General features: G+C 37.9%; 1 protein-coding gene and 1 pseudogene across 1 annotated transcript; one reads left to right on the top strand and one right to left on the bottom strand.

The window, feature by feature from the left end:
* Positions 1-6,097: 6,097 nt before the first annotated feature.
* Positions 6,098-6,584, bottom strand: LOC113191107 (small ribosomal subunit protein eS10 pseudogene; annotated as a pseudogene).
* A 27,947-nt stretch (positions 6,585-34,531) lies between these two features.
* Mep1b (meprin A subunit beta) lies at positions 34,532-61,297 on the top strand (the record flags this gene model as incomplete). The annotated part of the gene is made up of 12 exons (XM_077792202.1): positions 34,532-34,586; positions 38,802-38,849; positions 40,925-40,996; positions 48,074-48,191; positions 48,876-49,054; positions 50,671-50,889; positions 51,939-52,091; positions 53,565-53,780; positions 56,696-57,136; positions 58,787-58,966; positions 60,102-60,243; positions 61,084-61,297. Coding segments are annotated over 12 exons (2,037 nt in total), but the record flags the coding sequence as incomplete, so codon positions are not given.
* Positions 61,298-72,089: the final 10,792 nt, after the last annotated feature.

Genomic DNA, 72,089 nt, shown 5'->3' with positions numbered 1-72,089 from the left:
TTGGGACTTTTGATTCTCCTGCCTCAGTTTCACCAGTAGCTGGAATTGCAGGTGTGCACCTCCATGCCCAGCTAGTTTCATACATTCCAATGTATGGATTTACTACTGGTCTAACTACACATTTTGGTTGCTTTCAATTTCTTAAATTATGTGTCTGTAATGGTTCTATATTGATCTCGCTCTTATTATCTACCTAGCCACTAATCTGGAAAGCAAAAACCAAGCCTGCTAGAAAAGCATTCTAAACAGAAAACAAACTTAACTGAAGGGATTCATTATATAAAATTTGTAAGTTCATGGAATTTTTGAAAGGCAGACTAGTTGAACTTAAACTCTAAATCATTTGACCTTGGGTTTGAAACCAGCTTCCACCATTTACTGTCGCTTTGGATAAGTCATTTAATCTCTATAATACAGTCCAGATTTTTTAATTTACAAAATGAAGATAGAGCCAGGAATGATGGCACATTCCTATAATCCCAGCAGCTCCAAGTCCTAAGCAATTTAGCAAGACCCTGTCTCAAATAAAAAATTAAAAGGACTGGAGATGTGGCTCAGTGGTTAAGTGGCCCTAGGTTCAATACTTGGTACCAAAAAAAATAAAAAATAAAAAATGAAGATAGATATGTCCTTCCTCATAAATTAAGACAATACTAATATGTAACAAGCACTCTGTTTCAGTCATTTCCAATCTACTTTTACTTATTTTCCCCTTGAAAATCAAAAAACCAGGTCTCATTACTTCTTTCAGCTTTTGTAAAAAAACCTTACTTATTAGTCATCTTTGTATTACTAAATTACTAAGGTATCTAAAACAAAATACAATTTAAAATTAACCCTGTGTACATGGTGAAAACAACTTGTTTCTATCTGGCTAAGAATATATGAATTCATGGGGAAGATTATCTTAAAAAGGACATTAATTGGGACAACTGTTAAATTCAAATGCCGATTGATATTAGATAATAATGTGACAACATTGTAAAATTTCTTGAATTTAGTAGTTATATTGTAGGTATGTATATGTAGTTTTATAACAAACTGCCAAACTATTTTTTAGATTGGCTATACCAGTTCTTCCATCAACATATGAGTTCCAGTTTTTCCATACCTTTGCCAGCATTTGGAATTATGAACTTTTTAATTATAGCTGTTTAAATAGGCATATATTGATATCTCATTGTAGTTTTAATTTGTATTTCTTTAATGTCTAATGATGTTGAATATGTTTTAACATGTTTATTTAACATGTTGTATATCATCTTCAATGAAATGTCTGTTCATATCCTTTGCCCATATTTTAATTGGATTATTTATTTTTCTCCTCTTGAGTTTAGATATTCTTCATATATGCTACATCCAAGTACTTTGTCAGGTATTTTGTTTGCAGATATTTTCTTCGTCGCTATAGTTTTTCTTACTGTTCTGATTTTTTTTTTTCCACAGAAGGATGTTTTTAATTTTGATGAAGTCCAATTTTTTTTATTTTATTTTTTTTAAGAGAGAGTGAGAGAAGAGAGAGAGAGAGGAGACAGAGAGAGAATTTTTAATATTTGTTTTTTAGCTCTTGGCGGATACAACATCTTTGTTTATATGTGGTGCTGAGGATCGAACCGGGCCGCACGCATGCCAGGCGAGCGCGCTACTGCTTGAGCCACATCCCCAGCCCCGAAGTCCAATTTATTAATTTTTTTTCTTTTGTAGATTATACTTTTGGTGTCATGTGTACGAACTCTTCACCTAGCCTTATGTCCTGCAAATTTTTTCCTATTATTTTCCTCTAAAAGTTGTAAATAGTTTGCTTTACTGTTTTTTGGCACTGGGCATTGTCTAGGAGAGCACCACCGTTGAGCTATATCCCTAGCCATTTTTATTTTATATTGAGTCAAGATCTTGCTAAATTGCTGAGGCTGGCCTTGAACTTGTGGTCCTTCTGCTTCAGATTCCTAAGTAGCTGGCATTACAGGCATGCACCACTATACCCGCCAAATTGTATGCTTTACATTTAAATCTATACTCTGTATAGAGTTAATTTTTGTATAAACGATGGTGTTTAGGCTGAAGTTCTTTTTTATTTTCTTTTTGGCCTATGAGTATCCATGTGGTACAGCACCATTTGTTGAAAAATTTATCCATCCTGCATTGAATTTGCTTTTACAGTTTTGTAAAAAAAAACTTATTTGTGTGTCCTTTTTGGGGTTCTCTGCTCCATTCCATCCATCTATGTATCTATTTCTCCACCAGTATGTATAGTGGACGGGCAAGGGAATGTCCTTATTCCTAGGAGATGCATCAGAAATACTAGGTCATGACATTTACAATTTGTTCTCAAATGGTTAAGCTAATAGGAAAGACACACAGATAAACAAATGTAAGAAAATTCTAATTCGTGAAGACAATAGATAATAAGAGAATTTATTGGAACAGTCTTGAAAATTTTCTTTAGGTTTGAATTTTTTTTAAAACAGATTACCAAGTGTGGTAATATTAAATGAAGTAGTTTTATTAGGAGAAAAAAGTTTAAATTGTGCCTTTTGAAATTTATGCTTTCAATTTGCAAGCTGAAGAATGCCAGCAGATTATGAAGAAAATTAACCAGAGCAGAGATGATGGCTTAGCAAAAAGAAAACAGTAATTAAGTCTGTGGAACTGGAGCCATGGAGCTGAGAGAAGTACTTTCTGAGCTAGTGAGCTTTTACAGAATGTTTTCATGCTGCAGCATGAAGACATCCCATCAAAATGATTTCCATAAAATGATTTCATAATTTCAAATCTAGTTTGATAAAATATAAATAATATATAATTATGTTCATTGCTTTTGAACTTGTAGGGGACTTTTGCAATATCAGCAAAATTTTACTTCATTTTTGGTGAAAAATCCTCTTTTTCTGTGATTACTCCTTATGGCCTGATTTTAGAGTCATTTATCTGGTCTTCATTGTTTGGTCTCTAGTTTTATTAATGCTCTAAATTGTTGGCTCCTTGATCCCAATCCAGTGGTTTAAAATTTTTTTTCTGATCAGCAAAGAATAATTTGGCACCATTATGTACATATGTATTAGAAACCATGTTTTTAGAAGGGTGTGGTGGTGCCTACCTGTAATGCCAGTGATTTGGGAGGCTAAGACAGGAGAATCACAAGTTTGAGGCCAGCCTCAATTTAAAGTATTACATTATGAATACTGAATCTCATCTTTCGTCCCCACCTATGAAGACATTTGAATTTTGATTTTGGTTTATAACATATTAACTACCACTCCATGATTCATTTTTAGATTTATGATAAAGACCTTCATCTTATTGTAGAGGGTCAGGACAACCTAGTAATAAACTGTTGTGTGCTGCTTTAGGCTGACATCCATCTATTTGATTAACTATTGCTTATATATATGCTTAAATATTCTGGGCTCCAGCATATTGTTCACAGAACTAACAATTCTTAGTCTTCTATCACATTAAATATATTAAAAATAGGAAATGTATAGAGTTCAATTTGACTTAGTGAATATATCCTGGATCTTTTACTTGCTGATTCCTTTTCTAATTGCTTACAATTCAGATATTTTAGAACTTTATCAGGCTACATGATTCTCACTGTTAATTTCCAGAGTGTGCATTATCTTTGGAAAAAGAGGTCTATTGGAGATGTTTTATCAAAAGGGACTACATATAGAATGTTGTCTAGTGATGGTTGTACTATTTCAATAGAGCTAGAAGTTTTTATTGGGGAGGACATTTGTAGTCCTGAAAGTATTCCTTTCACCAAAAAATTAGAAGTTTGATCACAATCCATTGTCCTAAATACTGAGTGGCTAGTGCTTATTGAAGACCTGTGATGTCATGAGTGAGACTCCTCAGTGCAAACATGTCTACATCAAAGTGAAGATTGTATTTGTAAGTCTTCTTTCTTGCATATTCCTGATAAATACCTTGGTGATTATTATGTGATGTGTCCTAAAATGATGAGGAGGCAAATTAATTTGAGGTTTGTAAAAATTGTAATACAGGAAAGGATATATTTATTTTAAAACAGTTTAGAATTGCCTTTGAGGCATGACATCACTTAATCCCATGTTGGACATGTTTAGATGAAATCAACATAGTTTGTGTCTACATTATTCTAAACCTGGGACTTCTTGATGGAACATTTATTCTCTCTGTGTCTGCCTTCATCATTGCTCAAGTATTATTTGCTGATGTGCTTTGATAATGTTGCACATCTAATTTGGAAGTGATTACCATCATAATCAAGAATTGATATTTAGCCAGGTGTGGTGGGCACACCTGTAACCCCAGTGGCTTAGGAGGATGAGACAGGAGGATCATGAGTTCAAAGTCAGCCTCAGCAATTTAGTGAGGCCCTAGGCGACTCAATTGAGAGGCTATCTCTAGTTAAAATACAAAACAGGGCTGGGGATGCGGTTCCATGGTTGAGTGCCCCTGAGTTCAATCTTCAGTACAAAAAAAAAGAGAGAGAAAAAGGAGGGAAGGAAGGAAGGAGGGAAGGAAGGAAGGAAATTGATATTCAACCCACCTTGGGAATGTGGCAGGCATGGGTCTCCTGGTCTGTAGATTTTGAGTTAACTGTGAGCTCTGGTCCAGAAGATTTCGGGAGGTGAAGCCAGAGACTGGTTCATATGTGCCCAGTTCAAATGCACTGAGTCAAAAGGGAAGAAACTACAGTGAACTGGTTTTGGGGATGGGGATGCAGGTCAACAGAAACAGACACAGAGCAGGAAAAGGAGACATGAAGCCAGTGTGCCAGGGTGTGGCTTGGTTTAGGCAAATCTTAGCAGACAGACATCCTTGGAAGACAGATATCCCTTTTGTTCATTTCATGCTGCCTACAGGTTGGACATAAAGATTTTCAGTGAAAGGTTTTCAACAAACAGCTATTATTATTATAATTGTGATGTTTTCATTTTCATCCCTAGAATGCAACTTACCTGGAGCTATAGATAGGAATCATCTGAAACAGCTGTTTATTTTAATTCGTATATCTTGAGCTTCAATTTCCAATTAACAATGTTTGGGCCACTCTTTCTAGTTAAATCTTACAGTATATTTCTTAGGAAAGATGAAAGCCAAGGTATGTATCCTGAGAAACTTAATGCTGAAAATCCCTTTATTTTCTAGATCGAGTTCTCATAGTACTTGTTTCACTTTATAGGGTCCAGTTACTGATTTCTGTTGGCATATGTGACATCCTTCTTTCCCGGTTCTCAGATTTCTCTATTCTTTCTTTGCTGGCTCATCTTCTAGGATCAGGCATTTAAGAGTCAAGAGATCTTTCAGGCTCAGTCCTATCATTCCTCAGATCCATCAGTGATCATATTCATACAAGTGTCAAGTAGCATCTTTAAGAAGGGCATGATAGTGCACTCCTGTAATCCCAGGAACTCTGGGGGCTGAGGCAGGAGGTTGGCAGGTGCTAGGCTAGCTTTAGGGAGACTATGTCTCAAAATAAAAAGGACCAGGAGTGTGGCTCAGTGGTAGAGTGCCCTTGGGTTCAATCCCCAGTACTGAAGAGAAAAAATTACTTGCTCAAGTACCATCTTCATATGAACCAATCTTAGATTCTCACCTGAATCTCTCCTTGGAGTATCAGACATGTATGTCAGGAACTCTTTATTCAGCATCTCTGATTATCTCACAGGCATCTTAAATTCATCATGGCTGAGACCAAATTTATCTTCTCCTCACTTCATGTTGTAAAACTCAGGAATCATCATGCCTTCCAGCACTTTCTTAAGCCAAAGTCTGGGAGTCGTACTTGGCACATTCTTTTTCCTTACATCACACATGCAATTCATTAACAAGTTCTGTTGACTTTACCTCCTATCTCTTAAATCTTTTTGTGTTTCTTACTATTTACTTTCATTCTTCCGCCCCAAAATATCATCCTTATTTTTGGACTGCTGTCAGTCTTCCTAAGTCTATGTTTACTCCCTAAGTATATGTCCTCAAATTTCTTATCATTCTTCTGGCCAAAAGCACCCATCGACTTCCATTATTCTTGGGAGAAAAGGAAAGTTCTTTTTTTAATTTTTTTCTCGCTACAAGTTTATTCAAAACAAAATAATGCCCTCCAACTTCACTAATGTGACCGACCACATAGATGAGCAAATCTTCCTCTAAACTGGAATTTGGTTGCGGACCCAGCCCCAGCCTCTGCTTTCTTATCAGCACCAGGGGGCATAGCATCCTGTCTGTAGGTGTCTCTGTTGGCTTCCCCTCTTGTGGGTCTTGCAGGATGTTCACCCTCCAGACCTTTGGGCCGAGGCCTGCTATTTCTTATCAGTTAAGGCGCAGAGTGCAGGCACAATCTCAGGTGGCAGATGAAGGTAATCATGGAGATATTTTTACTGGATGCCCTCATTGGTAAGGTAGAAAGTCTCTGGGCAAACTTCCTTCACATAGCCTTGAGACTTGAAAAACTGTATGGCCTTCATGACGTGAAGGTTGAGCACATTCTTATCTGCCTGCTCTGGGTGCTTGGCCATGTGAATATTCTTGGCTACCATTATTTTCTCCTTAAAAAGGAGTTCATAAATGGCAATCCGATTCTTCTTAGGCATCAACATTGTGGAGGCTTCAGGTTCCAAGGACAAGACTGGAAAGGCAAAAGGAAAGTTCTTAACTTGTCCTACAAAATTAGGATCTGCTTCTTGCTTAACCTTTCCAACTTCCCAATTTTTCTTCACTTTCTTACTGGAGTCCATGGCACTATTAGTCATAAGTTCTGTTTCTGTAGTTTTGCCATCCCCTTTCCCAGCAGAGGGGCCTCACACATGCTGTTTTCTCCATGTAGAACACCTTCACTGCCTTCCCATCTGGCTATAATCAGTTCATCTGAAATCTCAGTTCTTAACTTACTTGTTCAAAGCAGTTCTGATGGTCAAGTTCTGTTCTGGTCCTGCTATACCCTCCCAGAGCACCATTTCCTGCTTCCTAGCACTTACTCCATTCATAATTACATATGTAAGCAGCTCCTTGTCAGTGTCCATGTAAGCTCCATGAGGATACAGCCACAATAAATAATGGCTATACTGATTTGATTTCTACCAACAGTGGATGAGAGTTTCCCTTTCTGTGTATCCTCACCAGTATTTGATGGTAGCCATTTGACTAGGGGGAAATGCTATCCCATTGTGATTTAATTTTTTTTTTTTAGTTGTAGATGGACACAATACCTTTATTTAATTAATTTTTTTCTTTAGTTCCCACATATTAGAAAAAACATATGGCTCTTGACTTCCTCAGTTTGGCTTATTTCGCTTAACATATGTTCTGAAATTCCATTCATTTTCCTGCAAATGACATAATTTTATTCTTCTTTGAGGATGAATAAAATTTCATGGTGTATATATGCAACATTTTCTTTATCCATTCATCTGTTGATGGACACCTAGACAGGTTCCATATTTTGGCTATTGTGAATTGTGCTGCTATCAACTTGGTTATGCATGTAGCATTATAGTACAATGACTTTAATTCTTCAGGATAAATAACCAGGAGTAGTATAGCTGACTCATATGATGGTTCTATTTCTAGGTTTTTGAGGAATTTCCATAGCGTACTAATATACGATTCCACCAACAATATAAAAGTGACCTTTTTCTAAACAACCTCTCCAGCATTTATTATTATTTATATTCTTAATGACTGTCATTCTAACTGGAGTGAGATGAAATCTCAGTTTAGATTTTATTTTTGTTTCCCTGATTGCTAATGATGTTGAACCTTTTTATCATCTATTTGTTGGTGTTATGGTTCAGATGTGGTGTCCCCCCCAAAGCACACATGTGAGACAATGCAAAGGTTTGGAAGAGAAATGATTGGGTTATAGCCTTAACCTAATCAGTACATTAGTCCCTGATGGGATTAACTGAGTGGTAACTGGAGGTAGGTGGTGTGAGCATGGTGGAATGATGGCAGAGCCTCTAGAATGGAGGCTCTTAATGTATAAAATCCACCTGTGTTATAGCAATTCTCATGAAGCCAGGAGCTCCTGATAGCATTGACTGAAAGGTGCTCAATAAATGCATGTGGAAGGCATCAGCAATTGCTATGGAATACCAGGGCATTAAAAATAACAAGGTAAGCTGGGCATGATGGTACACACGTGTAATCCCAGCAACTTGGGAGGCTGAGGCAGGAGGATCTCAAATTCAAAGCAAGCCTCAGCAATTTAGTGAGGCACTTAACAACTCAATGAGACCCTGTCTCTAAGTAAAATACAAAATAGGACCTGGGGATGTGGCTCAGTGGTTAAACACCCCTGGGTTTAATCCCCAGTATCAAAAAAAAATTACAAAATAATTTGGAAGTAAATTGCATCTAGACTCCAAAGCAATGTCTAACCCCACTCCTGGGTCACTTGTTGTCCTGAAGGATGTAATGTATTGCAACCCACTTTCATGATTCTGTGATGGAAACAATGTTGGGGGAAGGAAGTACAAATTTTTACTCTTTAGCTGTTACCTTTGTAACACATTGTTCCTTAAAGCCAGGGAATATTTGGAGTTAGTGGTAGTGAAGAAAATGCAAAAAGCCAAAAGGAATGGCATCAAATGACAAGTGTAGCTAGGCAACAGTCACTAGAGCCTGGTTAAAACACATACATCTAAGAGCCACAAGGTGGCAGCTTAGAACTATGACATTATGGAGAGAACACTCAAAGACCTAACAAGGAAATAGGTATATTGGGGAAATGAAATTGGAAAAGGGAGAAAAAGTCTGATTTATAGTACTTGCTGCACATATCTTTATGAATTTTGTTTTCCCCTAAAAAAAAGGACAAGCAAAAACACACAAAAGTCTTTTCAGACACACAATTAACTAATCTTGCTCTTAAGAAGTGTCAGCCTCAAAGTGAATCTGCCATCATAAGCAGGAGTTGGCTGTTTCATCTTGAGGTTTCACTTCCTTTGAACCTCTTCCGGTATGCTCTTATAGGACAGTTCAGGAATTCCCAAGGGTAATTTTACTTTTATTTGGATTTCATCTAATCTATTTACTTTAGAACCTCACCCTGTTATAAATGGCTACTCTGCTTTTAAAACCACTTTTTGTTTATTTGCTTGTTTGGTTTGTTTGCTCCTTTCTTCTAGGGCAGGGGTTCAAACTCAGGGCCTCAAGCACGCTAAATTTAAGCCATGCATATGTAAATTTATCTGTTTTTCGTATGTTATATATTACATATATTTTGTGTTATAATAATCTATAATATTTATCGATAAATCAGTGAACCATTACTTTCCATCATCCCTCACACATAATAGGTGTTCAATGTAAGTTTGCTGAACTGAACTGAATGGAAATACTAAATAGTGGCTGGAAAATGGAAGGTGTGAAGATTGTAGCAGAGTGAAAATTCAATATAGTGTAGAGGGTCATAGTGGGGCAGAGGGGACGAGAAATACCCACTGCTCATAGAAAACATGCATCCAGGGATTCATGAAATTTAGGGTCCTTTTCTCAATTTTAATCTAGATTTTTGCCAGACCCACTTGTCCTTCTAGTGATCTGAATGTCAGTTTTTATAAGATGATCATGAAAGTTTAGATTACTAGAAGGCAAACTTTTTAAGGACTAACACAACTACCTCAATAAAAATTTATTGTAAACTCAACCTACCCAATAAAGAGTACAAAAGCTACCATCACTCCCTCCTCAAAAAGGAGTTCATAAATGACACTCGAGTGAATGTAGGGACTTACTGAAGTAATAATTGAAAGGAAATGTTACCAAATGCCTACTACTTAAAACAGCTTTTGTTAAGGATCTAACAAATCAAAATCATACGTTAGTAAAATTATTTTTCCTCAGTCCAGCATCAGGCTAAAATCTATGGATATAAGGCACAGGGTATGGTATCATTCCATCCTCAAGGAACTTATAACTTAGTAGAAAAAGATAGTATGTCCATGGATATATATCCAACAACATATGGTAAAAATAAATGCTTTGGATCCTCAGAAGAGGGAGGAAGCCTTCACAGAGGGGATTGGCATTGACCTGGACTTTGGAAGGTGAAACATGCTAGATAACAGCAGGATGGAGAAATAGTCTCAGTTCAGAGGACCATGAGAGAGAGTCAGGAAGGTGTGTTCAGGAGAGGGTGAGTAAAATGAGTGGACAGGATAAGAAGTTCATGGAGGGTGTGGTGGGGGAGATAAGATGGAGATTCAGATGGGGCTGATAGTTCCTGGAAGCCAAAATCGATCAGGGTAATGGCCTAGTGGAGGATCACTTTGAAATAATGCAGGATATATAGGTCTGGGTATGATTAGGGTCTTAGTATTTTGTTTTAAAATGATCCCCCAAACATCATAAAAATAAAATCTGTTGCTACTATGCACATATAAATGTTCAAATATATTATAGCCAATAGATTTATTGCATACTTAAAATTGGATGACAAAATAAATTTGAAAGTCATGTGCTTGCCTAGCATGTGGATATAAGGCACAGGGTATGGTATCATTCCATACCATGTTGGATATATATCCATGGATATATTATCTTTTTCTACTAAGTTATAAGTTCCTTGAGGATGGAATGATACCATATCATTCAAACCCATATCATATCAAACCCATATCATGTGATACCATATCACATTGCATATGATAGCAATTTTGGGTTTGATACCCAGCACTGCAAAAAAAGTCATATTTTTTTAATAAAGAATAGAAATTCTTATTTTTTTGTTTTTTTTTTTTAGTTATATATGACAGTAGAATATATTTTGACCTATCATACATAAATGGAGTATAACTTCCTATTCTTCTGGTTGTACGTGATGTGGAGTTACACTGGTCATGTATTCATATATTAACATAGAAAAGTTATGACCAATTCATTCTACTGTCTTTCCCATTCCCACCCTCCCCTCCTTCTCTCCATTCCCCTTGTTCAATCCTGTGAATCTCCCACTTCTCCACCTCTCCACCCCTACCTATTGTGAGTCATCATCCACAGATCAGAACATTCAGCCTTTTTTTGGGTGGGGATTGACTTATTTCACTTTATGATAGTCTCTAGTTCCATCCATTTACCAGCAAATGTCGTAATTTCATTCTTCTTTATGGCTGAGTAATATTCTATTGTGTATATGTACTACAAAAAGACATATTTTAGATACACTATTTTTTAATCGAGATGTAGTCAGGGAGTAAGTGACAATAGAGGATGAAAAGGAAGATGATCATATTTAGAAGTGGCATTCCAAATGCCATCTAAAGTGCCAGTGGCAGTCTTGCTTTTGAAAGGAGCTCTGGGTGGTCAGCCTGGCCATAGTTGGCTATGCACCACAGTCCTTCAAAGAGCTGGCTAACCTGAATCGAAAGTTCATTCACTCACAATATCCAGCCAATTAAGGCATAAATCTTCTGTAATGACAAATGGTATCCACAGTTTCACTTGGGTAGGTCTGGGGGTGTAGTTCAATGGCAGAGTGCTTGCCTAGCATGAATGAGGCCCTGGGTTTGAACTCCAGCACTGGAAGAAAGGAGCAAACAAACTAAACAAGCAAACACACACAAACAAAAAACTCCTCTGACATACTCCAAATACACAATACAGGTTCACTTGAATAATCCTTTATATGTGCTATCATATGCAATGTGCAATAAATTCCTCAAAAGGCTAATTGTAGAGTTATCATATGACTCAGCAATTCTATTCCTAGGTATATACCCAAGAGAAATGAAAACATATATCCATGTAAAAACTTGCACAAAATTATTCATAGCAGCATTATGTATAATAGCTCCAAATTGGAAACAGCTCAACTGTCCATCAACTGAAGAGTAGATAAATACAATGTGGCACATCTTTTCAATGGAATATTATCTGGCAATAAAAAGAAATGAAGTACTGATATATGTTACAACATGGGCAGACCCTGAAAACATTGTTATTTGAAATAAATGGGATGCAGAAGACCATAAGTTATGTGATTCCTTTGATAATGAAAAGTCCACAGTAGGCATATCCACAGAGACAGGCAGTAGATTTGGATTGCATAGGGCTGGGAGGTTGTTCGGAACTGCAGAGAGACAGCCATATGGCATAGTTCCATAGTTCTCCAGTTCCATCCATTTGGAGGATAATGAAATATTCTAAAATTGATTGTGGTGATGGTTACACAACTCTGAATATAGTAAAAGTCATTGTACACTTGAAAAGTCATTGCACACTTGAAAAGAGTGAATTACATGGTATATAAATTATACCTTAGTAAAACTGTTACTAGAAAGAAAGCGCCTGCTGTAGTATAATACAAGCAAGGACTTTAATATGTCATCTAATGTAGTTTAATTAATTGAATGTAGTTCATCTAATATAATGTCAACAAAATTGTTAAGCACTTGTTACATGCTGGATGGTTGAACATGATACTGTGAGAACCTTAAGTAAAGACACTTGGCTCAAGCTGAAATTCAAGGAGAGTTCCCTGTCGCCTAAGCCAAGAGTTGAAGGCCTTAGCATACAGCAGGTGCAGCCAGCACCCCACCAGGGTAGTTTCCTGCTCAGAAGGTGTGAGCCATATGAGAAAAAGAAAATCTGAAATAATTAGTAAAGAAATAAGAGCCAGAGCCCGAAATCAGATCAAAGAGGAGCAGGATTGTTGCTGGGAGTTCCCAGACACCAGACTTTCCTGCCAAATGGCTTCCAGGTCATTTTTAATTCACACACATTTCATGGATGGCCCCTGGCATCAGGATGGAGGTATTAAATAGCCAGGAGATGTTGTTTTGGAGAGAGGTTGTGCAGGGAAACTGTAAATGCTTGGTATGATTGGCATATAGAGTACAAGGCTGGAAGGGGGCAGAGATCTAGCTAAACACAGCGGGGAAAACCTCAAGTGCCTTGAAGTATAGGTTGAACTTAATCTTGCATGTTCTAGGACACCAGTGAATGGTTTACCCCCAAAAGTGACCCAGCATTTTGCAATATGAACAGGATCATTTAGGTGCTTAAGAGGGGGCCTAGCTGGCAGAGCAGGTAAATGAGGAGGCCGAAGTCCAGAAGGGAAAGATGCTGAGTCTCAAAGGCTAGAGTGGTAGGGAGGATGGGTAGAGTAGAGGGAAGGGCTTTCCAAATGTTGTAGAGGAAAGATGAGCCAAATGTGGTACAGCTTCATGTGAGTATGAGGGAGGGAGAGGGGCTCCAGAAAAACCGAAGGCTTCCTGTTGATATGCCAGGTAGATGGAGGAGGTAGTAACCCAGAGAAGTTTGCTGGGACGAGATCTGCCCTGAGAGGAACAAAGGAGTTGAGTTGTAGACCTGTTGTTTTTGAGAGCTAACAAGCAGGAACTGGATTTTGGATTTGAAGTTTCAGGATAGGAGGTCAGTGCAACCAGGAGAAGAGGTTAGATCACCCAGTCTTTATGTCATAATGTTACACCTCTCCTAGTTGTTTACATGTATTAACTTATTCAGTTCTCTGAACAAATCTACTCCTATGATACCTTTAGCCCATTTGTATAGAAGTGAGAGAACAGAACTGGTAGGAAGAGAACTCTCAACCTCTTTACTCATCCTCTACTTATTTGCCTTGGATGCTCAGTCTCCTGACCTCAAGGACTTGGCCTATTGTGAACAAAAAGTCACTTTTCTCAGGGTGCAGTCCCTCCACCTGTGTGCTAGAGGTCATCCTCTCTCACCTGCTGACGAGTCTTGCTTTAGCACTTGTCCTCTCTTTTTGTCCATCATAAAATTTTCTCTCTTAGCTGGGTCTGGTGGCACCCACCTATAATTCCAGGTCACTTGGATGGATGAAAGATCACAAGTTTAAGGTCAGCCTGGGCAACTTGATGAGACCCTGTCTAAAACCAAAGGACTGGGATGTAGCTCAGTAGTGGGCCTGCTTGCTTCGCATGTGCGGTTCATTTGGGTTCTATTCCCAGCATCTCAAAAAAACATTGTCCCCCTTTCTCGCCAAGATCATTTCTATCAACATACAGACATACTATTATTTGTCCCAATCAAATACAAGCAAAACTCTCTCACCATTTTGCCTTCTAATTCATAACTTATTTTTTTTTTCTTCCTTTTGCAGCTCAATGGAGTTTATACTCATTGGCTCTCATTTCTCTATTTCATTCTCATCTGAACTCATTCTGGTACTGCTTCTAGTCTGCCACATTTGTCTTTAACAAGGTGGCCAAAGACCTCCATTTTGTAACTCCAACAATTAGCTCTCAGTTCTCTTATCATGACTTATCTGCAGCACCTGATCCACTTGATCATCTCCTCTCTCTTTTATTACTTGCTTTTGGTGGCTCTGTGTTCCCAGTTCTTCTCTTAACTCTCTACTCACGTCCTCTTGGTTTCTTTGGCTTGTTCCTCCGTGTATCTTTGAGTTTTGCTTATTCCTCTTATTTTTAAGCTTTTCGTGGATAAGGCCTTCGGGACCAGTCCTGGTACCTCTTCTCTCTCCTATTTTCACCTTAGTGATCTCACTTGATCTCATGATATTAATACTCTTTCCACATTGTTACTCCCAAATCTGTACTTATACTAACCCCCAGCCTATACTAATTCCTAAACATCATAGATCTAACTGTCCTCTCTAATGGTGTCAAAGTGATAAACCAAATTTAGTCTAAATTGAACTCCTGATATCCTCTCACCCCATGTAAGCTTGGTCATCTTTCAATTTTTCCAATTGTAGTTAATATCAACTCTTTTGTTCTACATGCTCAGCTCCAAAACTTGGACTCATCTTTGATTCCTCTTTTTTTTTTCCATGCCCTATATCAGGCCCAAATCCCATTAATGTTGCCTACAAAAGTTCCCCAAAATCCAATCTTTTTGCATCACTCCCATTAATCCATCCTTGGTCCAAGCCAGCAACAATTCTCCTGTGAATTTTTTCAATAGCATCAAAATCTGCATTTGTTGATCTTCCAGTGTATTCCTAATATGTCAGTCAGAACAATTTTGCTACGCTTTGTTACTCCCCTATTTAAAATCCATTCATGGATCCTTATTCTACTCAGAAGCCACTGTTCTGGCAATGTGCTACCACTCCTACCCCAACCACACACACAGTTTGACCTCTGCTTTTGTTGTAGTCTTCCTCATTTTCTCTCTCATCCACACGGTTATCCTTGCTTTTCTCTGAACAGGTCAATTATGTCCTCAACCCAGAGCTTTTCATTTGCTATTTCCTCTGCCTGAAACTCTGCCCATAAAAATCCCCAAAATTTGCTCCCTCGCTTCCCTCAGATTATTCAGCTCTCACTATTAGTAAGTTCTTCCTTGGGAGTCCTGTTGAAAATGTCTCTATATTCCATTTCTTAACCATTATGGGTTTGCAATGGAGGCAGAAGTGAAGGATCTGCCATATTGTTTGTGCACCAAGAGACCCGTATAGGTCACAAGGTATTGGTCAGCTAAGTAAGGTGTTGGTCAGCTAAGTATGGTGTTGCCTACCTGCTGGCTCATATAGTGGCTCACAGGGTTGGTATAGGGCAGAGGCTGAACCCACAATTCCTCTAGTTCTAGCTGGACCCTCCTTTTTTTTTTTCTTAGGCTTCTAGGTCAGGGTTGTGTTTAGCTCCATGATGAAGGATGCCAGCTTCTCCCATGGGGCTCTCTACCCACCCTCTGCAATTCTGAAGTTGGAGGCTTGAAGTTGGTAAGAGATCAATGAGAGTTCCAGTCCACCCTCTTGGTTTCCCGCTCCCCTGCACAGGTTCCATCTTGCTTTTCTTATATAACATCCATCTTAATTTTTCTGACTACCTGCCTTGCTGACTTCAGATAACAGCACCAAACAGAAACAACAGCTTCATACAGAAGGTTTAACTGGCCCCACAACTTCTAAAGGCAAATCCATTACAATAAATCCTTTGTGTGTGTGTGTGTGTGTGCACGTGCACGCATGCACGCGCGTGCCCATGTACACACACATGTGTGCAAATGTACATGCGTGTTTGTATGGCCATGTTATGCTGATAAACATTTAATAATCAACTTTCTGGGGGAAGAAAACAGCCAATTTCCCTGTATAAATGTTCCCACCATCATCAATTTTAGGCCACTAATGTGACATAACTGAATGGGGAGTGGAGAAATGATGCTAATAATGAGTTCTCTTGGGTCAGTGTAGCTGACTCCAGCACACCTCCATGAATATCTCCTACTGAGCCTGGTTTTTGAATTCTGTTTAATAGACCTATTTATTTTCCTTCATAGCTCTTAGCATCTTCTAACATAACACATATTTTAGCTATCTGTCCCCTATCTTGGGATGTAAACTCTTTTGTGGAAGGAATTTCTGCCTGTTTTAACTTTGGTTCTCAAAACAGATCCTGGCACTTAGTAGTTGTTCCATATATATTTACTGGTCAATTGAATGAACATAGCATAGGAGGAAGAATGTTTGGGTCCCAAAGAGGAGGAATATGAGCAAGAACTATTAGAACTTTGTCCAGATGTCACCTGGTTTGGTTCAGTTCAATAAATAGTGTGCCTATCATATGATAGATATTTTGTCAGCTGCAGGAGCACATAAAAAAATAAGGCATGTTTGTTAATTTGGTGAGATGCAACAAGGTCTGAGAATATCTCTGGATATTATGTCCCCAAAGCACAATGGCCATGTTCTGTTGTAGCAATGTAATGTCATTAATTTGTTTCTATGACAGCCATCCTTTTTGGCAGTGAAAGCTTGGAGGAGAAGCCTGTTGTTAAAAATATGTGCCCTTGGAGAAAATACTTGCAAACTATAGTCTGATAGTGATTAACATAAAAATGTATATATAAGGTGCTCAAGCAACTCAATAGCAAGAAAACAATCTGATTAAAAAATGAGCAAAGTTTTCTGAACAGACATCTTTCAAAAGAAGACATGCAAATGGCCAACAAGTATATGAAAAAATTTCCAACCTCATTAATCATTAGAGAAATATAAATTAAAACCACAGTTGCCGCAGTCTGGCTGGGCACAAATCACCGATTCGCCACAAAGCACTTGTATGTTCAAACAGGAAACTTTATTGCCTGAACTCCAACAGCACTCCACACACACTCCCCGGGAACTCTCCCGAATGCCACCCACCTGGCCCCTCTATGGCACCACACCAACCGGAACTCCCTCCACGGGAACTTCACCAACCAAGGTGAACTCCCCAGGAAATCCCAGGCGGGCACCCCAGGCGGACAGCAGGGGGTCTATATACAATTGAATCAATCCAGCATCATCTTAATGGCTCGCCTCTCAACCATTACTTCTGGCAAAATGCCAGGGGCCATTCAGACTCGGCTGTGGCTCTCAACACACAGTGAGATATAAACTCAGAGCTGTTAGAATAGCTATAGTCAAAGATTAAAAAAATAACAAATACTGGCAAGGATACAGAGAAAGGAGAACTCATATGCTATTGGTGGGAATGTAAATTAGGAAGGTCATTATGAACAACAGCATAAAGATGCCTCAAAGAAAACAAACAAACAAACAAAAACACTAGAAATAGAAAAAAAGAAAGAGAACCTCATATAATCCTGTAATCCCACTAATGAGTGTATATCAAAAGGAAATTAATGCTCAGCCTTAAAGAAGAATGACATTATGGCATTTGCAGGTAAATGGATGGAATTGGAGAATATCATGTTAAGCAAAATAAGCCAATTCCCAAGAACCAAAGGCCAAATGTTTTGTCTGATATGTGGATGCTGACCCATAATGGGGTTTGGGGCTAGGGAAGAATGGAGGAATTTTGGATTGGGCAGAGGGGAGTGAGGAGAGAGAAGGGGGTGAGGGGGTGGGAAGGATGGTGGAATGAGATGGACGTTATTACCCTATGTACATGTATGATTGCACTCTGCATCATGAACGGCCAGAAAAATGAGAAATTGTGCTCTTTGTGTACAATGAGTTGAAATTATTCTTTTGTCATGTATAACTAATTAGAACAAGCAAAAAAAAATTCTAAAAACCGAAATTAAATCAGTATATCAAAAAGACAGGGGCTGGGGATGTGGCTCAAGTGGTAGCGCGCTTGCCTGGCATGCGTGTGGCCCGGGTTCGATCCTCGGCACCACATACCAACAAAGATGTTGTGTCCGCCAAGAACTAAAAAATAAATATTAAAAATTCTCTCTCTCCTCTCTCACTCTCTCTTTAAAAAAAAAAAAGATTAAACTAGAGTTCATAATTGCTTAGAGCTGGGTATTCCATGTAATTTAAAAAAAAAAAAAGACATCTGCATTCCCGTGTTTATTGTGGCATTCTTCACCATACCCAAGATATGAAATCAACCTCAGTGTCCATCAGTGTATGAATGGGAAAAGAAATCCAGTATATATACACAGGGGAAAGTTATTCAGTCATAAAAAAGAATGAAATTCTGTCATTGGTAGCAATGTGGATGGAACTGAAGGACATTGTTAAGTGATATAAACCAAACACAGAAAATCAAATTCCACATGTTCTAACTTACATATGAAAGCTAAAAAGTTGATCACTTAGAAACAAACAGTGATATGGTGGTAACCAGGGGCTGGTGGGTGATGTTCCTAGACTAGTATATTTTTATTTATTCATTTCCTAAATAATTGTGTTTAAAGTCTAATCCTGAGACTTTAATTCACCATTCCCTAGTCTCTTCTGGTTTTAGAAAAATGTCATCTGCATAGAGGTTCCTCCCTTGACTACTGATAAAGAATAACATCCTTCTTTTTTTGTCTCAGCGTACGCCTGTTTCTTCATGGTACTTGTCATTTCCTGATATTGCATTTCTAAGGTTATTTATTGGATAATTATTTTCTCTCCCAGGAAGACAGGGACCTAATCCGTTGCATTCTCTGTCCTGTCCCCAGCACTGAGCACAGTGGATACAGGAAGTGGGTACAGGAAATGTTGAATGAAAGGTTAGGAGCCTTGTTTTTTTTGGTGGGGGGGCTGGGGGAGTACCGGGGATTGAACTCGGGGCATGGACCACTGAGCCACATCCCCAGCCCTATTTTGTATTTTGTTTAGAGACAGGGTCTCACCAAGTTGCTTAGCGCCTCGCTTTTGCTGAGGCTGGCTTGGAATTCACAATCCTCCTGCCTCAGCCTCCCCAGTCACTAGGATTACAGGGGTTAGGAGTCCTTTAGAGCAATACGTGGACTTGTCCTTTCTGCCAGGTATACCAGCTCTTCAGAAAGAGTTTGAGAACTGATGAAGACAAGAACACCAGAGCTGAGCGTGAGGACTGTGTAAGGCAGGGTACTGCCAGCTCTATGAGTTAGCAGTCTCCTCCTTCTCCATGTGATCTTTTGCTTCCCTACTTTTCCCCACTCCTCCCAGGCTTTCCCACTTGTGTCCTCCTCTCCATCTCCTCTGGCTCCAGTTTTGCTGCCAATAAACCCAAGGCTTTCTCTTTCAGTGAAGTTTTTGGTATACCTGCTGCTCCTTTAAGAATCTGTCTTATTTTTTCCCTTTCTCTCACCACTTAAATCCTCAAACGTCACAATCATACTGGTGACATAACATTTCTTTTCCATCTGCACTAGTCCTGTTTTATTTTATAAAGTTTCAGTTGACCAAAAAAAAAAAAAAAGTTTTAGTTGACCCATTGTCAAACTGGTCTGAAAATACTAAATGAAAAATTCAAAAAATAAAAAAATCCATGGGTTAAAGGATACATTGTTCTGAGTAGTGTGAAGATATCTCGTGCTGTCCTGCCCAATCCTGTCCCTGGTGTGGATCATCCCTTTGTCCAGAGTATCCACATTGTATTTGCTATCTGCCTGTTAGTCACTTAGCTGTCTCAGTTATTAAATCAACTGTCATGGTATTGCTTGTCTTTGTTCAAATAATCCTTATTTTACTCCAATGTGCAAGAGTAATTATGCTGACAGTTCAGATCTGCCAAAGAGAAGCCGTAAAGTGCTTGACCTAATATGAAAAGGAAAAAATATATCTGCTGAGGTTGCTAAGATTTATAATAAGAACAAATTTACCTGTGAAATCTTGAAAAAGGAAGAAAAAAAATTATGCTAGCCTTGTTGTCTTACCTCAAACTGCAAAAGTTATGGTCAGAGCGCATGATTAGTGCTTTGTTCAGATGGAAATGGTGTTAAATATGTGTATGTTAAATATATATACACACACACACACACACACACACACACACAGTATATATAGGGTTCAGTACATGTGTTGTTTTAGGTATCCACTGGGGTTATTGGAATGATCGCCCATGTGTAATACGTGACTACTGTATTTCTCCCTTAAACTTTTATGACTGGATTCTATTCCTAAGTATTTCTGGAATTTTCTCTTTATGCAACTAAATCCTAAAAGGTCTCTTTGCTTCTAATCTTAACCTTTTTGAATTCATCCTTTAAACAGACAGCAGAGTAATCTATCTAAAGTAAAAAGCTGATCATGACAATTTCCTGCTTAAAATCTTTAATGGCTTCCCGTCCACTTCGGGATCATGTCCAAGCCTGCCTAGTAAGGCGTCCTCTGCCCCACGTGGCTGGCTCTTGGCTGCTCTCCCACTCCGTCTCCCACTATTCTCCCCTGGGCTCTGATTCTCCTCTGGGACTCCGGCTTTATCCGTGCATGCTCCATACTCTTTTATTTAGTTCCTTTGCTCTGGTGGCTCTCTATCTCAAATAACTAAGCCCCTTCCCCCACCTCTGTCTAGCTAATTCCAGCTGATGTTTTACTGTTCTGTTCTTTTAACATTTTTTAAAAGTATGCATCTAGTTATTCCATGGACATCTTGCTAATTCATTATTTATCCACTGGTTTAAAATATTATCTTGAGCATTTAGTAGATTTCTTATATTTGGGTCTGGCTTGGGGATTTATATTGTTTTATTAATCTATCCCTGTGCTGTTATAGTTTTTATTATTAATTTCAAATTGTGGGTACCGGGGATCAAATCCAGGGATGCTTAACCACTGAGCCACATCCCCAGCCCTTTTTATTCTTTGAGACAGGGTCTTGCAGGCTTAGGGTCTTGCTAAATCGCTGAGACTGGCCTTGAACTTGTGATCTTCCTGCCTCAGCCTCCTGAGTTGCTGGGATTACAGGGGTGTACCACTGTGCCCTGCTCAAATGACTTTTAACATCTAATGTTAGGGAAGGGTCTGGCCACTCCCTTCCTATGTACCACTGACACCCACCTCTTGTGTCAATTATTTTTAAAAATTTTCTTGACTATTTTCAGATTTTATTTTCCCTGTTGAGCTCCAGGATCATTTTCCCCAAGTTTCTCCTTCAAAAAAGAAAATTTAATTGAAATTGGTAGTATAATTATAAATGATTTTAAAGAGTATTATTTTGTTATTATCATAAAGTCAGAAAGAGGAGAGCAGGAATCTAGCAATAGGGAACAAGAAATGGAGAAAGAAAGGGTTGGCAATTTCTTTCTTGGGTCTAACTTGTCCCTACTCAAGGTGACCAAGGTAGGTTGGTCTGGAGGTTTTTCAGGAAACCAGGAGAAAAGAAAGCCAAGAGAGAGGACAGAAAAGAATCCCAACTTGCAGTGGACCAGGTATCCTCTGTTAGAGGTTCAGAGATCTGGGCTGAGAAATCCCAGCCAACCTTCCAGGGAGGAAGTTGAAATGGCCAATATCAAACACCCTGAAAGAATGGTCAAACTGGACACCTTTACCTTTCTAGGATGAAATGCCATAGAAAAGGGAATGAATCTGAAAGAGGAGGCTGAGAAAAGATGGCAGGAGGATTGGGAAGGCCATGAGAGAAAAGAGAGGGACGTCAATATGGGAAATCGTCCCAAGGCCTAAATAAACTCCAAGGCTGTGCTGCTTGTAGGAGGCCAGAGAGTGAGTTCCAACTTTGGTCAGCGTGGTTATGAGACCTTTGAAGACTTAGGCGCCCCACCCCATCATATCCTTTCAAAAATACCAAAATGCAGAGACATTCCACATTACATACATATGGTCCCCCCATAAAAAAATTGGGCATATTTTTATAATTCTGCTTTTAAAAATATTTGGCTATGAGTCATTTTAACATTTTATTGCCTTTCTTCATGATTATGTTTACTGGAGATTTCTTGCAGAGTGAGAAAAATCTGATCTATAATTTTTTTTTCAAATGAAAAAAATATTTAAGAATATTAAATTTAATGACAGGTGGATTTGACATATGATATTTGGTAGAATGTTTAATTAGACATTTATTGATTTCACATCTGTAGCTTTATTTTTAGTTTAAAGCAAATGATTTTTTCCCCCTAGGTCTGTCTCAAGCATTTTTGTAGACAGCAATTGTTCATGCTCATTGGCCTTGGGCCCTGTTTCTATGGTGCCTAATGGATAAAACAGCTTGCTTACAGTCCTCTAACTTGATGGTTTGGGCTGCTTCCTGGAACTGTCATGAAAACACAGCCTATCCCTTCATGAGAATTCACTGCAATGTCCAACTAGAGAAGAAGAGCACAATGCAAAGAGGCTGTTCTCACCCCAACAGTTCTGAGCCATAGACTTCTTTGTTAGTCTAATGAAGCTCATTATTCTGATTTCTTCCCAGAATAATGTTTTAAATGCGCAAAATAAAATACAGAGGAAACCAATTAAATTGAAATACTGTTGGCAAAAAGGACAGAGTTTTGATGTAGTAATTTTCTTTATTAATGGATTAAATGTATTTCTTTATTAATGGATTAAATGACAAGCTCTTGCTGTAGGCCTAATAACTACCATAATTTCAAAGTAGCAAAGAGTATAAGTAATACTTTGAGATATCAGCACTTATGGGACCTGCTATGAAAATATTTGTTATTTCTTTTTTTCTCTCACATTTTTTAATCGGTGCAGTATTGTTGTACATATCGATGGGATTTGTTGTTACATAGTTGTACATGCTCACCATGTAACAATATAATTTGGCCAATATGTCTCCCCAATATTTCCTCCCCCCATATTTGTTATTTGTATGGAGGACAAAGTCATAGGTACTTACACCACTACTGTGGCTTGTTGCCTATTTTCACAAGGAAGAATAAGTTTACATTTTAATGACAGGCTAGTAAAAGTAAGATGTAATATTATTTTTATCCTGTTCACAGAATCTGTGACTTTTATCCATAGCTTGTGGACCCCAAGTTATGATCCCTGGAGGCTGAGGGATGCCTCTACCATCATGAATCATTATGGAGAGAGGATTACAAACACAAAATGACTCTGGAGTCTTAGAGACTGATTCTGAAGCTGAGTCTATAGATCTTTCAGCCCCAGGACCACTGTCCTCCATTCTACTATGGAAAGTAAGTGCCCTTCACTTGAGATGTTCACAGTTGTTTATTTATTTATTTATTGTCAGGGAGAGGGGGTACAGGGATTGAACTCAGGACACTCAAACAATGAGCCACATCCCCAGCCCTCTTTTGTATTTTATTTAGAGGTAGGAGTTGCTTGGCGTTTCCCTGTTGCTGAGGCTGGCTTTGAATTCACAGTCTTCCTGCCTTATCCTCCTGAGCTGCTGGGATTACAGGAGTGTGCTACTGGACCCGCCTCACAGTTGATTTTTAATCTTCTGTTCAAAGTCAGAGCCATGACTAAATTGTGCTCTCCAAATAGCCCCCGTTTAGCTCCAGAGGCACCCTACATTAGAAGCCTTACCCCCAACCCCCTGACCAGTGCTGCTTGACAGTATATCAGTTATCAGTTATATCAGTTATGCTGCCTTTTGCTTCTTTTAAGTGGTTGCTCTGGAGTTTGTAATATATGTTTAAAACTAATCTAAGTCCACTTTTAAATAATACTGCTTCTTGGATAGCATGAGTTCCTTATAATAAAATAATCCCACTTTTGTTTTTGACAGTGCTGGGGATTGAACCTGAATTTGGGGCCTACCACATGCGAGGCAAGCACTCTACCACTAAGCAAAACCTTCAGCCCAAACAAAAGAATCCCCATTCCTCCCTCCTATCTATGTCATTGGTGTCATCCTCGTTAAGCTTATATGCAAATATACATAAATATGTACATAACAAATAATAATTGCTATTATTATTTTGAACAAACTGTTGTCTATTAATTCAACTAAAATATTCCTTTTTTTGGTGCTATGCCTTTCATTATGTCGATCCCAAGTTTCTGACTTAAATCATTTTCTTTTTCCCTAAAGGACTTCTTATAATATTTCTTGCAAGGTAGGCCTACTGACAGAAATTGTCCATCGATTTTGATTTGTCCAAGAAAATCTTTGCTTCTCCTTCACTTTTTGAAAGATAATGTAGGATATAGAATTCTTGGTTGGTAGTTTTTATCTCTAAATACTTTAAACATTTCTCCACTGTCTTCTTGCTTGCATGATTTCTGAGAATTCTGATGCAATTCCTGTCTTTGTTTCTCTGTGGGTAAGGTGTTTTCCCCTCTGGCATCTTTTAGGATTTTTTTCTTTGTCTTTTATTTTCTGTAGTTTGAAAATTATGTACCTGGATATAGATTTTTGGAATGTATCCTACTTGGTATTCAATGAGCTTTCTGGATCTCTGGTTTGGCGTCTGACATTAATTTTGGGGAAATTGAATCATTGTTCAAATATTTCTTCTGTTTTTCTTTTTTTCTTCTTTTAGAATTCTCATTATGTGGAAATAACACCTTTTGGAATTGTTCTACCATTATTGAATATTCTGTCCCAGTCTTTTTTCTCTTCTCCAAAACTAAAAAGCAAAAAAATTTAAAAAAATTTAAAAACCTAGAAGTTTCCATTGAGGTCTTCTTAAGCTCACAGATTCTTTCTTCAGGAGTGTCCAGCTTACTAACAAGGCCATCAAAGGCATTCTTTCTTTTTTAGTTATAGATGGGCACAATACTTTTATTTATTTTTATGTGGTGCTGAGGATTGGATCGAACACATGCCTCACACATGCTAAATGAGTGCTCTACCACTGAGCTACCACCCCAGCCCTCATCAAAGGCATTCTTTATTTCTGTCACTGTGTTTTTTTTTTTTTAATCACTAGCATTGACTTTTGATTTTCTTAGAATTTCCATCTCTCTGCTTACAGTACCCACCTGTTCTTGCATGCTGACTACTTTATCCATTAGAGCCCTTAACATATTAAATATAGTTGTTTTAAACCCCTGGTCTAATAATCCCAACAATCCTTCCACATTGGATCCTGATTCTGATGCTAGCTCTAGCTCTTCAACTGTTTTTGGCGTTTGAGTATACTTGTCTTTTTTTTTTTCTGGATAGCTGAACACAATGCACTGGGTAGAACATGTGTACTGGTGGTAAAGTGTTGGGGAAGGGAAGCCCGCTGCAGTCCTGAGATTAGGTTTCAGCATTTTGGCAATCCTATATCTCTAGACTTGAATTTCACATGTGCTTTCAGACTTGTCACCTCCAGTCACTTAGTTGGGACAGGGGGGCCAGAATGAAGTGGAGTTGGGTATTTTCTCTCCCTCACGTGGAAGGCTAGAGGCAGCTGGAGTTGGGTGTTTTCCTTCTCTCAGGTGAGTTAGGGAAGTTTCTCCAGCAGATTAGGTTCTGGTGAAGCACTTTCTTCTGAGGGCTGACCTTGTTAAGAAGAACATAGTGCTTTGGGGGTTTTCAAAATGGTTTCTTTTCTCCTCCCCTGCAGTAATCATGAGGGGACTTTCTCCAATATTCACTGTGAGAACCTAGGAAAGTTCATGGAGGTAAAACTCCTCATGCCTCTCACCACTACTTTGGGACTGGTTTCCCTGGCGGATTTTTCAGGGGGGCACCGGAACCAAGGAGCTCTCCTATACTAGGCAAATGCTCTACCTCTGAGAGCTCTACTCCCTGGTCCTCCCCTGGAGTTTTTGATGGCTCAGACTTGTCCACATGGACCCTCCAGCAATTTATTGATAACATTTCAAACTTCCCGCCCCCACTACTGATTCCTTGCAGTGGTCTTTGCTCTGTTGTAACTCTATTCACCTGTGGTCCCTCCAATTTGAGGGGCAGTAGTTTGCCCTATAATCTCGCCTCTTTTAAGACATCTAATAGAAGTTGGCAACTTTGCAGTTTGTTCAACTTTTCATTTGTTAGGAGGAGTGGCAACTTCTTACATGCTGGAGTGGAAACTGGAGGTCCCATGAGTGGCTTTTAAAACCATGCTATGGTTGCACTGTACTTCCACCCTCAGGAAGCACTTTCTCTCTCTCTCTTTTTTTTTTTCTTGACTTTGCACTTAAGAGTGACTCAGCCCAACAAAATTATCAAGCAGGAATGTGTGCCCGAGTAGCCAGCACCCCAGCAGAGTAGATTCCTGGTAGGAGGTGTGAGCCATTTTGGGGGAAAAAGTCTGAAATAATCAGTAAGAAATAAAGACAAAGCCAGAGAATAGATTTAAAAGTGAGGTGCTGGATGGGCCTTCCAGCCCTGATAGGAACTGGAACTAAACAACTGAAATGAAAAAGTTATTTAAGGGGAAGTACACCAAAGGCAGGGATGAGATTTCAGTGTGACAGGGATCTTGCAGTAAACAGGTTGTTTGGTGCTTGGCAGGTTATGCCCATCTCCAGGTGGCTGTGTTTGAGCCTAAACCTGTGATCTAAGGCAGGGTGCCAGCACAATCCCGGTTTTCTCAAACCAGGGAATTTCACCCCCGAGTTCCCAGAAAAGCAGCTTCCTTGCTTTATGTTGGCTCAAATAAACCCATAATTCATATACAGCTCTCAGCCAATGTGTATAAAGGAAGTCCATAATAATATATCATGACAAAGCCTTGCATTATTTCCCAGTGGGAAGTACTAGTTTGTACAGGACAAAAGTATATAGGACAATAATATGTGATTTTATTGACTGTTGGACTTATGTGCCTAGCAGAGATGAGGGAGGCTATGAAGACAATTCATAGAAGGACATTGATCTTCAATAGCTTATTCTCATTTTTCTCAACAAACATTAACAAATACCAAACATTAACAAATGCCAACTCAATGGCTTTGGTTCCTAGTTACTTGGGAAAAGCAAATAAACAAACAAACAAATAAATAAATCTGGTAATAAATGCCATACATAAGGGCAATCAAAATGGAAATGATTTATCTCTCCTTGTGGGTGTTTGCAGTTAATTGGAACTGAGTTTGAGGATGTAGAATTGAGTAGAATCCCCTTCACAGTCTCACTGTTAATTTAGGAGTGGCCTCCGATGTCACTCTTTCCATCACAAAGTCAGCTAATGCCCACTATTAGACCATTTCAGCTTGGGCTAAATTCGTAACAGCATGAAGCTGGCTGAACTAGATTAGGCTTGTCAAATTTTATAAGTCACCTGGTGTTCTTATTGTAGGAGGAGGAAGCTGTTTACCTAGTCACATTGCAGGGGTTTCTCCCCACTGTTCCTTTGTGTGTTGGTTCCCAGCAGAAGACTTTGAAATGGGGTCCAGGTGGTTGGAATAGGTAGGATCTTCCTAGGCAGGGATAGAACTTTTCCTCACTGCCTCATTCAAATTTCCTTTTTCTTTTTTGGTGGGGGGGTGTTGCAGGTACCAGGGATTTAACTCGGGGGCACTTGACCACTAAGCCACCTCCCCAGCCCTAATTTTTTGTATTTTATTTAGAGACAGGATCTTACTGAGTTGCTTAGTGCCTTGTTTTTTTCTGAGACTGGCTTTGAACTCATGATCCTCCTGTCTCAGCCTCCTGAGCCACTGGGATTACAGGCATGCTCCACTGTGCCTGCTCAAATTGATTTCTTAAAATGTGAAGTGTTACTTCTGGTCATTGAAGATGGGACTGTGTTGTTGGTCTCAATTATCATGACAACAGTGGATAGTGTCTTTGCCTTCAGCCTGGGTTGTGACTGGCAGTGAAGTCAATAGTTTTAAGAGATGAAAATATGACCTACAGTCTGACAGATAGGTACCCTATGAACAGGTGATCAAGTTAAGGAAGGAACTGTGATGGTTAATCTTATGTCAACTTGGCTAGGCTATAGCCAGCCAATAGTATCCAGATATTTGGTCAAACATCAATTTAAATATTATTGTGAAGGTGTTTTATTATAGATAAGATTAATATTCAATTCAGTAGACTTTGAGTAAAGCAGGTTATCTTCTATAATGTGGGTAGGCCTCAAGAGTAAAAAAGACAGAGGGGGAGGAAGATTCTCTGCCAGCCAACACTCTTGATCCTCTATCGGCAACTTCATTTCCTACCTGGGTCTCCAGTCTGCTGGCCACCCTTTGCACAGTGTGGTCTTGCCAGCCTTTACGTCACGTCAGTCAGTTCCTTAAAATAAATATCTATATACACATCCTATGGTTATGTTGATATGGAAAACCCTGATTGATAAATAACATAACAATTTTGAAACATGGGGTGAGCAATTTAATTTGAGGGGAGGAATTCACAATATCTTGTGAAAAAATGTTTAGTATGTGTAACACCAAACAATGCAGGGGTCTTGGGCAGGTGACTTTGAACTCTTTTGTTCTTTAGTTGGTTAGTAATTTATGTTCCCAGGGATTTCTACAATCACTCCACATTTATCCTTTACCTTTTTTCTAGATCTGTTTAGTTTCATTTAAATTCAAATGTACGTACCTTCTCAATATTTTATAGAAGCATTTATCAGATTCCATGAAGAGCTAGTATTGAGAAACTCATGACCTAACTTACACTTTTTTTTTTTTTCTTAGGGAGAGAGAGAATCAGGTAAAGAAAACAGGCTTTGTAGCCAGGCATGGTGGCACTTGCCTGTAATGCCAGAAAGTTGGGAGGCTGAAGAGGATCAAATTTGAGGCCAGCTTCACCAACTTGAAGACCCTATCTCAAAATAGAAAATAAAAAGGGCTGGGGATGTGGCTTAGTGGTAAAGCACTTCTGGGTTCAATCCTGAGCCCCCCAAAAGAAGAAAAGAAAATGAAAAAGAAAATCAGAAAATGCCAACTCTTATTTCTCAACTATAACCTTAAGTATTCTAGTCAGTTACTTAAGGCTCTGGGTTCAATCCCCAGTAGAGCCCCCCATCCAATAATATAGGCTTTGAGAGAAGAAAAACATCAAGTCTTTGGGATCTTTCATTGTACTTGCTATGCTATTTCTTGATTACCCTCAGGTCTAGAGTATACTCATATTCTTTGGGGATTTTGAGAATCAGTTTTCTAAAAGAAACATGCTTTCCTGGTGATTCCAGTGGATTTCTGTGCAATGTATAAGTCCTAATGTCTCAAGCCCTGGGTTTCCTGTTAATGTTATTGCCTGGGAGAAATAAAGACCACAGGTGGACTCACAGAGTCAGAGACCGTTTCCTGGGATTAGACTCCAAAGGTCATTGTGAAGCTTGTAGAAGCCTCCAAGGGGCAGAATACAAGTGATGGAAGATGGAGGTTTGCTAGAACTGTCAAGAGTATCTTCTGCAGTAGAGTTGCATTGACAACCCAGAAAAGAAGGAAATGTAAAAGACATCACCACATTTATTATAGGCAAAATACATTTTTTGGAGTTGGCTTCAGGAATGCCTCAGTAACTTCCCATGAGACTCTGCATGAGGCGCTGCTAATATGCTATCATCAGGGCTTAAAATAGCTTTTGAGATCCTAGAAACTGTTGGTGCTGCTCATCCTGCTTCCGCTTTTCCTAACTTCAGGTGATAAGAGCTGCCTGTCCCAATACACACAGTGCAGTCACGTCTTTCAGTTCTAAACTTCAGTTCACCAAAACAGATATGCATAAATATTTTTTTTCTGTAGCAGTAATTATCAGTTGAGGTACCCATCCATGTAGGTGATAGAGATTTAATTGTAGCCATTCACATAAAATTTTTTAGCCTTTGGATTGTGCCTAAGCTTAATTGACCCAAGGCTTTGGGAGGGCCTCATCTGATTCTCGGTGCCATCAATTCACATTTAGACATCCTTTGGAATAGTCCCTCTGTCTGTCCCTTGGTTATCATCCTGTGTAATCTGTCTAGAGGACAGCCTTATTCCCATCCACATAGTCCTTCAGGGCTGGTGACCTTCCCTGTACTACCGTGCCAGTCTTGCCCTCACAGGACCTATCTTCCTTTTCGTAAGACATCCTTTCTTCTGTTATATTGTTTCCCTGGGACTCTACCCAGATAATAGACCTATTTGCTTTTGGATTATACCAGCTACTGGGGAAGTCTCAGATACTCAATAGTGAGGGATAGATCTAGATTTTTTTTTTTTTTTTTGGTAGTGGAGATTGAACCCAGTGACACTTAACCATTGAGCCACATTCTTAGCCATTTTAAAAAATATTTTCCTTAGAGACAGGGTCTTGCTAAATTGCTTAGAGCCTCACTTAATTGCTAAGGTTGGTTTTGAACTTGTGATCATCCTGCCTTAGCTTCCCGATCTGCTGGGATTACAGGCGTGCACCACCTCGCATGGCTGGAGGAATTGACCAATACCTACCATCTTAAACTTTCCTTTTTAACCCTCCACCTACCCTCTCAGGGTGGGAATAGTTTGCTTGTATACAAGAAGCATCTTCCATGAAATTTTATGGCATTTGTTGGTAAATGGATGGAACTGGAATCAATCATGCTAAGTAAAATAAGCCAATCCCCCCAAACCAAAGACTGAATGTTCTCTCTGATATGTGAATTCTAACACACAATAAGGTGGGGGACGATTGAAGTTTGTTGGATTAGACAAAGGGAAATGAAGGGAAGGGAGAGGAGATGGAAATAGGAAAGACAATAGAATGAATCAGCCCTAACTTTCCATGTTCATGTATGAATACACGACCATTGTAAATCCACATCATGCACAACCACGGAATGGGATCCTAAGTAGAATAGGTTATACTCCACGTATGGATAATATGTCAAAATACATCCTATTGTCATGTATATCTAAAAAGAACAAATAAAATAATTAAAAGAAAAACAAAAGAAGCATCTTCTCAAATCCTTTGCCCATACTACATGTTTTTCCATGTCCTTTCTAGTAGCCCAAAATAGGGCAAAGACCAAGCAAGAGAGGGGAATGAAAAACTGAAAAAATTTAGTATTTCAAAATTATGATTCTGTCAGTAAGTGAAACCGTGGAGATTGAATCAGAATTTTGTTGTTTCTAAAGAGCAGTTATTCCAAGAAAAGAAGAAAAAAAAATGAAGTGGATTGGAAACATCATTTTATTAGAAAATCAGTGACCATTCCTACCCTTTTAACCCTAATTCTCGTGTATATTTACTTGATAAGAACGTTCAGGAGTGAGATATGTCACTATTTTCTACTTTATATATGAATATCAACTATGCCTATTTTCTAGACACATTAATAGTTTTAATAACTCAATAAATTATAGGTGTAACAGATGTGAATCTGCAATATGTATATGGGGTAAAAATGGGAGTTCATAATCTGCTTGAATCAAATGTATGAAATATGATATGTCAAGAGCTTTGTAATGTTTTGAACAACTAATAATAAAAATAAATAAATAAATAAATTATAGGCAATCCACAATTTTTTTTTTTCTGATGCTGGGGACCTAATCTAGGGTTTTACACTTTCCAGGCAAAGTACTCTGCCATTGAGTTACATCCTCAGCCCAATAGATTTTTAAGAGACAAAAGAATGATAAAGAGTATCAGACATAACTTGTGTACGTTAAAGCCTCACAGGGCTACACAGACAGAAAGAAGGTTCATATATGTTTATTATTTGAAAAAGCAAAATTGAAAATTTGATATTTTCTTGTGTTCAAGTAGTAGTCTTAGAATCAGAACATATATGTTAGAGAATGTGTTTTATTAATAGGCCTTATCCAGGCACTTAGCTATTAAATGTTGGTGGGGGTGGGGGGAGCCTCCACAGAGGTGTACTGGAGATACTGGACTTTATCTCCTTGATTAGAGGTTATTACCGTAGCAAACTGACCTGCAAGATGGATCATTGAGATCAAAGGCTATAAGTTATGATGTTTGCTTTTGAAAAAGTCAACTCTACTCTGAATGTCATAGTTTGCAACTTTCAACTGGAAGCTACAACATGGATTCATGGTCTCTGTCTTGGTTTCTGTTCCTGGGCAACCTTCTCATGGTTTCTGGCTGGGTAAGAAAACAATGTATAGAAAACAATTAGAAAAATTGGGGAGCATTTGACATCAATCATTAAGGAAAATTTGTTCTTTTTATGTTTATTATATGTTTCAAATGTTAATCTCAATTGAATTTTTTAATTTTTATTTTTATTTGTAGGCAGGGGCTGGAAGGATTTAGGGAAGCAGTTTTACCAGGCAGAGAATCAGAGACATTGACATAAAGTTATTATTATTATTGTTTTCAGTTTCAATGTCATGTAACAAGTTTTCTTTTGATAAGATGGAAAATATGAATTTTGAAAATCATTCTATTTTTACTGTTGAAGAAATATGGATTGATGCTAGAGTAACTTGACACAGGAATGAAGTATGAAAAATGTCATAGGCATAGTCAAAACTTTCTGTTTTAATTTTAATTTTTGAGACAGGGTCTGACTAAGATGCTGAGACTGACTCTGAACTTGTGATCCTCCTGCCTCAGCCTCCCAAGCTCCTGGGTTTACGGGAGTGTGCCACCATGCCTGGCTTGTGAACACTTATAAAGTTTTATAGCATGGCATTTCTCTCCTGCATCTTTATCAATTTAGACTAATTTTCCTATAGAAACACAGGCCAGCCCAAGGTTTAAATGAACTTTCAAACGGGTGGGGAAAAACCTTTGGCTGTGATTTAAAATAACAGTTATTATGTTGAGCTGGCAGTCAATGAGTAAGAACTAGAACTGCAAATAAGAGATACATTGAATACAGGTTAAAGCTGTAATTAGGAACAAGTACTTTAACTTTATTCTGTAGGCTCACTGGCATTCTTCTGGGTGTATGGCTGCGTGTGGTCATAGTAGGAGACACTCAAGGAACTTGCTGATGTAAAAAATGATGGTAACCTAATCAGGTCATTCTCCAACATGTTAGCATCCATATAATTCTGTTTAGACATAAAGGCTGTGTCTGAATATAATTGTCCTTACACTTGGGTGACAATTTATTACATTTTACAATGCATGTTTCACATAACTCTTGCAATACTCATGCAAAGCAGGTATTGACCATATTTTACAGACAGTATAGTACCAGGAAGGTAAACTAAATTACTGTTAGTTGATAAAGCCAGTAAGACAATCCACATCTACCGTGTTCCAGTTTCTTCACCTTTTATACTAGATCCCACTGGCTGAAAATTTTCTAGGTTGACTCAGTTTTTTTCCACTGGGCATGTAGTCTGAGTTCTAGTGGTCATTTGTGGAAAACCTATTTTCAGGGGGAAAAAAAGGCTTTTCATATCAAACAAATATGCCCATTTATTTTTTCCTCAGGTATTTGGTATTGTCGTTGAAGGCAGAATCTTAGGAGAGACATGAAGTCTTGAGGAAAATTTCCTTTAAAAGCCTTGTCATAAATGACAATATTTCAATATTGGGAATGCATTTTTAGGCTTTTCAAGTATTGCTGCATGAATCCTTTAGAAGATCATGTTTAAGGTAAACAGTGATTTGAGGGCCAGAGTTGTATGTTCTGCTTTCTTTTCAGCTTTTGAAGTTGGTTCTTTGTTTCTTTTACCTTCAAATTCTTTTAACAAGCAGTTTCAGTTTCTATTGGAAGCAAGAAGTCTATTTGCAAAAACAAAACAAAACAAAACAAAACAAAAACATCTTAGATTTCCAACTTAACTATCTCAGTTACATGCCAGAAACGAATACATAATAATAATGAAGAAAGAACAACAGTGAATGTCTGGTTATAAATTGGAAACAAGAAGATCATATGTATCGTGGCATCCCAATAATATCTTTTTAAAATATATTTATGTTTGTTTCCCAGCCAGTTCAAGAAAACTTTGGTGAGTCTATTTTGAGTTTTCCTCTAGATTACAGTAAAAGAAGGTAATGTGGATAGTGAAATGACTGAATAACCTAGGATGTGTTTACTCCTAAGCCTAATGCATAATTGCTTATGTAGCACTGATGTGTAATTGCAGTGAACTTTGATTGAACACTGGCCTCTTGAATTAGCAAGGGAATGTTTGTATATATTGTCCTCCTTCCTGGGTCCATATGCTCAGCAGAGAAAGAGATGGTGGCCCAGGCAGGGAAGGCCAAATACAGTGACAGACAGCCGCTCCATAAATGCTTGCTGTTGTTTTTGTTATTTTGAGTTAAATCAGATGAACCTGATAATACAGGCTGTATTTTAAACATTTGTTTCCTATTTCATCTAGTCATTCAATCTGGTCTTTGAAGGTTAATAATATATGGAATGACCAATTTCTTATTCCTGAGTCTTTTGACTTTCAAAGGATTTGGACAGGACAGAGTAAATATCAAAAGCCCCTTCTTTAGTTCCCTGTCTGGCTGATGGGAGGCCATAATCAATTAACTAATTGATTAAGACACTGAATCAATCAACTGGAATAATCAATTGACGTTGAATCAGAATCTAGTAGTCACTTATCTGAGGCAAAATAAACTTGTTTACTTTTGATTATATAATTGATAAATATTTTCTCCTACCCTAAACACAATGTTCAACTTACTTTTTCTTTGTTGTTTTGGTCAAAGATATAGATGGTGGAACTGAGCAGGACATTTTCAATATCAATGAAGGTTTGTACATCTCTGTTTTTTTTTAACCACATCTTTTATTTTATTTTTTAGTTGTAGTTGGACACAATACCTTTATTTCATTTATTTATTTTTATGTGGTGCTGAGGATCAAACCCAGCACCTTGCACACACTAGGCAAGCACTCTACCACTGAGCCACAACCCCAGCCCAAACATCATCTATTATGTAGAGAGTTTGAACCCAATTTACTAACATGAATTTTTTTTCTTCACTCTTCTCTTAGGTTTGCATCTGGATCTTTTTGAGGGAGACATCAAACTTGATGGGGTGAGTTGCCAAAGAACAAGGAAGACTTTTCTATTGATGGCAGAAAGCTATATATACAATGCCTGAGAATGAAGGGCAGCATGGGTTTTGCTCATTCCTGCCTAAGGGCACAGAACCTTGGAGACACATTACTCAATGAATGCATTGTCCTTGAAGGGACTCTTATAACAGTGTCTTCATCTTCCATTCCTCAGATTTCTGTGTGGTTAAAGTCACCATCACTCCACCATGGATATCTTGATCTTTTTGGTCTGACTGCTTTTCATTTTTGGAGCAATGTGGGAGATTTTCATTTTCATGTATTACTCCATTGATTCAATCTAGTTGAAGCAAATTAAGTATATTTGTGAACCTCTTCAATGAGTTGGGTTTTTTGCCATAAGAAATAGATTTGATGACCTTTCAGCTAAAAATAATGTTCCCAAGTAAAAGTTGTCCCAAACCTGTTCCCACAGAGCACTGCTGATTCTTATCTAGCCATCATGCCGCACGTGTAGATTTTATCTAAATTTATAGGGACTTCAAAGTTCCCTATTATAAGCACTATACTTTTTCATGAGGATATTAACATTTTATTTTGATAGTACTGTTTTTTAATGTATGAACATTTTATTTTGAAATGTGTGCAAGTTTTCTGCTCAGAGAATTTAATATATCTTTTTCCCCCATTCTTTTTTTTATGATTTCCAGTTTTGAATCCATGCTAGTTATATCTGTATGGATTACAAGCACTATTTTTTAAAGACAAGATATAATTTATTGTCCACCAGATTGAAGTGATTTTGGAACCTACTATCCACTTGGTGATGATAGAAAAAGACTTGCTTGTTTATAACTGGTTTTATCAAATGTTGTCATATAGGAGAATGCACAACCCTAAAATTAAAAAAGACAACTTGACAAGAGCCATCATGATTTAGAATACTTGTACCCTTTGACCTAGAAATTATCCACTAGACATTTTCAGGAAAATTTCACTCTTCCTTTAAACCCACTCCATCACCTCCCGCACCCCAGAAAGACTGCTCTCACCTGCATCTGAGGTTACATGTGTGTGCCACCATACCCAGCTCTCACATACTATCTTCTCCTCTAGGTGTAAGCTCCATGAAGGTTGAGACCTTGGTACACTTCTTACCAAGGGATTCCTCCTTTTAAATAACATTTGATGTGTTGACTGAATGGATTCATGAATGAATTTTTTTTGTTTCTATTATAAATTTTAAAACCTTTACAAATTTTTTGAAACTTTGGCCCAGCTCACACGTGACTTTTTGTGATGTGAAATTTAGATTTTTGAGGTTTTACTATCACTTCCTTCTTACTTATTTTTAATCTCTAAAAATTTACCAGTATTTAGAGTTCAGTTTCCAACAATCATTTGTTTATATTAGTATTTCTTTTCTTTTCTTTTCTTTTTTTTTTTTTTTTTGTACTTGTATCTGGGGATTTAACCCAGGAGCACTTTATCACTGAGCTAAATCCAGCCATTTTAAATTTTTTTTATTTTGGATCAGGGTCTCAGTAAGTTGCTATAAAGCTGGCCTCAAACTTATGATCCTCCCACCTCAGCCTCCCAAGCTAATGGGATTACGGGAGTGTGCCACCATGCCTGGCCTGTGAACACTTATAAAGTTTTATAGCATGGCATTTCTCTCCTGCATCTTTATCAATTTAGACTAATTTTCCTATAGAAACACAGGCCAGCCCAAGGTTTAAATGAACTTTCAAACGGGTGGGGAAAAACCTTTGGCTGTGATTTAAAATAACAGTTATTATGTTGAGCTGGCCATCAATGAGTAAGAACTAGAATGCAAATAAGAGATACATTGAATACAGGTTAAAGCTGTAATTAGGAACAAGTACTTTAACTTTATTCTGTAGGCTCACTGGCATTCTTCTGGGTGTATGGCTGCGTGTGGTCATAGTAGGAGACACTCAAGGAACTTGCTGATGTAAAAAATGATGGTAACCTAATCAGGTCATTCTCCAACATGTTAGCATCCATATAATTCTGTTTAGACATAAAGGCTGTGTCTGAATATAATTGTCCTTACACTTGGGTGACAATTTATTACATTTTACAATGCATGTTTCACATAACTCTTGCAATACTCATGCAAAGCAGGTATTGACCATATTTTACAGACAGTATAGTACCAGGAAGGTAAACTAAATTACTGTTAGTTGATAAAGCCAGTATGACAATCCACATCTACCGTGTTCCAGTTTCTTCACCTTTTTATACTAGATTCCACTGGCTGAAAATTTTCTAGGTTGACTCAGTTTTTTTTCCACTGGGCATGTAGTCTGAGTTCTAGTGGTTATTTCCCATTTTCAGGGAAAAAAAAAGAGTTTTCATATCAAAAAGTATGCCCATTTATTTTTTCCTCAGGTATTTGGTATTATCGTTGAAGGCAGAATCTTAGGAGAGACATGAAGTCTTGAGGAAAATTTCCTTTAAAAGCCTTGTCATAAATGACAATATTTCAATATTGGGAATGCATTTTTAGGCTTTTCAAGTATTGCTGCATGAATCCTTTAGAAGATCATGTTTAAGGTAAACAGTGATTTGAGGGCCAGAGTTGTATGTTCTGCTTTCTTTTCAGCTTTTGAAGTTGGTTCTTTGTTTCTTTTACCTTCAAATTTTTTTAACAAGCAGTTTCAGTTTCTATTGGAAGCAAGAAGTCTATTTGCAAAAACAAAACAAAACAAAACAAAACAAAACAAAAACATCTTAGATTTCCAACTTAACTATCTCAGTTACATGCCAGAAACGAATACATAATAATAATGAAGAAAGAACAACAGTGAATGGTTATAAATTGGAAGCAAGAAGATCATATGTATCGTGGCATCCCAATAATATCTTTTTAAAATATATTTATGTTTGTTTCCCAGCCAGTTCAAGAAAACTTTGGTGAGTCTATTTTGAGTTTTCCTCTAGATTACAGTAAAAGAAGGTAATGTGGATAGTGAAATGACTGAATAACCTAGGATGTGTTTACTCCTAAGCCTAATGCATAATTGCTTATGTAGCACTGATGTGTAATTGCAGTGAACTTTGATTGAACACTGGCCTCTTGAATTAGCAAGGGAATGTTTGTATATATTGTCCTCCTTCCAGGGTCCATATGCTCAGCAGAGAAAGAGATGGTGGCCCAGGCAGGGAAGGCCAAATACAGTGACAGACAGCCGCTCCATAAATGCTTGCCTTTGTTTTTGTTATTTTGAGTTAAATCAGATGAACCTGATAATACAGGCTGTATTTTAAACATTTGTTTCCTATTTCATCTAGTCATTCAATCTGGTCTTTGAAGGTTAATAATATATGGAATGACCAATTTCTTATTCCTGAGTCTTTTGACTTTCAAAGGATTTGGACAGGACAGAGTAAATATCAAAAGCCCCTTCTTTAGTTCCCTATCTGGCTGATGGGAGGCCATAATCAATTAACTAATTGATTAAGACACTGAATCAATCAACTGGAATAATCAATTGACGTTGAATCAGAATCTAGTAGTTACTTATCTAAGGCAAAATAAACTTGTTTACTTTTGATTATATAATTGATAAATATTTTCTCCTACCCTAAACACAATGTTCAACTTACTTTTTCTTTGTTGTTTTGGTCAAAGATATAGATGGTGGAACTGAGCAGGACATTTTCAATATCAATGAAGGTTTGTACATCTCTGTTTTTTTTAACCACATCTTTTATTTTATTTTTTTAGTTGTAGTTGGACACAATACCTTTATTTCATTTATTTATTTTTATGTAGTGCTGAGGATCGAACCCAGCACCTTGCACACACTAGGCAAGCACTCTACCACTGAGCCATAACCCCAGCCCTAACATCAACTATTATGTAGAGAGTTTGAACCCAATTTACTAACATGAGTTTTTCTTCTTCACTCTTCTCTTAGATTTGCATCTGGATCTTTTTGAGGGAGACATCAAACTTGATGGGGTGAGTTGCCAAAGAACAAGGAAGACTCTTCTATTGATTGCAGAAAGCTATATACACAGTGTCTGAGAATGAAGGGCAGCATGGGTTTTGCTCATTCCTGCCTAAGGGCACAGAACCTTGGAGACACATTACTCAATGAATGCATTGTCCTTGAAGGGACTCTTGTAACAGTGTCTTCATCTTCCATTCCTCAGATTTCTGTGTGGTTAAAGTCACCATCACTCCACCATGGATATCTTGATCTTTTTGGTCTGACTGCTTTTCATTTTTGGAACAATGTGGGAGATTTTCATTTTCATGTATTATTCCATTGATTCAATCTAGTTGAAGCAAATTAAGTATATTTGTAAACCTCTTCAATGAGTTGGGATTTTTGCCATAAGAAATAGACTTGATGATCTTTCAGCTAAAAATAATGTTCCCAAGTAAAAGTTGTCCCAAACCTGTTCCCACAGAGCACTGCTGATTCTTATCTAGCCATCATGCCGCACGTGTAGATTTTATCTAAATTTATAGGGACTTCAAAGTTCCCTATTACAAGCACTATTTTTTTCATGAAGATATAAACATCTTATTTTAATAGTAGTTTTAAAAAATACTTTATTATTTATTTATTTTTAAGTTTTAATGAGGACTGAACCTAGGGCTTCGCATGTGCTATTCAAGCCCTGTACAGCTGAGCTACAACCCCTGCCCAATAGTACTTTTTTTAATGCATAAACATTTTATTTTGAAATGTGTGTATGTGTCTGCTCAGAGAATTTTAATACCTCCTGTCCCCGACTCTTTTTTAAAAAAAAATATTTCCAGTTTTGAATCCATGCTACCTATATCTGTATGAACTACAAGCACTATTTTTTAAAGACAAGATACAATTTATGAGGCTGAGGTTGTAGCTCAATTCTAGAGCGCTTGCCTGGCATATGTGAGGCAATAGGTTTGATTCTCAGCATCACATATAAATAAATAAAATTAGGTCCATCAACAATTTAAAAAAAAGAAAATTTTAAAAAATGATATAATTTATTGTCCACCAGATTCATGGAGATTTTTTTTTACCTTACTATCCATTTGGTGATGATAGAAAAAGAGATGCTTATTTATGACTGGTTTTATCAAATGTTTTTATATACAACCCTAACAAAAAGACAGACAACTTGACAAGAGCCATCATGATTTAGAATACTTGTACCCTTTGACCTAGAAATTATCCAGTAGATTTTTTCAGGAAAATTCTGCTCTTCCTTCAGACCTACTCCATCACCTCCTGCACCCCAGAAACACTGCTCATCTGCAGCTGGGGTTACACATCTGTGTCACCTGCTCAGCTCTCGCATACTGCCTTCCCCTCTGGGTGTAATGAAGTTGGAGACCTTGGTGTACTTCTTACAAAGGGAATAATATTTGATGTATTGGCTGGATGGATACATGAAGAAAATATTTTTGTTTTCTATTATAAAATTTAAAATCATTACAAAATTTTGAAGACTGGCTCAGCTCACATGTGACTTTTTCTGATGTTGTGAAATTCAGGTTTTTGAGGTTTTGTTCTCATTTCATTTTTATATATTTCTTTTTTAAAACTTTCTTTTCTCCTTCCTTCCTTCCTTCCTTCCTTCCTTCCTTCCTTCCTTCCTTCCTTCCTTCCTTCCTTCCTTCCTTCCTTCTTTCTTTCACTGGGACCTGGGGATTTAATCCAGGAGCACTTTACCACTGACCTACATCCCTAGCCCTTTTTATTGATTGATTTATTTTGTGTTAGTGTCTCACTAAGTTGCTAAGGCTGGCCTCAAACTTATGATCCTTCTACCTCAGCCTCCCCAGTCGCTGTGATTACAGGCATGCACCACCATGCTGGGCAGTGATAGTTCTCTGTCAACTTTATGAAAAAAATGATAGGAATTAGTCACTTTTTTCTACAAACTTCATTATATTATGATAAAAGTAGGAGTACATACACAATTTTTGGGGGCTAGCTGGGAGAGCTTTAAACTTCATTTATTTCTAGATTAACTATTGATCATTTTCCCCCTAATTCACTTAACTAACCCTTTCACATCTATTTCTGACAGGCACAAGACAGAAATTCTATTATTGGAGATAAATACAGATGGCCTCACGTCGTTCCATATGTTCTAGAGGATAGCTTGGGTTAGTATGCACCTCAGAGTGTCCATAGCTAATCCATGTTCCTCACAGAACACGATGACAACATATATAAGGGTAGGCTCGTGTGGCATTCAAGGTTTTGTGTCTTTGTTTGTCTGTGAGCTGTGTGCATTTACTTTAAAAAGGAAGCAAATGAACACTGAAAAAACCCTAAGTGATTCAGCCTGAAATTTGACGTGTTTTGATTAATATTGGGATCAATTCAACCAACATTTATGCAGAGCTTAAATGTTATTGGATACTAGGGGTATAAAATTTAGGAACATACTTTGTATTTTAAGGCATTAGTTTCTCATATGTTCAAGTTTTAAATATGAGTAAAAAGCATAAATAACCAACCAACTAAAACTTTAATGACGACATTGTTTTACCAACATTTTATTTTGCCAAGACAGGGATTAACAAGAACACACTATCTTTTATCATTGTGTTTCCATAAAACAAATAACATTATTAGTTCAGTGTTAGGTCACTAAAAAGTCAGAAAAACCTAATGCAAAACTAAGGAAAGCTTTTATGTATTTATTTATTTAGGGTACCTGGGATGGAACAATCCAGGGCTGCTTAACCACCGAGCCACATCTCCAACCCTTTTTATATTTTATTTAGAGACAAGGTCTTGCTAAGTTGCTTAGGGTCTCACCAAGTTGCTGAGGCCGGCTTTGAACTTGCGATACTCTTGCCTCATCTTCCTGAGCTGCTGGGATTACAGGTGTGCACATGCTGTGACCAGCTACAGACAGCTTTTTGTATCCAGTTGTGATAAAAAAAAAAAAAAACCCACACATTGTCCTCATTTTACCTGTGGACTGGTGACTGTGATGTTTATTGACCAGGATCAGTTTAGATATGGCTCTTTGAGAAAACGTTGGGGGGAAAAAATGATGTTTCCTTAAAGGTTACGCATTTCAGTTGAGATTCAGATAAATCAAAATTTAATTAAAATAGAAAAAGCATTATGGTTAGTGATATGTTCAAAGAGCTCTGAGGGCACATTGGAGGAAATTTCACTCAACCTAGACATAAAGGCATATGCAGTCAGGAGAAGATGACAGTATGTAGCAGGGCTGTGGTGAAGGTCCTGCAGATTGTACCCCATACATTTGTGCTTGGAAGAGGGAGAGGTGGGATGGTGCCAGGTTTGTGTTCTGTTCATCAGGAGACGTTTGTTTCTTTGAATGAACAGGTTGTTCACCCACCTGGCCATCCAGCACTTGCAGCACCGCATCTGTCCAGATGAGGAGTCCCTTTCCAGTTGACCCCAACTGGGCTAGTAGGGCCTCTGATAGCAAGAGAAGGGTACTTTAGGCAGGTGGCCCAGTATGTGCAAAGGGATTAGATCTTTCTTCTGTATTAATTCCAAAAATTCTGGAAGAAATTGATGGAGATGGGAGAAAACTCCTACTTGGAATTCAAATTGGGATTGTAAAACTAATGACAGCAAATAGTTGTGACACAGATTAGGAAGAACTTGAATCTTGGTATAAGACACCTTGGTGTGTATACTGATGGTAAGGTAGAGCAAAAAAAAAAAAGTTGTTTTTTTTTTTATTGTGAAGGTAAGAGAGTCATCATTTCATTTTATAATAATTACTCTGGTTACAGTATAAAGATGTTATTAGTGGGGCAAAAAGACAGAAGGAGATCATTTAGAAGACTATCAAAGAAATTCAGGGAAGAAATGAAGAGATTCTGAACCAAGACTATCTCCAGGAGATAGAAAAGAGTGGATAAATCTAGAAGAGACTTAGGAGGCCACTGTCAGCTTTGGTGATTGACTATGAGAGTCAAGAAGATGGTTAGTAAAGATTGGATCTTAGTCAACTGGGTAGTGCCTTTAATAAGAATGGGGAATATATCTTTTTAAAAATTCTTTAAAAATATCTATTTACTTATTCTTTTTAGATATACATGACAGTAGAGTATATTTTGACATATTATCCATACAGGGAGTATAACTGATTCTAATTAGAATCCCATTCTTGTGGCTGTACATGATGTGGAGTTACACTGGTCATGTATTCATAGACGAACATAGGAAAGTCACATCCAATTCATTCTACTGCCGTTCCCACTCCCATTTCCCCTCCCTTCCCTTCATTCCAAGACTAGAGAATATATCTTAAAGAGGATAGGTTAGTTTTCTGGAAGTTATTTGTTGGCATACAGAATTTAAATTGCATCTCTAACATGTGGTAGTGATATCAAATAAAATGTTGATGGGTGGTCTGATCATTAAAGATACAGAAATATTTGGGAATCATTAGGACATAAGAGATAGTTGAAGCCATGGGTGTGAATGAGTGTCTCTCACAGTGTCTTGTCAATAACTGACACTTCACAGATAACTGGATTATACTGAGCGATCCAGAAAGATTGTGTTGAGTGAGAGGAGAGCCAAAGATGGAACTCAACCTGGGACAACAACTTTGGAATTGATACAGGAGCAAGATCTGATCAAAGTTATTGAGAAAGGAGGACTGGCCTTAAATGTGTATAAAAAACGCAGTGGGCTAGAGAAAGCCAAGGCAGGAATAATTAACAGTGTTAGAAGCTCTCAGAACTCATGGAATATGAGGAAAGAAAGATGTTCGTTGACTTTTGGAGTTGGGGAAAATCTGAAACACTTAAAGGATTTTTAAAAAAAAATTTGAAGAACTTTTATATTTAATTTTTATATATATCTTTAGAAATATTTTCCTAATATATTCAAATTAATGAAAGACAAGTGCACTTTAATCTGATTATATCACTTAGTCTATTTTTGCAAGTATTCCAATCATGCCTAAATATCTATTTTTAAGTAACATTATAAACAATATGAAAAATGTCTTGCAGGTAGGAGCTATTTTTCATCTTATGAATCTGAGGGCATATTATAGGCAGTTAAATATTTTAAAAATAAATAAATAAACATATTATCTGAATAATATAATAGGTAATAGGTTGAAAATTCAGCCTAGATCCAAAATGTGCACATTTTACATAGTTCTAATCATGATGTTTTAAGGTTTTTGTTCTGCTTTTTTCATTTTGTATTATTACATTTTTTTTCATGTTACATAATCTTTTTAACAGAATGAAACTTCAAATTTTTGTAGGTCAATTTTTATTTTCAATTATGTGATTTTGATTCTTATTTAGAAAGTACTTTATCTCCATGTAATATGGTAGAATCAAATTTATTTTCTGCGTTCAGAATAAGAGAAGTGTTTCCTCATATTTCAGAAATGTGTACCATTTTCAAGTAACTCAGACCAAGGAAATTACTGAGAAAGGCCACTCTCACATGAAGCCAAAATGAACACCGTGAAAGGTGTTCAGGAATGACTTCTGGAAAGTCCTCTTTCTCAGGCTCTCGTAGGCCTACCTAAGAAATTGTATAGTAGGGCTGTAGATGAAACTTCAGCTGTGGTCTGGCTGGTAGATGTGGTCCCTCTGAAAGGGGTAACACTTGGAGCATCCATTTCTAGCTTCTAGTGAGTAAGTTACAATTCCTTGCCTGAGTGCTCAGTTTTTGGGAAAAATCTTATGGGGTGGAGGCTAGATGTGAATTAAGTGAGTGTGAAAATGAAGTGGAAGGGGGTCTGAACCTGAAGAGACCAAAGAGGGGATGATAATCCTGAATAACTGCTGGCTGAAATCCTAGGATTTTCAGGGACTTACCCTTTTCCTTGGGAGCCAAGGTGGTTGTTGTAGTTTTAAATTAGTACATTATGATCAAATATAATAGTGTGATACATTATGCCATATTCATACATGCCCCAAACATAATTTAGCCAACCTCATTTCCCAGTATCTTTCCTTTCCCTCCTTTTTTGGGAGCCAAGGGACTTTTATGACATGATCCTGGTGGAGCTTTTCTACATCCATGATGCAATCAATAAAGGCTTGTGGTAGGACAGGCATATGGCAAATGAACATCTTATCGTGGTAGAGGTCTTTCCTGCTAATACTACTCTCATGTGTTCTCACATATTGCATTTTCAAAACAGTCCAATTATGGGTGGAAATTCTCATCAATTTTGATGAAAGGCTTAGATTAGCAAGTCCTGCTTACTTTCTATACTAAAATGGTGATGTTGTGGTTGGTTTAATCCAGGCTTATTTTAAGAAAAAGTTTGATTTGAAATAGTGATACAAATGTGATATTTTTAGTTCAGAACATTTTATTTCTTTATTTCTTTATTTAGTTAGTTAGTTTTTGGTACCAGGAATTGAACCCAGGGGTGCTTAACCACTGAGACATATCCCCAGCCCTTTCTCTCTCTCTCTCTCTCTCTCTCTCTCTCTCTCTCTCTATATATATATATATATATATATATATATATATATATATATATATGTGTGTGTGTGTGTGTGTGTGTATTATTTAGAGACAGGATCTTGCTGAGTTGCTTAGGACCTCACTAAATTGCTCTCCGTAGAGAATATGGCTTTGAACTCTTGATCCTCCTGCCTCAGCCTTCTGAGCTGCTGGGATTACAGGAGTATGCCACCCTACCCAGCTATAGTACAGAATATTTTGAAATGATTTAAACATTTGACAAGAAATTACTATACCTTTTGTAGCTATTCATGCAGTCATTAAGATAATGATAAAGATTTAATGGTATATTATTTAGTAAACAATAGTTCATATAATATTATATAGACTGTAATTTTCATTTTTTTATAAAAACACATGTGTGCTCTGTATGTACCATAAGCAAAAAGTATGGTAAGGGTGATTATTTCTCAGTGATAGGATTTTAAATTCCCTTCTTTTTGTTTTTAATGCCTTTTCCAATGTTTTCACAGTAAACGTGCATTACTTATGTGGTATTGTAAATGGTTCAACTCTGAGGGCCTGTTATGATTTATGGATTTTGAGGCCTTACCAATGACAATCATATACTTGTATTTAATTCAGCTTGGACAGAGGTGTTGCAGGTCATCCTCCTTGACAGGGTATACAAAAGTTATGTAGGAAGGAACTTCCTTTATTTGGAACTTCATCTTTCTATCTCTTCTTATGCTCACAGTAACATTGCAAAGTTGATTTTATTTCTTCACTAAACTGATGATAACAGCAAAGCTCTTAAGAGTAATTAAATTAGCAAAGGTTATAGGTCAGAAGTTAGGTGAAGACACATGAGAACTTGTTATGTCTGGCCCTGGGGTCCTAGCATTTCCTGTTCTCCACTACTACCTCCAGGCAGGCCACCATTCTTCACTTAAGCAGTGCCTGACCCTCCTTTCTGGTCACCCTCAAAGGTTTTTTTTCCCTCTATATTTTGTTGCTTTAATGTGTCTGCCTTCTTTGAGCTTTATATCTCTCTAACCCATGAGCACCATTTTCACCTCCTAATAGTTCTTAACTCCATTTTGGTCATGGACTTGGTTGCAAACCTCTCAAAAGCTCTCCTTAGAGAATCTAGTTTGCAGGTACAGATAGAGGAAAAGATACATTTACTTTGCATTGCTATTTTATGGACCTTCCCTTCTCAAGGTCCTTGGATTAAAAACTCTGCTGGGGCCTTTAAATATAAATGGTAGTTCCTTAGATAAAGCAAGTAACATTGTTCATTTTTTTTGTGGAGGAGGCGGGTAGTGGGGATTGAATTCAGGGGCACTTGGTCACGGAGCCACATCCTCAGCCCTATTTTATATTTTATTTACAGACAGGGTCTTGCTGAGTTGCTTAGCGCCTTGCTTTTGCTGAGGCTGGCTTTGAACTCAAAATCCTCCTGCCTCAGCCTTTCGAGCAGCTGGGATTACAAGCATGCGCCACAGCGCCTGGCTTGACTGTTGCTTTGTTTTTTTTTTTTTTTAGAGAGAGAGAGAGAGAGAGAGAGAGAGAGAATTTTTTAATATTTATTTTTAGTTTTCGGTGGACACAACATCTTTATTTTATTTTTATGTGGTGCTGAGGATCAACCCAGCGCTCCGTGCATGCCAGGCGAGTGTGTTACCGCTTGAGCTACATCCCCAGCCCCAAATTTATTTTTTATTCTACTTTGTTATATATGACAGCAGAATGCATTACAATTCATATTACACGTATAGAGTACCATTTTTCATATCTCTGGTTGTATATAAAGTATATTCACACTGATTTGTGTCTTCATACATGTACTTTGGATAGTAATGATCATCACATTCCACCATTATTAATTACTCCATTCCCCCTCCCTTCCCCTCCAACCCCTCTGCCCTATCTAGAGTTCGTCTATTTCTCCCAGGCTCCCTCTCCCTATTCCACTATGAATCAGCTTCCTTATATCAAAGAAAACATCTGGCATTTGGTGTTTGGGGATTGGCTAACTTCACTTAGCATTATCTTCTCTAACTCCATCCATTTACCTGCAAATGCCATGATTTTATTCTCTTTTACTGCTGAGTAATATTCTACTATGTATATATACCACAGTTTCTTTATCCATTCATCTACTGAAGGGCATCTAGGTTGGTTCCACAGTTTAGCTATTGTGAATTGTGCTGCTGTAAACATGGATGTTGCTGTGTCCCTGTAGTATGCTGTTTTTAAGTCCTTTGAGTATAGACTGAGGAAAGGGACAGCTGGTTGACTGTTGATTTTGATCTATGTTGTATATCCTCTGAGATAAAGAAACACCCTTCCTATTGTTTAGTAATGCACTGCTAATGGACTCCAGAAAAATATAAGGCAAAGTAAGGATTCTGAAGAATAATCAAATACTTGAATAGAGTACTTAATTGGTACTGTATACTAAATTTTATAAAAACAAAATGTTGGAAATTCTTGAAGGAACTAACTCATGATAGTCAATAGAGTACATAGTCTATTTCCATGGTGAATTGTTCAAAGGCGATTATTTTAATATGTGTATTTTTCTTTTTACTTGTTTATTTTTTTTCTTTCTACATTTTTTATGGGTGCATTAGAGTTGTACCTAGTGATAGGATCTGTTGTTACATCTTTGCACATGCACGCGATTTAATAATCTAATTTGGCCAGTGTCACTCCCCAGCACTCCTCCTCCCCCTTCCTCTCATACCCTGGTCCCTTTCTACTCCTCTCCCTTGGTTTTCCTTCAGGTGTGAATGCTAAAGCGGTTATCCTCCAGGCATTTGATCGCTATCGCCTGAAAACTTGCCTTGACTTCAAGCCTTGGTCTGGGGAAGATAACTATATAGCATTTTTCAAGGGCACTGGGTAAGTGGAGGGTTACTAGGGGTTCTCCTAGGGAATCGCCTCACAGTAACTGCCCAAGGCCCTGACCATTAGGGTAGGGCCATGGCTTCTTTTGCTGTTGGTTGCAGAGCAAGACAGCTAGGTCTAGTTTCCCTGGCATAAAAATAATGTTTTCACACATTCAACCAGACTTTCAATGTTAAAATGAATGTGACTGAATGTCATCTATTCCACAACCTCGTGGATTTCCACCCATTTGTAATTGAAATGTAATCTTTATTCCCTCTTAAATAAAAACACTTTTGTGTGCCTGTGTGTATTTAACTTAATTTTAACCTAAAAATTATTCTTAACCTAAGAACGTGGGAGCATCTTTGCTTGGAGCTCAGCATTCTGAGTGGTTGCTGTGCCTGGGAAAGCTCTTGTAAATGGGCACAGGCATACCTAGGATGATCTCATAGACTGAAACTTCCAGGAATATCAGGACCAAGCTGCCTGGGGAATCACTTGCTCCTATGTTAATATGTAGCATTAGGGCAAGTTCTCTAAAGATCTCTGGCCTGCGAGGTTTTTCATGCCTCACCAGGATTGTGAGAGAAATGCACAGTGTCTCAATCTAGGGAAGGGCCAGGGGGTGGGCATTCTCCTGAAGACCTCAGTGTGCATCTCTGTAACACTTCCCCCTCTCCTGTAAACTCTCCTAAGCTGCTGGTCCTCGATAGGAAACAGACATGAGGGGAGGCAGGAACTTTCCATTGGGAACAATTGTGACAGGATAGGAACCGTGCAGCATGAGCTCTTACACTCGCTGGGATTCTGGCATGAGCAGTCTCGTTCTGATCGGGATGACTATATCCAGATAATGTGGAACAGAATTAAACCAGGTACATTTCTTTTCTCTCTCTCTCTCTCTCTCTCTCTCTTTACATTTTTAGACTAAAAATGTTAATGCCAATGGTTAATAATTGAAAAACTGACATCTTGCTGCCTTGCTTGATTTATCCTCTAACACAGTGTAATCTGAAGTACCTTAAAAGTCGTTGGGTGCTACCATACAGGAATCACAGAACTGTGATTTAGAGCTGTATATAACATAGAAACTAGTGTTTCTCAAGACATGTTCTATGGGATACAGTCCCACATATTCTTACACGTGTCCAATGGGAAGGAGTCTGAATTCAAACTAGTTCCGGTGAAAAGAAATTAAATGTGCAGTTAGTTATTTGATTGCCTGGCTGCAAACTAAGAGATTTCTAGAGCAAACGAAGTGTTTTAATCTATGACCTCACTCTTTAGTATTCTCACAGTTTTATTTTGGATAGGAACTTCTGCCCATATTTGATAAGACATCTATATATCTTTGGAAATAAGGCACACCTCATTATATCCACAAAATCACCTGATTTCAAGTTCTGATCAATTGCCCTTGACTGTGATGCTGACTTGCGAGGTATCTTCTTTAAATATATTCATTTTAGTTAAAAAAAAATATTTACTTTCAGTACTAGGGGTTGAATCCAGCAGGCTGTACCACTGTACTACAGCCTCAGCCATTTTTATTTTATTTTATTTTTATTTTTGAGATAGGGTCTCCCTAAGTGGCCTAGGCTGGTCTTGAATTAGTGATCCTCCTGCCTCAGCCTCCTGAATAGCTGGTATTACAAGCATCTTCCACTGTGGCCAAAAATGAATATTTTTTTCCTTTCCTTATTTTTTTATTGGTGCATTAGAGTTGTACATAATGATGGGATATGTTGATAACATATTCATACATGTGTGCAATATGATAATATAACTTGACAAATGTCACTCCCCAGCACCCCCCAAATGAATATTTTTAATTGATAAATTGTAACTGAATGCACCTATGAGCTACAAAATGTCATTTTGATATATGTACTCAATGAGGAACGATTAAAACAGACTAATTAGCATGTCTATCATCTCACTTGGTGTTTTTATAAGACATTTTAAAACTATTCTTAGCAATTTAGAAATATAAAATAAATTATTATTAACTGTTGTCACCATGATTTAGACGTATCTACAAATATTCCAGCAATCCTGGAAAACGTCTCTGACCATGTCAATCCTTTTTCTAATGATTCTTGTCTATATTATTCCCAGGTCCCATTTGAACCACCCTTCCCAAAGTCCTCTTAATTTTTTCTCCAAATTGATGAAACTTAAACTTCTGCCCTGGCTGGCCCATAATCCTGACTGTTTCGTCACCACTTTTTAGAGCCTTGGATCAGGCCCGCATATTCCAATTCGGGACATGGAATCTTAGATATATTTAGTGTGATTGCTGGAATCACAATTCCAAGTGTGAATATTATATTCTAAGATAGGAAGATGTTAAACACTCAAGGTACAATAGATCCTCTGCATAAAAGTTTGCTATATTTTATTCTCCTTCTCTAAGTGAACAGTGTGTAGAGAAGATACATTGGTTTTATGAACATCAAGTAATCAAAGATTTTTTTTATGTACCACTTAGGTCGAGAGCACAATTTTAATATTCATAATGACAAAGAATCCGATTTCCTGAATGTTCCCTACGATTACTTTTCTGTAATGCACTACAGTAAAATTGCATTCAAAAGTGGAGAAGACCCTACAATTATAACAAAGATGGCAGGCTTTGAGGATCTGATTGGCCAACGCATGGATTTCAGCGACTATGATCTCCAAAAGTTGAATCGACTATATAACTGCTGTATGTGACAAGTTCTTTGAAATGTGTTGTATTTCCCTCTGCTGTGTGGAAGAAAATGATGGTCTGTTCCATTGGGGGTTTCTGAGAATATATATGTTTGACTTTCAGAAAAACAAAGTAGCACCCAGATCCCAGTTTCCCACTCAGTTGTAACATTTTTCTTCTCTCAAGGTCTGTCTTTGAGTTCTTTTTTTTTTTAATTTTTAATTTGTAATTGGACACAATACCTTTATTTTGTTTATTTATTTTTATGTGGTGCTGAGGATCAAACTCAGGGCCTTGCCTATGGTAGGCAAGCGCTCTACCGCTGAGCCACAACCCCAGCTCTGCCTTTGAGTTCTTAAAAACAGCTTGAGTCCTTTTAGGAATCCACCTCAGGCAGGGTTTTGAATCTGTTCCTAATTCAGACATGGACCCAATTTGATATTCAAACCTCTTTTCAGCTAAAATGGGGTACACATTTGTAATATAAACAGGATCAAATAATCTGGGTCGTGTGGCTTAATGACTTGAATAACAAGGGGAGTGTAGACTCGGTTTCTACAAATAGATAATTAGAAGAAAATAAAAGACAATACAGGGCTGGGGTTATAGCTTAGCAGTAGATCACTTGCCTCACGTGTGTGAAGCACTGGGTTCGATCCTCGAGGCCACATAAAAGTAAATAAAATAAATAAATAAATATTGTGTCCATCTTAAAAAGAAATCTTTTTAAATTTTTTTTTTTTAGTTATAGATGGACACAGTACCTTTATTTTCTTTATTTATTTTTATGTGGATCTGAGGATTGAACCCCGTGCCTCACACATGCGAGGCAAGTGCTCTCCTACTGAGCCACAACCCCAGCCCCTTAAAAAGAAATCTTAAAAAAAAAAGACAGTGCAGCCTATGTATGCTGATCCACAGAGGAGGGGTCTCTAGCTCAGATCAGCTAGGTGTTCCCCTTAATGATGACCTTCTAAACCTTCCTCAGACTTCTGTGATAAGCTCAGTTTTTTTTTATTACTTAGATTATGATGCTTTGTTAATAATTTTTTTTTTGTTTGCAGCCTCTTCCTTGAGTTTTATGGACTCATGCAATTTTGAACTGGAAAACATATGTGGAATGATACAAAGTTCAGAAGATAAGACTGACTGGAAGCGAGTTTCAAATGTTTCTGGGGGTCCAAAGACTGATTATTCCAACATGGGAAAGTGTAAAGGTAACAGGACTGAGGGACTTCTAGATATTATGTTCAGTGCCCCACCCCCTTTTCCTTTTACTATGAAACCCTGGGATTTTATCTTTCATTTCTGTCAGAATTATTAATGATAATCCATTTGGTTGCTACAAAGGAATGAGCTTTGTGCATTATAAGGACATGGGTGATATCTTTGCTTTTACACTCTGAGAACATTTTTCTTTCTAGTTTCTGGGCTGCCCCTCTCTCCTGCCCACATAGTAGGCTCACTTCTCCTAAAGCACTCACAGCTGCACCTTGAGTTAGCCTGGGGACACACAGATACTATGGCTTTCTACCTACCTGGGTTTCAAGCCCTACTTTAAAATTTTTTTTTATTTGTTCTTTTTAGTTATACATCACAGTAGAATGTATTTTGACAGATCATACATACATGGAGTATAACTTCCCATTTTTGCGGTTGCACATGATGGTCATGTATTTATATATGAACATAGGAAAGTTATGTCTGATTCATTCTACTGTCTTTCCCATTCCCATCCCTCTACACTTCCCCTCACTACCCCCCACCCCCACAAGCCAGTGAACCTTCCCTTCTCCCCCCTCCCACCTACTGTGACTCAACATCCACTAATCAGAGAAAACATTTGGCTTTTGTTTGTTTGAGATTGGCTTATTTCATTTAGCATGATCATTTCCAGTTCCATCGGTTTACCAGCAAATGTCATAATTTCAATCCTCTTTAAGGCTGAGTAATAGTCCATTGTGTATATATACCACATTTTCTTTATCCATTCTTCTGTTGAAGGTCACCTAGGTTGGTTCCATAGCTTAGCTATTGTGAATTGAGCTGCTGTAAACATTGATGTGGCTGCATCACTGTAGTAGGCTGATTTTAAGTCCTTGGGGTATATGCCAAGGAGTGGAATAACTGGGTCAAATGGTGGTTCCATTCCAAGTTTTCTGAGGAATCAAGCTTCTACATTGGGCTGAATTTCTATTCCCCTTTTGCACATTCCCAGAGGGGGGAACAACTCTCCATGCTGTCTTACTGATGGTAACTACTCCCACTTATAGCTTGGCCAGGGATGAGAATGTTTGAAAGATGTTCCTTGCAGAATATCTGTCTTTTGATCCTGCTTCTTAGGCATGACCTGAAGGCTTATATTGGATTTTTTTTTAAATTAGTGTTTTATACATAAGCTTGCTTTATCTTTACAGCTCATAGCAAATGAAGATAAGTGAAGATCAGTTCCCACAAGCAAACTGCTACTATTGTAATTAATATTTTTATAAGTAATAGATTGGGGTTGTGTTCTGTCAGTCAGTTAGCGTTCTGAGTACTAGAGATATAGCTTAGGCTCCTGAAGTTTCTCCCTGGGGATTTACCTACTGGTACTAATTGCGCCTAACCTAACTAACATCACTATTAACAAACACACATTCCTCTAGCCAGCATCTGTTTTTTTCTCAATTCTTTTGTCCTCATACCAGGTTCTGGTTTCTTCATGCATTTTAACAGTAGCTCTGTAAGTGAGGGGCACACAGCAGTGATGGAAACTAGGATGCTGTACCCTAAAAGAGAATTTCAATGCTTGGAATTTTATTTGTATAACAGTGGAAGTATAAATGACCACCTGAACATATACGTCAGGAATTATACTGCAGATGATGTAAGTGGTCATCGGATCCTTGTGAAACAAATAAAAGGTAAATATTAATATTTTTATTTTGGGGGTTCAGATTTCTTTGTTTATTTAATGCAGCAACTTAATAGAGCAGAGGTTACTGACTCACTACTTAATCTTTTTTTTTTTTTTTGGTACCAGGGATTGAACCCAGGAGCACTTAATTTCTCTGACTCACTACTTTTTGAATACAACTTGATCTTTGTTTCTTAAGGAAGCCAAAGGGAGGCTACTTTGCTGTGTTTTATTTTTTAGTTTTAAAAACAATTTTGAGGGCTGGGGATGTGGCTCAAGCGGTAGTGCGCTCGCCTGGCATGCGTGCAGCCTAGGTTCGATCCTCAGCACCACATACAAACAAAGATGTTGTGTCTGCCGAAAAACTAAAAAATAAATATTAAAATTCTCTCTCTCTCTCTCTCTCTTAAAAAAAAAAAAAACAATTTTGATACTGGGGATTGAATCCATGGGTGCTTAACCACTGAGCCACATCCCTAGCACTTTTTTATATTTTACTTGAAGGCAGGCTCTCATTAAGTTGCTTAGGCCTCGCTAAGTTGCTGAGGCTGATTTTGAACCTATGATCCTCCTGATTCAGCATCCTGAGTTGCTAGGATTACAGAGATGTGCCACTGTGCTTTTGCTGTACTGCGTGACACTCAAGAAATAAAACTTGGCCACATCCATGTTTATAGCAGCACAATTCACAATAGCTAAATGGTGGAACCAACCTAGATGCCCTTCAGTAGATGAATGGATAAAAAAAAAAACTGTGGTATATGGGCTGGGATTGTGGCTCCAGTGGTTGAGTGCTTGTCTAGCATGCACTGGGCACTGGGTTCCATCCTCACCACCACATAAATGTAAAATAAAGATATTGTGTCCACCTAAAACTAAAAAAAAAAAAAAAACCCACCTGTGGTATATATATATATATATATATATATATATATATATATATATACACAATGGAATATTACTCTGCATTAAAAGAGAATAAAATCATGGCATTTTCAGGTAAATGGATGGAGTTTGAGAATATAATGCTAAGTGAAGTTAGCTAATCCCAAAAAACCAAATGATGAATGTTTTCTCTGATATAAGGAGGTTTATTCATAGTGGGGTAGGGAAGGGGAACAAGAGAGAATTAGATGAACTCTAGATAGGGTAAAGGGGTTGGAGGGGAAAGGAGGGGGCATGGGGTTAGAAATGATGATGGAATGAGATGGACATCATTATCCAAAATACATGTATGAAGACACAAATGGTGTGAATTTACTTTGTATACAACCAGAGATACGAAAAATTGTGTTCTATATGTGTAGTATGAATTGTAATGCATTCCTCTGTCATATATAATAAATTAGAATTAAAGAAAATTAAAAGGAAAAAGAAAAAAGAAATATAACGTGGTCTCTGGAATTGTGCAGTTCATTCCTTGGCAAGTAATAACCGTGCAATGATAACTAGCTTAAGCACAATGGGAAGGGTTGCCAGCTCATTGTAACCGAACTATAGAATGGATGAGGGAGGAGCTGGCCTCAGGGGCCCCTGGACCTGTCCCTGAACATTGCTGGGGACCTTATGTTTGATCTCAGAATGGCCTTGTTCATACACTGGGACTTAGGCTGTTTAGTTTCCTATATTGCCTCATCCCCAATGTGCCATTTGACTAGAAAAGGGACTCCTCTAATTTCCAGCTTAAAAAATAAATTCCACCAAAGGATGCTGAGTGTTATGACTTGGACTAAATGCAACTTCCTGAGTACAGAGGCAGGTGCTCATCCTTCAACCCAGCCCTGAGTTGACCACCTGTTAAAGCAGATGGCCAGGATGGTTCCCTGGGGAAGGCAAGGGAAGGGCAGAACGTGGACTGGCAAACAGATGACTGTGTGCTCTGCAGGTTGACCCCTTGGTTTGATAAACTGAGCAAAACCTATTATGAAATAGACCCACATGATGCTGTGTTATGCCATTTCCTCCCCTCTGCTTAACAATAGAAACAATCTGAAATACAGAGGCTATTTTTCTTTGTGAACACCTATGAGCAGAGTGGTTCTTAATCTCACTAAGAATATGTACACAGTATGCACACACATCATGTATGAAATTAAATACAATATATAATTATAGATATGAAAACCATGTATAGAAGTCTCGTATATGCAATACAAATATATATTATATATGTATATGAATCTACATACTAATATATATATGCAATTCCAGGTTTGAAGGGAACTCCTTCTCCTTAGCAACCGTGAGTGACTCACTGATAAGCAAACACAAAGGGATCTTAAGAAACTAGCTAGGGGTACAAGATGAGAGTTGAGAAGGAATTGCAGACAGGGAGACAAGAAGTGATCTACCAAATATCAGAAAAATATTTTCAATACATGTATGAATTCAAATTTAAGTCACTAGTCAGTGATCTGAGGAGTACCTAGTAGGATGTGGACTTCCAGAGTTTGGTAGATCTCTGTTTTAAATACTGCTGAAAAGATGATTGTGCATGTAAAGAAGGTATACCAATCAAACTATAAAAATATTAAAGGCAGCATTGGCTGAATATCACAAAGTCATGGGCACAGGTGTTGAGTATAGAGCTTGCTTGACTGTTAGCTACCAGAGAATGGCAGGTAATTCATAAGTTGGGCTTGGAGAACTCATGAGTCACACACTACTGCTTGCTTACCTACCTCTGGCAAAGGGTGACCTCTCTGAGAAACAACTATATATGCATTCAGATATTCTAGAGAACAGTATGACTTCCACAGAAATACCTTGAAATCATGGGCTGGAAAAGTGAGCTCATACCTCTGATCTGTAGGAAGCAATACCTCTTGGATGATCTAGGAAGATTAGAGCTCTAATGTTTATTTGCCTGTGATGCATAGTCCTTTGTCTTCTTTGAAATAATGGCTTTTTTTTTTTTTGCAGAAATTCCCATTGGGATCTGGAAACTTTACTACATACCACTGAAAATGGTCAACAAATTTAGAGTGGTGTTTGAAGGTCTCAGGGGCTCTGGTGCATCGTCAGGTGGTCTGTCTATTGATGACATCAATCTTTCGGAAACACAGTGCCCTGAACATGTGTGGCACATAAGGAATTTCAAAGAGACCATTGACAAAGAAAATGGAATTCTATTAAGCCCTCCATTTTATTCTCCTAAAGGTTATGCTTTTCAGATTCAATTCAGTCTAAAACCTTCGACAGATGCACAGATATATCTCCACTTGGTCTCTGGAGGCAATGATGATTATTTGAAGTGGCCATGTCCTTGGCAACAAATCACGATGACACTCTTGGATCAAAATTCTGACATTCGACGGCGTATGTCCAACCAGCTGAGTGTAACTACAGACCCATTTCTGCTTGGTTCGTGGCTCATTTTATTTATTACTAATACACAATTATTGCTCCAGGAGGGACAGATGATTTGGGAATGACAAATTGGATGGCACAATTGGTTACTTTTGGAATTTGAGCTCCAAATCTTAAGAATAGGGGATGCTTACAGGCAAGTCTTTACTAATTGAGGACAGAGTCTCTGAAGCAGGAGACTACTAAGAATATCAGCAAGGACTTTGACAAACAGGGAAGATATTAGCTAGGTCCCTGGGAATTGATGACCATCCTTGACTTCCATGTTGTTCAAGCAATGTTGTTTTTAGTATGATGTGCCTGGGTTCAAATCCAAGGTTTGCTTTGCATTAGTTATGTGACTGTGAGCGAATAATGTTTTGGAGTCTCAGTGTCCTCAAGCTGTGAAAGTAGGGCAGTAATTCTCCCATAAATTGTTATGAGGATAAATACAGATCAAGTATGGAAGGCTGTTGGAACATCCTGGTACGCAGAATTCTCAGATGTTGAGTTTCTCTAACCCATAATGCCTTGATCATGCCACTGGAGTTGTCAAAAACAATTCAGCTCTTGGAATTTGGGTGGTTTTGATCAGGAGGAAGATCTTGGGGGTGGGGTTGGGGAGGAGGTTGTACTGGAGTATTGGTAGGAAGGGTATGGAAAGAATTGTCATCTCTTATTGAAGAGTTCTGGAGGATTTGCTAACAGTGACATCATTCTTCATTTTTTCCAGTCTCAAAAGGAAACAGGGCCCAGAAGGCCATGATCACTCTTCTAATTGTAATACTCTTTTGTTTCTGGAAACCTGACAAAGGAAAAAATAGAATTATGGCAAGCTAACGATAATTGCCAAATTTTGAATTTTATAAACGTTTAGAATTTTTTTTTCACTCTTTCCTTAAATTTTTCTCCCTGAATGACATTGAAAATGGCTCAGTTTTGCCAGGCGTGGGTGGCACACACCTGTAATCCTCGTGGCTGGGAGACTGAAGCAGGAGGATCGCCAGTTCAAAACCATCCTCAGCAAAAGCAAGGCGCTAAGCAACTCAGTGAGACCTTGTCTCTAAATAAAATACAAATAGGGCTAGGGATGTGGCTCAGTGGTCAAGTGGCCCTGAGTTCAATCCCCAGTACTCTCTACCCCCCAAAAAAAGAAATGGCTCACTTTTGATGGATCCTCACCTTTTCCCAGGAGCAGTGCTTCTTGCTGTCTCGTGTGTTGGAAGGACTTTGCTCTTTTAGGTGAATAATTTGATGAATGAGATAATTTATTCTGCGCTAATATTGAAAACTCTCTCAGCAACCTATTGCTTTAACTCAATTTAAAAGGATGATCTGTAACTCAGAAGGCCACTGGGGCATGGTTCTAAGTGTCAGAAGGGTTTCTGTACCAGTTAGTAAGCAAAGGTGTGTTATCCTCACCTAGGGGACTTTGGGTCCTCTCTACTCTAAGCAGGGCCCTTCCTGCCAGACAATCTTATTTCCTTTAGGACAGTATAAATGAATAGGCTCCAGTGGCTTGCCAGGGAATACATCACAGGTCAACAGCATCATTGGATTATTTGGGGCCCATCCTGATTTGTGATTCACATTGCCTGTTCTTTCCTACCACCAAAAGCCATGCTGATGCTAAATACAATCCATTAATATAAATTGCTTTTTCAGATGATACAAAGTATTTTTGGGACAGGCCTTCTAAAGTGGGAACACAGACTGTTTACCCTAATGGAACTGAGTATATGATGAACAAAGGCTATGGGAGCAGTGTCTTCATAAGCCAGAGCAGGCTGCACAGCAGAGAGTTCATAAAAGGAAATGATGTTTATATCCTACTGACCACGAATGGTATGCCAGTAAAAGTAGTTTTATTTAAGTTAATTTTTGTGTGTGTGTGTGTTATGGCCATGGGCTATTTCTGATGTTCTTCTGGTTTCATTTTTAGGCATATTATAGGATGTAGGAGGAAATGGGTACAAATGAGGTTTTTTTTTGGGGGGGTACGAATCATTAACAACATGAAAATTATTAAATTTGAAACAACAAAAGTTCTAGGGTATAGAATTTAATTACTATCCCATGGAACAATAGTAGAAAGCTTTAGATTGGATGATTTCTTTAGAAATAAGTTAGGATACAGATAATAGTCCCTAGGATTATACTCTATAATTTATAAAATAAAAATAGACAAGCACATGAAATTCATCTGTAAACAAACCAAGCTATTATCTGATACACACATGCACACGCATACATGAAAACATGTACACACCTATATCCTGGCAGTAATCATGTTAGTTAATTGTCTGTTAAATTTTTTATCCATGGCAATCAATAAATACATTTTCCAGCAATGCAGGTGGTTTCCATGTTTGATGTAGTACGATTGTAACTCATCTACTCTGAAAGATTCACTTGTGTCTCAGTAAATCAGACCGCATTGCAACGAGAGGTGGTACAACTAGAACCCGTGAAATTCAAACCACAGTGTTCACTAGAATAAATCTAGATGATATTTTTTTGGAAAAAATTATTGAGAAAAAAACACTAGTAAAGAGAAGACATTTTAGGGTACAGAGAAAAAGAAGTTACATTACAGTGAGAGAACAAATTACAGTGTAAAGAACATGGCACAGGCTACCAGGGCACGGTACCTTGCTTGAAGTCTCTTCCTCTTACTCTACCAAGCGGGAGACCCTGACCTCGGGCCAGGTCCTTAACCACTTTCCATTTCTGAGCTTCGGTTTTCTCACCTGTCTTTAGTGGGTTGGTGACAAGGGTTTGAGTCCCTCAGAGCTCAGCTCCAAGAGCCCTGCCTCTGTTGATTCCTGATTTCACGGCCTCTGAATGTTGCTGGACCATGCATCACATTATCTAAATTCCTCACAAGGCTGAAGCCTGAACATCTATTTTGAGACTTAAGGGCCAAAGGATTACTCAGGCACATGCTGATCACCGTTTCTCTCTCCTGTTTCCCTCTTAGACCGATCTGACCTCGCTCAAATACCAGATCAGAGTAACCCAGATCAGAGTAACCCAACCTCTGATCCCAATGATCTCTGCTCAGTCGTCGTATGTGAAAATGGTGGCATGTGCTCCGTCCAGAATGGCAAGGCCGAGTGCTGGTAAGGGGGCACTTGGGAGAGGGCCCTTTCTTATTGTTAGAACGTAGGTATTCAATGCTGATAGTTCATATGAATTAAATTTGTCAATTCTCCTCTCAAAACCACTCACAGAATATTCAGTGTTTTTGTATTCCATTTGGGACTTCAGATACCTATAAGGACAATAAAACTTTTAATGAAAAAAAACCCCAACAAATTATATTCCATGCTTTTATGATTATGTCAAAATGAATCCTATCAATATATGTAACTAAAAAGAATCAAGAAAAATGTTTTTTAAAAAAGAATGAATGCTTAGCATGCTCAAGGCTGTGGGTTCCATCTCCAGTATCATGGGGAAAAAAATTAAAAATCTTTTAAAATGAAAAAAATATGACACATTACATTCAAGTTGCCTTAAAAAAAAAAAGAAAGAAAAAGAAAAAGACTCTTTACAAGTTACTTGTTAAGTCCTCGCTTGTCAACTCCTTTTGCCAGTCTGGTCCTTTTAAGTATGTTTATCCCCATTTTCTAGATGAGGATACTAAAGTTCTGAGAAGACCTTGACCAAGGTGTAAAACTAGAAGTTGGAGAGCCAAACTTTCTTTATTGGTTGTGCTCCCTCCCTTTGCTGCATCTCAGCTGCTGTTTTTCTACTGAATTAGGAATGATTCCATTTTTCCTTTTCATTGTTCCTGTCTGGTCTCCTGGTGCCAGTCTAAGTCCAGAGTGGGTGAAGTAGTTCATATGTCAGTGACTTATTGGTGATCGAATAGACTAAAGGTGATCAACAGATTTCATGGGGAGGATTTCCACAGTAAAATATCAATGCATAACTCCAAGTCACTTCACCATGTATAGGTGTCCTTCTGGGGAAGACTGGTGGTACATGGGAGAAAGGTGTGAGAAGAGAGGTTCAACCCGTGACACCATTGTCATTGCTGTTTCTTCCACCGCTGCTGTGTTTGTCCTGATGCTGATAGTCACCCTCATCAGTGTTTACTGTACCCGGAGGAGATATCGCCAAAGGCCAAATTCAAATATTGCGAGTATCACTCTGGAAAATGTAAGTTGAGTTGGCTATTGAGTTATTCAAAATCTATGGATGAAATCATATGGAGATTTAGGACTTTTTTTGGAGGAGAGGGTACCAGGGATTGAACTCAGGGGCACCCCACCACTGAGCCACATCCCCAGCCCTATTTTGTATTTTATTTAGAGACAAGGTCTCACTGAGTTGCTTAGCGCCTTGCTTTTGCTGAGGCCGGCTTTGAACTTGAGATCCTCGAGCCTCAGCCTCCCAAGCCACTAGGATTATAAGCCTGTGCCACTGCGTCCGGCTGAGAATTAGGGCATTTTTTATGTACTTTTTTTTTTAAACCTTCTTTTGGTTTCCTATACTGAGAACAATGGATTTGAGACTAAAAGTTCTGATTACTTTCAATATAAATCAACAGCTTCTGATATCATGGCCCTTCTTCTTGGGATAGTTCATTATGCTCAAAATTGAGTATGGTTATGCATTTATTTTCCTAGGGTGTGGGGGGTCTGTGACCCTCTGAAAGACACGCTGATTTCTCCTGCATATTTCCACCTTTCTGGAAGAGGAGAAACAAGGCTTATAAGTGTTTTGATTCCAAAGGTCTTGTAGTGGGGGATAAATTGAGGCCTACAGGAAGGGGTGCAGCTGTGTTTGGGGAAGCTTTTCCAATGAGACGATTCTAGCTAATGCTGGCTCTATAAGTAATCACGAAGACAAGGTCTTCAAGCAGAGGGTTTGACATTTTCCCCCAGGAAAGCTCTAAAATTGGCAACAGGTTCTCAAAACTATTGTCTCAGGAGCATCCTTTGGGCAGCAGAACCTGAGATGGATGGTTGGGTGCAGGGGATTTATTGGGAACACTCCTGGGAACAGGTGTGATGATGTGAAGGCGGCTGGCACAACAGGGGTAAGCACGGGGTGTGATGTAGGCATGGCTGGGCTTTGACCCAGGCTCCAGGGAGCTCTGGAGCCGGAAGGGCTTCTTAGCCTAGGCCTGTCTTGAGGGAAGGGGCCAGGACTTCGTACTTCACCCACAGCAGCCATTGCACTGGGGCTGCCTCCAAGGTGGGGACATGAAATTGAGCAAGACAGCAGCCTTGGGGGGAGGGCAATTTTTGCAGGAAAACTTTTGTTTGGAAGGGGCAGGCCAGGGCAATGTGCTCTAGCACCCAGTAGACACCCCGGCAGTAGAGCGACTGATAGCCACAGGCACTTGCATATTCTTACAGAAGAGCTTGAAGAAAACAGCATCAAATCTGAACATTACCTAAGAGGGAAGTTTTAAAATTCTTTCAATTCGATTGCATTCAAATTAGAGTCTCTGAAAATTGTAGTGAAACAAATGAAGAAAGACACTTTCTATTAGAATCTCCCTGAAAATAAAAATACTGTAATTAGCAAAGTGTATGTTTTCTTAAGAAAAACCAATTATTCGGACAGGTACAGTACAGTGGGGCACGCCTGTAGTCCTAGCAGCTCAGGAGGCTGAGGCAGGAGGATTACCAGTTCAAACCCAGCCTCAACAACCTAGTGAGGCCCTAAGCAATTTATCGAGACCCTGTCTCAAAATAAAATATAAAAAAGGGTTGAGGATATGACTCAGTGGTTAAGTGCCCCTGGGTTCCAAACCCGGTACCAAAAAAAAAAAAAAAAAAGTTATTGTACAACATGCTATATTTTAAGTTTAGGATTTTTTTTTAAGTGAAAAACCCTGTGTCAAGATGCTAATTTGGGGGGCTGGGGCTGGGGCTGGGGCTGGGGCTGTAGCTCAGAGGTAGAGCGTCTGCCTTGCACATGTGAGACACTGGGTTTGATCCTCAGCACCACATAAACATAAATAAATAAAGATATTGTGTCCATGTACAACTAAAAAAAAAGAAAAAGGAAGAAAGAAAGAAAAAAGAAAAAAAGATGCTAATTTTTATTTTGCAAAGTCAGTTCAAAAGTGGATGAAGATGTTGAACAGAAAGCAAATAATTTTATTCTCATTTGCTATGGTCTTATTTCTTCAGTGTCAGGAAGATGTTTAAAGCTAAACATAGAGCAATAGATCAGTTACTTCATAAACTTATTAGAAAAGTACTTAAAATGTATTCAGGTTGTTTTATTTCCAACAGCTATTTCCAGATTTTTTTTTTTTTTAATGACCTGAAATGAAAGGGACAGGTCAGCCAAGCAGGACCGGTAGGCCAGGCTGACCGAAGCTATGCCTGTAGGCCGGTCCCCTGGACCAGCAGGGGTGAGTCAGGCTGTGTAGGGGAGGTTGAAGAGGGGCTAGACAGGAGGACCCATTGCTTAGGTAGATGAGACTGCAAAGTATTCCCCTAGATAGTGGCAAATGTAGAGTTATAAGGGCTCTGACTTAGCTAGTAAAAATTGGAAGGAATTAAAGAAAAAATGATTTAACACAGAAAAAAGAGAGAAAAAAGGAGGCTAAGTCAGTAAGAGGGGTGAAACTATCAGGGCATCAGGGACATGGTAGGTATAGTGACCGGAAACACACACATCCAACCACCATAACATTATAACACAACTGCTTCATCTCTGGATCGTTTAAACACATTCCCAAGGACAAGGAACCAAGTTGCCTTTGCCTTAGTCTCCCCATTTCTCCAGTTCATTCACTGGTGATGGAGTCTCCAGAACTATAAACTGTTTAACTAGGTTGAATCACAATGACCCTTCTGAGGCCACTTGTGCACTTACCCTAATGTCTTAGCATCTGAATAATGAGAGCCAGAGAGGCAGGCATCTTCCCGGAGACTCAAGTGGGAGCTGCTTGCTTAGCTGGGAGGGATGCCAGGAGACTGCTGATGGGGACTTCATTTAAAAATCAGACCATTTCATTGTGATTCATTTAACTGACAGATTTTAAATTTAGAAATTAAGTCATCGATTCTTTTTTTTTCCCCTTTTAGCAACACCAGGCTTTTTGAAGATCAACTCAACAATACAGCCAGCAGATGAAATTAAAAAGGATTCTTCATTATGGATTTCACCTAAGAGACATTATAACCTTTATATTCTTCTAAAAATGGTTCTTCTCTGCAAATAGCTGAGTGTACTCCAAATCATTATTTAGGTAAAAGTTGAATTGGCAAAGTCAGTCTCTCTCTCTCTCTCTCTCTCTCTCTCTCTCTCTCTCTCTCTCTCTCTCTCTCTCTCTCTCATAGGAAGCCATTCCGACTCCTCTGAAAGTATAATATTATCAATAAAAGGAAAAGCAACAATTAGAGACAGCTTTCAAGTTACTGATCCTTCTATCTGGGGGTGGAGTGCAGTGGTCTCAGAAAGGATTCTCCAGAAACCGGCAGGAATTTCCAGAGAATGATCCTCCATATGGAATCTCAGCAATTTCAATGCTGTCTTGTCCCCTGATATATATGCCTGTCTCCAAAACTGGCTAATTTCTTGTTTTTTTACATAATCCTTTGGGTACCTGCACTTGGCTGAGCGCCTGTTTGAACAGACCAGTATAGTAAACAAGAAACTTTCAATTCTTCATGCGGCAGTTCTCAAAGTTTTGGGTGAAAGGACCATTTTCACTGAGGACCCCAAAGACCTTTATCTTGCAAGCTTTCCATTGACCAGTATTTGCCTTACTAGAAATTCAAAGTGGGAAAATCTAAAACCATATATTTATTAGTCATTAAAAAGAATAAGCCCATTACATGTTAACATAATTTTTTTTTTCCTGAACAATGACTATATTTGACAAAGTAAAAGAAAGTTTAGGGCTGGGATTCTAGCTCAGTGGTAGAGCGCTTGCCTCGCACTTGTGAGGGGCTGGGTTTGTTCCCTAGCACCACACAGAAATAAATAATAAAAAATATCATGTCCATTACAACTAAATAAATATTTAAAAAAATAAAAGACAGTTTAGCAAAAATATGGGTGTTGGTTTACATTCTTTATTTGCAAATATCTAATGTCTAGTTTAACTGATTTCTCATATGCTTCTGTACCTAATCTGTTGTGATGTATTACCTTGGTTCAAGGATAGGAGGAAGTCTAACTTTGCAAAGATAAGTAGTTGGAAAAAGAAAGTATATCTGGATAGCATTTCAGGTAAAAACAGATATTGTTTTTAATACTTTGTTGATAGCTGACAATGGTATTTTTTTTTTTTTTTTTGTACTGGGAACTGAACTTAGGGGCATTCCACCACTGAGCCACATCCCCAGCCCTATTTTGTATTTTATTTAGAGACAGGATCTCACTGAGTTGCTTAGTGCCTAAATTGCTGAGGCTGGCTCTGAACTCTCAATCTTCCTATCTCAACCTCCCAAGCTACTGGGATTACAGGTGTGTGCCACTGTGCCCGGTTTAGAAATTGTAATTTCTTAAAAATGATAATTTCTCAAAAGTTAGTTGCAGTTGTAATCTATGGTCAAATGGATATACTTTTGTATGCCACCCAGTAAAATCTACTGGCTTATCTTGCACTTTTCAATGAGTTTTCAATTTTGCATCATTTTTTATTATTCTAGATTGATCATTTAGAAAATATTGGTTCATGGAGTTATGCAGCTCTTACAATTACTGATATATTTCATTTTACAGTATCAAAACATTAGGACAAACTTTGGCTAGGGCAAACAGGAGAGAGAAGAAGGGAGGGGGGTATTGGGATAGGAAAGATGGTGGAATGAGATGGACATCATTACCCTAGGTACATGTATGAAGACATGGATGGTGTGACTCTACTTTGTGTACAACCAGAGAAATGAAAAATTGTGCTCCATTTGTGTACTATGAACTAAATGCATTCTGTTGTCATGTGTAACAAATCAGAACAAATTAATTAATTAATTAAAAAAAATTAGCACAGCCAGGAGTGGTTGTGCATGCCTAGTGGATAATAAGGGATCATCAGCTTGGGAGGCTGGGGCAGGCGGATTTCAAGTTCAAGACCAGACTCAACAATTGAGCTGGGCCCTAAGCAAATTAGTGAGACTGTCTCAAAGAATAAAAAGGGCTGGGAATGTAACTCAGTGGTAAAGCACACCTGGGTTCAATACCCAGTACCGGAAAAACAACAACAACAAATTAGCACACCTGTAATCTCAGCTATTCAGGAGACTGAGGCAGAAGGATAGGAAGTTCAAGGCTAGCCGCTGCAACTTGGTGAGACCCTATTCCAATAACAAAAAGCTAAGGATGCGGATCAGTGGTAGAGTACTTCTGGACTCAACTCCCAGTACCTCAAAAAACAAACTAAAAAAATTAATTAATGGCACTAGTGATCCATTTAAAACTTTCATTAAGTCTTGGGAAGTTGTTCTGCTATGGTGGCAGAAACAAAATTTCCAAAATTCTAATTTTTGCTTGACATCTTAAATTTTATCATTGGTAGCAAATGCAATATTCCTTGTACTGAAAGGCTCACTTCACTTAGTTTTTGTTTTTATTCAAATTTTATTCTGAGATAATTGTAGATTCACATGCAGTTGTAAGAAACAATACAGAGAGATCTCTTGTGTGCTTTACTCAGTTTCCCCCACTGGTAACATCCTGCAAAACTAGTTATGTATAGGAGTGAGGTGTGGTGGCCCATGCCTATAATCCCAACAGCTCAGTTGAGGCCAGTTCAAAGCCAGCCTCAGCAATGGAAAGGTGCTAAGCAACTCAGTGAGACCCTCTCTCTAAATAAAATACTAAATAGGGCTGGGGATGTGGCTCAGTGGCCGAGTGCCCCTAAGTTCAATTCCTAGTGCCAAAAACAAATAAACAAACAAAAAACTAGGATGTATAGGAAGTACAGTAGCACAATCAGGTCAGTGACATTGATATAGTGAAGTTACAAATATATATCTATATCCTATATAAAGTTCCTATACCTATATAAAGTTGTCTTTATGTAGCCATTTTTACTTCCTCTTTGTTCTCACCTCCTTTTATCTTCTGAAAAAACCACTAATGTGTTCTCTAATTCCATTATTTTGTCATGTAAAGAATGTTCTATTCATAGATTCATATGGTGTAGAAACTTTTGGCAATAGCTTCCCTCCCCCAGCATAATTCTTTGTAAACACGTCCAAGGATATGTGTGTATCAGTAGTCTGTTCCTTTTCATTGGAGAACAGTCATCCATGGTATGGGTGTCTACCACCCATACCCTCATAGGCCACAGTTTGCTTCATTGTTCATTTGTTGAAAGACATCTGGGTTGTTTCCAATTTTTGGTTATTACAAACAAAACATCTATCAATGTTATGTACAGATTTTTCTGTGAATATGTCTTCACTTCTCTGGAATATGTGCCAGGAGAAAAATGGCTGAGTCCTAGGGTAGTTGTACCTTTCATTTTTAAAGAAATTGACAAATTGATTTGCAAAGTGGTTACACAGTATTCTCACCAGCAATGTATGAGTTTCTCTGCATCCTTGCCAACTTTTAGAGTTGTCATTAAAAAAAATAGATTTAATTTTGTTAAGAAGTTTTAGATTCACAACAAATTCGAGCAGGATGTGCAGAGACTTCTCACATACCCCTGTCCTACCTACACATAGCCTCCCTACTGTCAACAACCTACACCAGAGTGGTGCATGTGTTACAATCAAACTTTCATTGACACATCAATATCACCTGAAGTCCACCATTTACATTAGATACACTTTTGGTGTTGTACATTCTATGGGCTTTGAGAAATGCAAAATGACATTTATCTGCTATTATAGTGTACTCTGCCTATTCATCCTTCCCTCCCCACTAATTCCTGGCAACCACTAGTTTTTTTTTTTTTTTGGTTTTGTTTTGTTTTTTAGTGTCTTCATAGTTTTTTCTTTTCTATACTGTCATATTATTGAAATCATAGGGTATATAGACTTTCCCGAATATCTTCTTTGACTTATTGTCACTATTTTTTTAAGCCCTTCTCATGTGTATAGTGATTTCTCATTGTGACTTCAATTTGCAATCTAATTGTTAATGAGGTCTAACATCCGTGTGTGTGTGTGTGTGTGTGTGTGTGTGTGTGTGTGTGTATGTGTGTTGCATGCAGGGCCACATGCATGCTGGCCAAACACTCTCCCACTAAGCCACAGCTCTAGCCTGCTATCTAACATTTTTTCATATGCTTTTTTTGCCACCTGAATCTCCCCTGAGGTGAAATATCTCTTCATGTCTTTTGCTTATGCTTCAATTAGACTTTTCGTTCTTATACTGTCGGGCTTTGAAAGTCCTTTATATATCCTAGATATTATCCTTCTGTCACCTTTGTGGTTTAGAAACATATTTTTCTATTTTGTAGATTTGCATTTTCTTAACAGATTTATCAATTTTTCCTATTAATGGCTTATATTTCTGTTGGCAAGTTTAAGAATTCTTTGCCCTGTCCTAGATTCTGAAGATTTTCTATTTTTAAAAACCATTTATAATTTTTCAGTTTTACATTTAAATCAGTGATCTATTTTGAGTTTGTTTTTGTGGGGTTCAGGTGGAGGCTCATGTTTTTGGCTCATGAGTGAACAATTAATTGTACCAGCACTATTTGTTGAAAAGGTTCTTTCCTCCATAGATATTGTTTTTGTACTTTTGTTAAACATATTTTCTTGGACCTATTTCTGAGTTTCCTTCTCTTTTATTGATTTGGGTTTCTGTTCCCCTGCCAATATCATATAGGTAGACTTGATTACTTTATGGTCTTGATTACTATACAGCCTTCCTCTGTCAATACTATACAGTCTTGATTCTGTATATTATATAGTAGGTTTTGAAATCTGGTAAACTGATTCCTCTCACTTTTTCTTTCTTTTTCAGACTGGTTTTAGTTATACTAGTTCTTTTTTACCTTTACAGATAAATTTTAGAATAATCTTATCTGTATCTACAAAAAATTATTGTTGGGATTCCCACAAGAAATCAGTTAAATCTGTTCATCAACTTGAGGAGAATTAACATTATTTTTATATTGAATCTTCTAATCTATGAACATAGTATGTCTCTCTGTTCTTAGGATTTTTTGTTTCATCTATCGTCAACATTGTGTAAGTTCCAACATGCAAGTTTGTAAATATTTTATTAGAGTCACACCTATGTATCTCATTTTGAGGAGAATGGTGTTGTATTTTTAACTTTAGTATCCCTGTGTCCGTTACTAGTATATAGAAATCACTAATTCATGTGTGCTGCAGCCTTGCTATACCATCATGCCATCTGCAAATAGGGGGCTCGATCTTTTTCTTTTCTAATCGGCATGCCTTTTATTTCTTTTTCTTGACTTATTGGGTTGGCTAGACCTTCTTGTACTGTATTGGATAGAGGATGAAAGTGAACACTTTTGCTAGTTCCATCTTAAGAAGAAAGCATTCAGTTTTTCATCATTAAATATAATGTTCTCTGTAGGTTTTTTCCTATGTTCTCTTCAACAAGTTGAAGAAGCAATCCCCTATTTTTATTTTTTCTGGAAGTTTTTTTTTTCATAAATTTTGTCAAATGCTTCATCTGTATTGATCTATGTGGTTATGTGACTTTTTTCCTCTTTAGTCTGTTAATATTATGGATTCTATTGATTGATTCTGAATATTGAGGAAGCCTTTGTCCCTGGAATAAACCATACCTGGACATGGTATATGATTCTTTTTATATGTTGCTGCACACTACTTGTTTGTGTGTGTATGTGTGTGTATTCCTCAGGGATATTGGTCTATAGTTTTTTGTTTATTTTTATTTTGGTAACATCAACATCTTTCTTTGGAATACGGGTACTATTATTTTCATAAAATGAATTGGGAAATGTCCTTCCTCTTTTATTTTCTTGAAAAGACTATGTAGAATTGGTGTAATTGTTTAAATGTTTAGTAGAATACACAGTCAAACCCTTTGGGTCTGGAATTTCTCTTTGGGGAGTTTTAAAATTGTGAATTCAATTTCCTGAATAGTTATAGGGCTGGTCGAAGTATCTATTTCATATTTTTGGGGAGTGTTTGTGTTTATAGGGAATTGATAAATTGATAAATAAATACATTGTCAAATTTTTGTATATATTATTGTTCCTAATATACCTAGATACAGAACTGCTGGATCATATAATCATTTTGAATTTAGCTTCTCTGTGTTTCAGATATTTTTCACAGCAATCACACCATTTTACACTCCCACCAACAATGTATGAAGCTTCCCATTTCTCCATCTCCTTGCCAAATCTCAATTATTTTCCATTTTTTAAAAAATTATAACCAACTTGGTTGGTGTGAAGTGGTATCTCCTCTTGGGCTATAAAAAATATAAATTCAAATGTCAACACAGTGAAAGAGACAAGAAACATCTTAGTATTACTATGAAAATATTTGTAATCTAATGACCCTGTGAAAGGATCTCAAAGGTCGCAGGGTCTGGACCACCCTGTGAGAAGAGCTGCTATAGCTGAACTCGATGCAGGCAGTAATGGTACACTTGGACATTTAGTGATATTTCAGATGATTTTTCTATCTGCTTGTCATTTGTAAGGGTCAAACCTAGGGCAGCAGCTGAGACCTTGAGCTTTTTCATCAGACAGACCTGGCTGGCCTTGACTCTTTGTTCAGTAATTACTATTATACAATTTTGGACAAGTTTCTTAACATCTCAGTTTCCTTCACTATAAAACTGGGGACAACAATCATGACCTCATGGAATTCTTAAGTATGATAAGATAATAAGTATAATTTTTTGGTGAATAGTAGGCACTCAACAAATGGTAGCTATAAATAGCAGGTCGCTTTCAAAATGTGATATAATTTTACCTAACAGGGATAATTTTGAGGGTGAAAAGAGAGCTATCAAAAATGACTATGGGCAGGGGCTGGGGTTGTGGCTCAGTGGTAGAGCGCTTGCTAGCATGTGTGAGGCACTGGGTTCAATTCTCAGCACCGCATATAAATAAATGAATAAAATAAATGTTCATCAACAACTAAAAAAAAAAATGACTATGGACAGCAGGTTTTGCTTGTCCCAGGGAAACCTGCAAGTGTGGTCTCTCTAATCAAAGGAAGTTGTAGTAAGTCATTTGAGCAACAGAAGCAAAATTGTTGCCCACGTGTTGGCAATTGAGAGTAAAGACTCTGGAGCTATGGGGCCTGAGTTCAAGCGCCAGCCACACACTCACCAGTTGTATGTTTGGACCCATTACTTCATCTCTCTATGCCTTAATCTCCTCATCTCTATAATGAGTAGTAAATATACTTACCTCATAATAGTGTTTAAATTGCATGATAGATGCAAAGTGCCTGGCAGATTCATCATAAGCATTATGGAAGAACTGCTACCTGACAGAAGAGGAAAAACAAAGGGAATGGCAGAAAGGAAGGGTAGGAAATCTAAGAGGAATCTTAGATGAAAAGAGATTATTCTCAGTGATCCGGGGGAGGAATAGTTAAGAGTAGTTTTTAAAATAAGATCTGATTAGAAAAGCAATTGCCTATGTACCTTTCCATATTCTGTTTGGATGGTTTACAAGAAGAATCCTGGTTAAAGGAATTCAGCCCTTGAAGTTTGATCTCTTCATTTTCTATGTAGAATCCTTATCATTCATGCCACAAGCCCTGCTGGTCTCCCATAGTAAAGTTCTTGGAGGATTAACACTACCAGGTTTTGGGAAGATTATAATTGCTTCATAATAAGAGGCTCTCAAATTGAGATGTTTTAAAAATTTTTATATTTTTGATTTCTAGGATGAACAGATAAAAAAGTCCAACTTCTTATATGTGAATACAATCATTTTACTAATATGTAGAATAGAAATAATTGGAAGAAGATATACTCCAGGATGGTATAATTCTATCATAATGGAGTCTGCTGGTGTGTGTAACTAAAAAGAACCAATAAAAATAAATAACAATAAAAC

This window comes from Urocitellus parryii, chromosome 13, assembly GCF_045843805.1.
Source record: "Urocitellus parryii isolate mUroPar1 chromosome 13, mUroPar1.hap1, whole genome shotgun sequence".
Taxonomy (NCBI): domain Eukaryota; kingdom Metazoa; phylum Chordata; class Mammalia; order Rodentia; family Sciuridae; genus Urocitellus; species Urocitellus parryii.
Note: the sequence above shows the minus strand (reverse complement) of the source record. Positions and strands in the feature narration are given on the sequence as shown.